General features: G+C 34.9%; 8 protein-coding genes across 9 annotated transcripts in view; 4 read left to right on the forward strand and 4 right to left on the reverse strand.

The window, feature by feature from the left end:
* Nucleotides 1–2,322: 2,322 nt before the first annotated feature.
* Nucleotides 2,323–8,846, reverse strand: LOC106115928 (zinc finger protein 287). The gene is made up of 5 exons (XM_013309582.1): nt 8,422–8,846; nt 8,004–8,145; nt 6,758–6,895; nt 5,886–6,089; nt 2,323–5,455 (listed from the first exon to the last, which is right to left on the reverse strand). The coding sequence occupies exons 1-5, from the start codon at nt 8,575–8,577 to the stop codon at nt 4,341–4,343; spliced, it is 1,755 nt and encodes a 584-aa protein (XP_013165036.1). The 5' UTR covers nt 8,578–8,846; the 3' UTR covers nt 2,323–4,340.
* Nucleotides 8,847–9,103: 257 nt separating this feature from the next.
* On the forward strand, nt 9,104–13,185 carry LOC106115498 (zinc finger protein 546-like). Its single transcript, XM_013308911.1, has 5 exons — nt 9,104–9,338; nt 9,452–9,584; nt 10,154–10,285; nt 11,342–11,575; nt 12,081–13,185. Exons 1-5 carry the CDS (start codon nt 9,189–9,191, stop codon nt 13,070–13,072), a joined length of 1,641 nt encoding a protein of 546 aa, XP_013164365.1. The 5' UTR covers nt 9,104–9,188; the 3' UTR covers nt 13,073–13,185.
* A 376-nt stretch (nt 13,186–13,561) lies between these two features.
* On the forward strand, nt 13,562–17,291 carry LOC106115489 (zinc finger protein 431-like). The gene is made up of 5 exons (XM_013308899.1): nt 13,562–13,908; nt 14,009–14,156; nt 14,455–14,610; nt 15,516–15,665; nt 16,159–17,291. Exons 1-5 carry the CDS (start codon nt 13,777–13,779, stop codon nt 17,289–17,291), a joined length of 1,719 nt encoding a protein of 572 aa, XP_013164353.1. The 5' UTR covers nt 13,562–13,776.
* Nucleotides 17,292–18,710: 1,419 nt separating this feature from the next.
* On the reverse strand, nt 18,711–19,790 carry LOC106115519 (uncharacterized). Its single transcript, XM_013308944.1, has 2 exons — nt 19,373–19,790; nt 18,711–19,210 (listed from the first exon to the last, which is right to left on the reverse strand). Exons 1-2 carry the CDS (start codon nt 19,690–19,692, stop codon nt 19,006–19,008), a joined length of 525 nt encoding a protein of 174 aa, XP_013164398.1. The 5' UTR covers nt 19,693–19,790; the 3' UTR covers nt 18,711–19,005.
* A 209-nt stretch (nt 19,791–19,999) lies between these two features.
* On the forward strand, nt 20,000–23,590 carry LOC106115506 (zinc finger protein 425). Of its 2 annotated transcripts, none has more exons than XM_013308925.1 (5): nt 20,000–20,304; nt 20,510–20,636; nt 20,975–21,052; nt 21,222–21,476; nt 22,448–23,590. In XM_013308925.1, exons 1-5 carry the CDS (start codon nt 20,140–20,142, stop codon nt 23,410–23,412), a joined length of 1,590 nt encoding a protein of 529 aa, XP_013164379.1. In that variant the 5' UTR covers nt 20,000–20,139; the 3' UTR covers nt 23,413–23,590. The 2 variants fall into 2 exon arrangements, with proteins under 2 accessions (XP_013164379.1, XP_013164386.1); XM_013308932.1 differs by having other exon boundaries at nt 20,001–20,304; nt 20,984–21,052.
* A 98-nt stretch (nt 23,591–23,688) lies between these two features.
* On the reverse strand, nt 23,689–50,997 carry l(3)72Ab (U5 small nuclear ribonucleoprotein l(3)72Ab). The gene is made up of 41 exons (XM_013308956.1): nt 50,812–50,997; nt 50,468–50,631; nt 49,774–49,972; nt 49,272–49,508; nt 48,575–48,688; nt 47,621–47,752; nt 47,046–47,163; nt 46,668–46,798; nt 45,698–45,887; nt 44,626–44,759; nt 44,129–44,326; nt 43,547–43,691; nt 43,052–43,188; nt 42,207–42,313; nt 41,605–41,722; nt 41,370–41,467; nt 40,735–40,897; nt 39,603–39,780; nt 38,930–39,091; nt 38,248–38,383; nt 37,037–37,268; nt 36,027–36,204; nt 35,294–35,400; nt 34,530–34,754; nt 33,915–34,096; nt 33,405–33,585; nt 32,672–32,881; nt 32,106–32,206; nt 31,402–31,532; nt 30,628–30,767; nt 29,672–29,908; nt 29,236–29,417; nt 28,335–28,506; nt 27,867–28,027; nt 27,399–27,550; nt 26,870–27,002; nt 25,887–26,046; nt 25,275–25,451; nt 25,018–25,152; nt 24,503–24,610; nt 23,689–24,147 (listed from the first exon to the last, which is right to left on the reverse strand). The coding sequence occupies exons 1-41, from the start codon at nt 50,854–50,856 to the stop codon at nt 23,905–23,907; spliced, it is 6,453 nt and encodes a 2,150-aa protein (XP_013164410.1). The 5' UTR covers nt 50,857–50,997; the 3' UTR covers nt 23,689–23,904.
* A 1,727-nt stretch (nt 50,998–52,724) lies between these two features.
* On the forward strand, nt 52,725–59,085 carry LOC106114717 (lysine-specific demethylase 4C). The gene is made up of 5 exons (XM_013308026.1): nt 52,725–55,582; nt 57,503–57,627; nt 57,996–58,140; nt 58,416–58,520; nt 58,748–59,085. The coding sequence occupies exons 1-5, from the start codon at nt 52,994–52,996 to the stop codon at nt 58,877–58,879; spliced, it is 3,096 nt and encodes a 1,031-aa protein (XP_013163480.1). The 5' UTR covers nt 52,725–52,993; the 3' UTR covers nt 58,880–59,085.
* A 5,691-nt stretch (nt 59,086–64,776) lies between these two features.
* Nucleotides 64,777–71,335, reverse strand: part of LOC106116158 (metal transporter CNNM4) — a 23,545-nt gene continuing 16,986 nt past the window's right edge. The window contains exons 11-15 of the mRNA XM_013309906.1: nt 71,053–71,179; nt 70,298–70,427; nt 69,598–69,694; nt 66,177–66,239; nt 64,777–65,836 (exon numbers count right to left, since the gene is read on the reverse strand). Of these exons, the coding sequence (XP_013165360.1) occupies nt 65,720–65,836; nt 66,177–66,239; nt 69,598–69,694; nt 70,298–70,427; nt 71,053–71,179 (534 nt within the window). The 3' untranslated portion in view covers nt 64,777–65,719. The remainder of the gene's footprint in view (nt 65,837–66,176; nt 66,240–69,597; nt 69,695–70,297; nt 70,428–71,052; nt 71,180–71,335) is intronic.

Genomic DNA, 71,335 nt, shown 5'->3' on the forward strand with positions numbered 1-71,335 from the left:
ACCTGCCCGAAACCGCTTCGAGTCATTGTCTATTAATTTTACTTTGAAGTCCTTTGGAACTTCTTTGGGTGCTTGAACGACTTTTCTTACCTTCACGATCGGGCCGCGAGCCTCGGTTGTGAAAGGTACCACGCCCGTTGTTGTTATTCGAGGTTGGGTGACTTCGAACATAATGGTTAACGTTGTGGCATACACCCCGCGAGGGTGAGTTATAAGCATGCATTTGAGAGCATGGTTCACGGTAGCTATATTGTATTCCACGCGATGGAACTACTGGTCTATGTGCGCCATGCCCCCGCGAGGGGCGGCTATTCGATTGGTTGGATTTTGTTTGCCTAGAACCATCACTTTTTAGAGGCCAAAATGCTTTGCGGACCCCACCGGCTTTTTCGAGTGTTGATGTAAAAGGTTCTGAATCGAATATGTAAGATGTAGATGGTGGTATTCTGTTCAAGGCTGCTTTGACCAAAGGATCTCTAACCTGACTTGTAATTGATTCGCGGCGCATTTCAATGCTTTCAGCTCTATGGCCACAAACCATTTGTAAGAGGTCAGATGAAACTTTGCACAAATCGCCCTTACAAAATAACTGATCAACCTTGCTACTCAAATTTTCGAAGTCAACACTATTTGTGTTCTTTGCCAATGAAAGTAGACCAATAATGGCTTCCTGCATAGATTCTTTTTGTTTGAGTATGCAGTATGTAATGGCGGCATATGATTTGTCAGCGTAAGCGAGGTGACGTAAGGTGTCGAATATTTTTACCTCCTCGTTTATTTCAAGGTCTGTAAAACCTGGGGTATGATTGTACAGCTTTTGTGTTTCAGCATATCTAATGTCGGACCACGAGGTGCTACCTAATCGCTGCACCTCTATTAACTTTTTTAAGAAACCTTCAGATGTTTTAGGAATGGATGGCTCTTTTAGTTTAGTTTCGATATCAAAAACCAAATTTGGATTAGAGTATCCGTGTTCTGAATTTATTTCACTATAATTGTGATCAAGCTGCTGATAAATCTCGTCACTTCCGGTATAAACTGACACATTGTCGTTACATGCAGTGTCTACATTATTTAAGGTAACAATTTTTCGAAGCTCACCCATTTCCTTGAACAACTTATCCATCATTTGGCGGGAACGCTTGCCACGCTTACTTTTCTTATGCTTGTGACGACGGGACCACCTTCGTTTATTGTCTGAAGAGGATGAGCTTGTAGAACTGCTGTTACCACTGCTACTAGAGCTACTGCGTCTTCGCTTTTGCGCCTCTCCACTAGGACCAGGCACAGCCAGCGATTCAGGTGTTAAGTCCTTTTCATTCATTACTGCAACCGAAACTATGTTAGACTATCCTCTAGACTTTCTGATGATAATAAACACAATTTAAATTATTAACTGGTAGCTATGTGGTTATATCAAATATAATTACGTAAATGATTTGAAACGAACGGAAAAACCGTTAAATATTATATATTAATCACTTACTTTTAACTGTAGATTTAATAATTTTTATCACGTACTTACTTTATTTGTAGTATTACTTATTCAATTTGTATTAATTTTTATTTATTTTTATAATTATTTTAAAAACTTTAACCACTTTTTATGTCATCAACGTCGCAGGGACAGAACTGCTGCGTAGGTGTTGCTTCGACGGGAACTCAAACGCCAATGATTCAAAAGGGCACGTCTTATTTTACGAAAACTAAAAGACAGCCCCCGCCAGGTGGCGCCACTTTGCCGGAAACATCCCTTTAAAAGTACGAAAACTGGTAGAAATTCGACGGAAACGGAAATGCTCTCTCATAATAAAGCTTCCAGTTACGGTCAAGTTGTTTAATAACTCTTTTTATCGATTTTATGTTGGATCAAGCAGGTAGACTAAAGTGCGTGTTTCATGATATTTATGAACCTAAATCTTATATCTTTAAAAGAGCAATTCTTGTAAGCGATAATTAGAATCTCGGAATCGGCTCCGATGATTTTCATAAATTTTAGTATTTAGGGTGTCTCGGGGGCGATAAATCGATCTAGCTAGGAATCATTTTTAGAATATGTCATTTTATTCGTATTTTATCGATAATCAACTTAAACATAAACTTAACTTTTTCTATCGGTAAGATCGAAAAATATTACTCTTTATTTCATCATTTTATTAGTAATTCGTACTTAAATATAATTTCCAAAAAACACAATTTAAAAAAAAATACCGAACAAAGCTCGGTCATCCAGGTACTAGATATAAAAATGGGTAAATAAAACAAAAAAACTCATCAATAATCTCATTTCAGTATATTATAAAACTTAATAAATTAAATCTTACGATATTAACTTACAAAAAGTAAGTTTACTTGCAGAGTATATAAAATTAATACATCATTCATAAATATATTGTACTTCTAAATTAGAACGCGACCATTAATTACGAATAATACTCATCAAAGTATAATGTAAAATTGTTTTTCAAATTAAACTTAAAAACTACTGAACCGAATTTAAAAATTCCTTTACTATTAAAAAGCTCTTTCTTCAATGTAAAAAATAGGCTAATACTTAATTTACATTATGCCAGTAGTAGGACAATAATACTTGATTTCCATTGACTGTCTTCTCACTGGCGCCAGTTAATGTTTACATACCAGTTGTATCCCAGCGCTGTTTTGAGCGCTAATGTCTTACTGTACTGGCATTATGTAAACTAGGCATATTATTTGTCTACATTTCGACTGTTGCATAGGTTTAACTACATTTTACTAGATTTAATTGATTACTCAATGAGCTTTATAAATGGATAGGCGATTGCTTGGAAAATACAGCTTTTACTTCTTTCTTATTTAAACGCGTCTCAGTGCTAAAATCAAATAGGCACAAAATACCACGTCTTATAGCCAATCCATTTATAGAGGTCAGTGCTATTATTTACTCCTTGTGACAACACAGATCCTTTAAAAAAATACTAGAAAAGTTTTCTTGTCTTGCAAGATTTCAGTCATAAACTAATCTGTAACTGAATAATTCATATATCACGACTAATTTATAATTTATTTCAAATAACGTACTAAAGTTCGTAATGTAAATCTCAGGTTACAGTTGCTGCCATATATATTGGCGGCTCTAAACTTATTGTCAATTATTGCGCAGAACACATGTTAGATGTGTTGGGGCGTTGCGAGATGCACTGCGCAGATAACCTTGAGTCGCTTTAATATTTGAAAAGAGTTATACCATAAATATTTACGTTTTTTTCTTAAAAATGTTTTATTTATAATTTATGCCTTTGATTTCGATTTGGAATAATCTTTATATAGTAATTTCCAACAATTTTAGCCTCTTTTTTATGAAATTAATTGAATTAAAGCCTAAACTGCTTAATGGGGAGAAAAATTGCCTGTTACTAACTAAAGATGTCAGCACGATCAAGTCAATCAAGTGATTAGCACTAAATTAACCACAGATAAACAAAACATTTATACTTTACATACAAAATACTTGGATGGATGGAAATGGTTTATAGTCATAGCAACGACGTTCATCAAATTTCTCTCAAAAAAAGTCAATAATACGTAATTTTAACGTAAATTAATTTAATTGCTTTTTTTTCTAAACTGTAGATCCATTTCAGCTTCGGAGATCTTTTCTAATAAAGATCACATTTGTAAATTAAAAAAAAAATGCGAAACTGACGTTAAAAAAATTTGACAGCTGACAGTTCACTCGGCGCCAATTACCAAGAGCTTACAATTTTTTCCCCCCATTGTGACATCACCAACATATTCTTCGCGATGATAATTACATATGGAGATTCATAAATATCTTTTTTATATGTAAATTGCAAATATAACAACACATTCACTATATCACGCTAATCACTAAAAACTATCACTCGACGATATATACAAAATTGTGATGTATACTTCAAACTTCAACCAAATCTATAGTGACATCCAAACTTAATGTAGGCTCGCAATTTTTAACGAGACACACAACACTTAGCTATCGGCAGAACATACCAATAAAGTTGTCTTGTTATTCATTTAGATATAATCAGGAATTGTACGAACAACGCTCGTTAGTTGTTTCAAAGCGAGACAAACGTAATTCCTATAATTTTTTCTCGCTCTGCAGAATGAGTCGATCGTTGTTAGTACTATTCAGGATTATGTCTAAATTAATCTATAGCCATATTGCGCGCTCAGACATGATAAAATCTGAATGTTGTTACCCAAGATCCGATACCTGGGCACTTTGCATTTTAGAACAAGCCCGCACACCAGCAATTGCTTGAAGCTCGGTCACCAAAAGCTGGTATAAAGTTTGAATCTTATTATACTTGTTAATATTAGAAATAACAACCTTCTATATCACATTCTGGATGATGGCTTTTTATATGTGATTTCAAACTTGCATTCTGTATGAACGCTTGACCACATATATGGCATCTATATCTCCGATCGTTCGTATGTGTACGTATATGATACTGCAATGATTTTAATCTAGGATAACTCTTTTCACAATATTCACAGCGGAAGTTTCTCTCACCTGTATGTGTTGCCATATGTTCTTTCAATCTTGACGGCAAATAAAATCTTTGATCACAATACTCGCATTGGTGTTTCAATACTTTCTGATGATTCCTACGTTGATGTTCAGTCAATGTCTTCTGTCTATTATAAACTTTATCACACAAATTGCATGGATATGTCCTTTTCTGTCCGTGAGCTTCGGTTAAATGTTTATTTTTCAATGCATAAGACATAAAACATTCATCACACCTCGGACATCTTATTATAGCTTTCTTCTTATGTACAATATCGACGTGCATATCTTTATAATGATTCGATTTGAAAACTTTACCGCACACTTCACATGTATGTCTCTCGTCGTCTTTATGACGTTTCAAATGTGCATCCAAACGTGGCTTCTCAAGGAAACATACACCGCAAACGTCACACGTATAATTACTAAAATGTTCCACCATATGCATATTCAATGAATTAAAATCTTCGAATACGTCACTACACATCACACACACTAAATCGTTCCATGTTAATTTATATAATAACATTTTATCAGGCGCTTCGAAATATATCTTCTTCCCGTGAACTTCATCTATATGCTGTTTGAATGTACCCAAATCATCGATTTTCGTTGTACATAATTTACAATCGATTCTTGTTATATCGATTTTTGGCATTTTTTTGTAACCCATTAATAATTGGAAGGGTTTCGTATCGTGTGATACAGTATGTTCACGTAAATCTTCAGGTTTAGGATAATAATCTTTACAGTAAAAACAATAGTAATTATTCCGTCTATTTTTGAATGGACAGACGTATGAATATTGTATTATTGTTAGTAAATTCTCCTCTGACATACAATCTAAATCTCTATCATATGTATTTTTCTTTTCCACTGGTGGTTTCTTATTTTTTATTGATTGTTTTGAACTTGTACCTGAAAAAAAATTAAAAAAAAATTATAACCTAAAAAGAAATATATATATATAAATATTGATGCCTATAGCATCGAAAGACTTCTCAGAATATCCATAAATAGTAGCTTCCTTTTAAGTTTAAATGGTTTAAGGTGTAAATGCGCAATAAAAAAACCTTAATAACATAACCTAAAAATATTAGAATCATTTGGCGCGAATGGCGCACTTTCGTTACAAAGTCAAATGTCAGAATGAATGAGTGAGAAGAGAAGTGAGGGGACACAAACGTCGACAATTTAGTAAGGCTAGTGTTGCGACACACCGGTACAGTGTCGGTATTTCTTCCTAACAATAAGTAGCCTATATTGTTCTACAATTGTTTTTTTTGAATTCCGTACGGATGGAGTCACTGGTGACAGCAACTTTAATAATATAAAACTAATCTTTCACCTGCTTTTTGTTTCTTTACTCCCTTCTGTTTCTTCTTCTGTTCTCCATTTGCTTTATCCTTCTTCTTTCGATTGCTGTTCTTCTTTCTTAATATTGGTTTATCAGAATCTGATGATGAGATGGAATAATCACTGTCATCATCCATCGGTTCATCTTCTGATTGTATTGATGTTTTATCATTGTCTTCCTTTTTCGGTTTTACATCTGTAATTAACAATACCTTCAATTATCATAGTGATTAAAAATAAAAAATAAATTGTTGTGATAATTAAAAAAAATTACTAAAATAATAAACACAATCTATTAATCATATCCTTTCCAATTTCTTTATTTTTTTTTATAACAGAAGGAGGCAAACAAGCAGCGGGAACACCGAGGTGTTCAACGACGCCCATGGATATCAGCAATACCAGAGGAACTGATGATGCGTTGCCGGCCTTTGAGGTGGCCTCTTCTTTTAATACATGGAATCTGGGACTTCTATCATATCATATTAAAGAAAAGTTTGGCAATATTTATTCAAATATAGTATTGTTTTTAACAGTGGTAATATCTTAAGTTTTTAGAGAAAAATAGGCCTACCCGCTGCAACACCACAAGCACACAGAAGACACAGCTCAAGAGAAAACTCATTATAACTACAATCTGATCAGTGTGTGTGCAAGGGGCCTAATTTAAGTCCACTTTCCATTCCCACCCTTTTCTTATGAGACAATTATGGGAAGGGGAAGTAGGTTTCACAGAGGATAGAATGCATAGGAAGGAGAAATATCTTTTTTCTCTGTGTCCTCCATTTATTCTACAATCTGCAATTGTAGATGTCTACCGGCATGCCACTTGCTATTGTTTAGTTTGTAATAAATATCACATACCTTCAATATCATCTGCTGAGTAATCATCAGCCATGCTATCATCCTGGGGCTCCGGACCTACTGAGTTGTGTTCACTAATGTCATCCTTTGGCTCCGCTTTTAATTCCACACCATCAATTTCAACATCTTTTTTCGTATCTGCAATTTTTTAATATGAGTAATGTGTTTAATAAGCTTATGTGTTCTTATAAACTATGTTTTATATATGACAAATTTCATCAAGATTCTGGTCTAAACTTTCACATTTATTCATCATCAACCTGCCCTTATCCCTATTGAGGGTCGGCACAGTATGTACTACTCCTCCATACATCTCTATCAGCCGTCATATCTGAGTCTACCTCCTTCTTACACATATCTTTCACACACTCATTCCATACTTTTTTTGGTCTTTCTCTACCCTTGTAGCCATCCACATTCAATCTCATAACTTTTTTTCTTATATCATTATCGTCCCTCCGCATAACATGTCCAAACTACGCTAATCTTTTATTCCTCAATTTCTCGATCACTGGCGCTACTTTCAAACTTTCTCTAATATACACATTTTTAACTTTATCCTTCCTTGTCACACCACACATCCATCTTAGCGTACTACAATATATAATAATAAACTAATATAATAAACATTCACATTTATTATATTAGTAAATTGGGTTTTATCCCTTTCTTTGACTTGGACATAACAGAAATGTTATAGGTTTCATAGTAGCATTCTACAGATAATGTATAGTAATATTATAAATAGAAAAATATTTATTTGTTTTGGAAAAACTCAAAAATTGCAATTTAAAAGAAGTTTTGGAAAATTCTTTAACCGTGGCCACAGCCTATAAATCTGTATAAAACATTGTCTATGCCTTTCACTTAACTTTAAAAAAACCTGGATAAGCGAGAAATGTCTAAGGGATAGTTATTGTCCAATCCCAATAGACAACCTCCATTACCTAGAAACTTGGGTAAGAGAGAAATCTCTATAAAGGAGAAAAATATTGTGATCCTTTAGACTCACCTATCCAGGTCCAATTTTATATACAAGTATATTTGCAATTAAAATTTACACTATTGACCACAGTTTTACATATATCATCATCATCTCACTATATGTCCCCACTGAGGGTCTAAGAGCCTACCCTAAGTTAGGCAAGGACATTGTCAACCATGCTGCCATTGTCACAATATGGGTTAACTTCATACATATCTTTAAATTTCTGTGTTGACTTATAAATACATGTAAATTTCTTACCATCTTTATCTTCAAGCTTAGCGTTCAGGAATAGTTCTTCACACTGCAATACTTGTTGTCTAAATGCACAAGCATCTCTTAGTCTAACAACACAAGTGGCACAAACTCCAGCATCCTTCATATCTTCATCTATATGTGACAACTGAAATAAAAGAAATAATTTTTTTTTGTTTATTTTACAGAACAACAAAGCTATATATTTATGTTAAGGATATGTCCACAGTAACTTTAAACAATTTCGTCTTGCTTAAATTTTTTTTAAAGGCAAAGGCTTTAGAAATTTTCTTACAAATAAATTTTTCAGTTTAAATTTGATTAAATAAATATTAAAAATATTTTCTAATAAGTTCATTGTTAGATACTTAATCATTGAGAGTTCATATTTATGAATATTTAAGTATATAAAAGAAATACTAACAACAATTCCAAAGCAATCCATCACCATATCGGCGTATACTTCTTTCTTTTCCATCCAAGTGTACTCGGCAGTCAACAATCTACATTTTTTTATAGCTCTGCAGAATCGGCACAGAGCTGGATCTATTATGAGTCCGTTATTTTTTACGGTAGCCATTGTGATAATATATGGGACAATATTTCATTCACAAGTTGTTAATAAAATTCATTATGAACACATAATTCTAGTTTGTTGGTAAAACAATTAAAAGACGACGACAACACACATCCATAGGGGGGACACGCCATACAAATTGACATGTTTGGATGTTTGGCAAAGAGTTTAAAAGTGACTTTTTTAATATCTTTGAAAAGTCAAATGAATTGTCAAAATAACCATCATAAAACTTTAAAAGTAACCGAAAACAGAGCCATTTACCGTTTACTTTTATATTTTGTGGTATTTGCATCTTCTTATGTACTTATACAATATTCTTTTTTCTATATTCATGTAGGTTTTACATATTTTATTGAACCAACAGTTGGGAGCGCTTCTCTCACCAGCCTAGACCTTGTTTAATCTTTGCGGTTTGCACGTAAGAAATCAAAGAGTATATAAAATAATAAAATAAGAAATGTCAAAAGACCTAAAGTACTATGTTACCAGGTCGAAAAATTAAAAAAAAAAAAGAAATGTCAAAATTCAAATATGGCGCTTGCTTATTGACATTTGTTGCATTTGCGTTATGTTAAAAAAATCTTAAAATTTAATTTGGTTAATTATTAATCATGGAAACTAATGCTGAAACGTTTATTTTCTTAGCTAGATGTAAATGCTGTCTTAACGAAGGTGAATTACAAAACTTATGGGAGCCATACCTATTTGATGGAGAAACGGAAATATACGGAGAAATGTTATCAGAATGTTTTTCGCTATCAGTAAGTAAAATTACAAATCAAAATACATATAAACTAGTACATTGATAACTATTTAAATAAAAGCAAATTTGAGAATTGTATAGGAAAAACATAACCTCAATTTTATTTTATAGCCGCAAGCTGACGAACATTTGCAAAGTATAGAAATGATATGTAATTCTTGCATTAAGAGGTTAAGAGATGCTCTCAGTTTCAGAAGAGAAGTAATAGCAAGCATCCAAGTGCTAAAAGAGCATCAGGATAAAAGTAAGTGGACACTCACTTAGTTTTTTATTTTTATCTCTTTATGTTTTATCTCTTGTATGCCAGCGATAATTTTGAGCACTACTGTACTGGCATTAGGTTTAGAACATGTTAAAATCAATTTGGATTAAAGTAAATTGGATAGTTCATTAAAAATATATGATTGTTTTAAAAATGGTGTGTGAACATGTTGGTGGCTCAGGAGTCAAGTACTTGACTTGCTATCTGCATGTCCTGGGTTCGAATCCCGCCATGTACCAATGTGTCTTTCGATTTCCGATTTACATATGTACATTTATCTGACGTTCTTACGGTGAAGAAAAACATAGTGATGCAACCTGCACATATCTGAGAAGAAATTTAAATATATGTGTGAAATCAACCAACCTTGGCCTGCATGGTTGACTGTGGCCTGATGATGTGTGACTCATTGGTAGGGAGGAGCTTGAAACTATTTCAATTTTCTTAGAAATACAACATGATGAGATATTTTCCCAAAATTTGAAATTAATTTGATCATAAATTGAGGAGCAAGATATTGGGTTTATGTGTTTATTTATTTTTTCTTACAGTGTTCCTACATACAATAGCAAAAGAGGAAGAGGTAGAAACAGAGAAAGAATCGGAATATCAAAGTATTGAGTATTTAGATTTCACAGAAGGAAGTAAAGAACAGTCCAGTGATGATGATAATATAATAAATGGTATGTTTTTTAAGAAGTACCAATTAAGCAATTGGCCATTCACGCACACACAATTGATTTTATTAATAACCAGCAATTGCCCGCGACTCTATCCTGAAATTAAAAAAAACCTAATTATTAACCTATGTTTCTTTGAGACTTTGTTCAACATCTACCGGAGATACCTTCAAGCAAACATCCATCCATCTGAACATTTGCATTTATAATATTAGTAAGATTAGTTAAGACTAGCAATTGTTGCAACACAGTACTTGTGAAACTAAAAAAAGAAAGTAATGAATATAGCATGTATAACCCAGAGTTAGCAAGAAAAAAAAATTGTATTGCTTTCCTATAAGAACCAATTCTGCAGCAATTTCTCTATTTTTTTTTAGGATAAAAAATATTTAATCCTGTTTTTTAATTAGAGTAAATGACATTAAAGACTTGGTCCATACCCTCTTTAATTATTTAATTGTAGACTTTCTTTTGCTTATTTTTATATAATCATAGTGAGTTCTTTTTATGTTGTATAACTTTTTTAATTTGCTTTAGTACTATTTTTTTTTTATTTTGATGTTAAAATATGGAATGCACTTTAGTAATTGTCAAATCACTCCAATTTAACTTTAAACAGTGGTAGAACGAGCTTTAACACCTTCGCACGAATTGGTCCGGCTCGCCCGGTGAAATACCACGACCACACAAAAGACAGGCGTGAAGTGGAAGCAATTTCGCGTTTCGTCTGATGAGTGTGCTTCTTGGAGGCCTAATTTAGTCCTCTTTCCCTTCCCACCCTTTTTCTTATAAGAAAAGGATGGGAAGTGGAAGTGGACTTTCCGGATGAGAGGATGCATAGGAAGGGAAAATATTTTCTTTCTGTGCATCCGCTCCTCCGTCGATTAAAGGTAGGCAACGCATATGCAATTGCGTATGTCTATGGGCAACGGTCACTTCGCTATTTTAGCGATTTCAAGTGGCCGCTCGCTCGTTTGCCACCTTATGATTAAAAAAAAATCTTTAAAACACAACACAATAATTCTAGTTAATCATAAACAACTAATCTATTACTTTCAGATGAATCACAAAATTTGAATAAAAAAACCACCAAAGATGTTACAAAATGGCCGAAAAAGCTGCCAAAAGAGTTCAGAAATAAGACATACAAACAGTACAGTGTTAGTGCATTGAAAATGGCCATCGATGCTGTGTTAAGCGAGAGAATGACAATTGCCCAAGCTTCTGTAACTTACGGTGTGCCACGGAAGACGGTAACCGCAAAGATTCATGCGGCAAGGAATAAAAAAGAGGGTAAGTTTAAATACATCCCCACTGGGGGGCTCATAGCCTACCATAAGTTAGGTGAATAGGTCATTTATTTAATATAGAATAGGCAATTTTATTTCTTGATTGAAAGAATCAATTGGTGTAAAGCCAAAATCTTAACCTAACATTTTTTTTTGCCTGCACATACCATTTCTGGCACCCAAAGAAGTACTTAATTTTCATTAAAATGTCTATTGATTATTGCACAAAGGTATTTTACTTAATTAGAGAATAAAAGACATACTAATAATGGATAGATTTAATTATCAAAAATGTAATTTGTCATTATAAAAATTTGCTGTCGCCCACGATTCTGCGCGGAATTAAAAAAAAACTGAATAAGTAACCTATGTGTTCTACCAGACTGTTCTACATCTGTGCCAAATTTCAGTGATATCCATTTATCTGTTTTGGCTACCTTCTAACAAACATACATCTAAATATTCACATTTATAATATTAGTAAGTATTATGCATTGAATTTCTTTCAGATAAAGATGACGAACCAAATAAATTTTACGAACAAGAGAAACACAATAAACTTGTAGAAGAAATAAAGATAATATTAACATACACAAACGCTGTACCTTATAAATCTAAAGCTTCACGATATTATTGTATTTATTGTTCCGATAGTCCAGGTTTTGAAGACGGTCAGGATTTAAGAACACACACAAGAACTAAACATATCGCAGAAAGAACATCAGGTATAGATCAAATAATGAGACCTCCGTGGTTAAATGAAGTTATTAAATTAGATATACATTGTCTTCATTGTACAATATGTTTAACTTCTATAACAAATTGGAATGATATGTTCCGTCATCTTGAAGAACAACATGAAATTGTTCTAGACGAAGCATATACTAAAGTTATACCTTTTATACTGAATAGTGAATTAAATTGCGCGTTGTGTAGTGAATCATTTTCGAGCTATCATTATTTAGATGGTCATATGAATTCACATTATAGTAATTACATTTGTTACGAATGCGGCGATATATTTTTAGCTGCAAGTCGTCTTAACAGACATATCGAAACTCACCAATTAGGTGAATATCCATGTCCTGCTTGCGGTAAAATATTCAAATCGAATAAATATATGAGAAAACATTATGATTATATACATAATACAGAGAAAAAGATAAAATGTTATTATTGTCCGGAAAGATTCTTTGGTACATATGAAAGACATCAACATAACCTTAAAATGCATAAGGAACGGGTTAAAATTATGACTTGTGAGGTTTGCGGGAAGACATTTGATTGGTTACCGTATTATACGAGTCATATGAGAAGAATACACGGGACAGAAAAGAATTATGAATGCAAAGATTGTGGAAAAATGTTTTTAATGAAATATGAATTAAATAATCATAGAATTAAACATAAAACAGAAAAGAATTTTGTGTGTGATGTATGTTCTAAACAATTTAAAAGCAAACCTGGGTTATTAAAGCATTATCAAATTTCTCATGGTTAAACTAACTTTATGTGCCAACAAATATTGCATGTTTATTTTATTATGCTTTTCGGCAAATGACGTTCTGCTCATAGTAAATACAACCTTGTTAATAAATTGTTATTCCTAATTATGTGTAAATAAATTTTAATTTTAATAAACTATAATTTGTTTATGACAAGTGTTGATTGTTTTGTAGACCGTACACTTTATAAATAAGTTATGCACGTAAAGTCGAACCTAACGTATTTGCGGCCCAAATAATATAACCCAAATTTTGGGATACTTTAAAGGGATGTAAGACGTCATGCAATTCGTAATCGATTTAATTTTCGCGGAAATCAATATTTAAATTTATTTACTTTGTAATTTCGTATAATCTGTGACTTAACTAGGGTTGTACCCGAAACACTTGTGAAATTAATTTATTGTACCGGCAACAACAAATTAATTAAACAAAACATTACCGTTATTATAATCGCAGTGTAATTTTCGATAATCTGATACTTTAATGTATAAATATTAATAGCCGCTAATAAATAATAAAAAATAAAATGAATCTTATTCCATTGCATCTAAAATCGATTCACCGAAGTAAAGGATCTAGGATCGCATCGTACATCCCTAGTCTACACAGAAATTTGACAGTTGTTTGACAGATTAATTATAGGTTTGTTGATATTATTAGAAAATCGAAAAAATAGAACTTTAATATTATATAAAAAATGGAAAAAAGATATGGTACATGTCGTTTCTGTATAGAAAAAGGCGAGCATCAAGATCTATTTACAGAATATACGTGGAATGGTAACAAAGAAATTTACATGGATTTAATAATGAATTGTTTCAACATTTACGTGAGTAAAAAATATAATAAAATACATAAACTAATGTTCACTACGTTATATACACATCTAGTTCACAATTAAGACATGACCTATATCTATTTTCTTTCAGTTATCAACCAATACTGCATTGAGTCCTCTGATCTGTTCCTCATGTGTACAGCAGCTAAGAAATGCTAATAATTTTCGTATAACGATTGTAAAGTCGGAACAACAACTTTTAAATGCAATCACTGAGAAAGAAACTGTTTTTATAAATGGTAAATATTTTTTCATGTTATACAGTAATAAACAAGTAATTTTCTGTTCATGTAGGTAGGTGTAGTGAAGCCCATAGATGTTTTTAAAATTTTAAGACATAGCATGTGTTTTGCTTACCAAGGGAAAGGGCTAGTAGAAGTATTAAAATCTGACTTTACAGACCAATTTCCAGATCAATAGCCCCTTAAGATTTCCTTGACCATGAAGAACCAAAAAATAAACAGTCCGAAACTATTTAGTGCTGTCACTGGACTCATACTGAGAGTAGCTGTTCCTAATTAAATTATTTGTCTTTAGTTCCAGCAAACTCTCATGAATTGGAAGATGTTGAAGAGATAAAAACTGAGGATGTGATTGATGTGAAAGTGGAGAAGGTGGGCGATGACTCAATGGATTTTGATTCTGAATATTTCGTAGACAACATCGAAGATGTTTGCGGTGATATAGATAAAGGTATCTTACTTAGATCTTACCAATATTATAATTTTTTTTTATATCATAAGGTGGCAAATGAGCGAGCGGCCACCTGAAATCGCTGAAATAGCGAAGAGATCACTGCCCATAGACATAGGCAATTGCATATGCGTTGCCTACCTTTAATCGACGGAGGAGAGGATGCACAGAAAGAAGATTGCCTTTCCATGCATCCTCTCATCCGGAAAGTCCACTTCCACTTCCCATCTTTTCCTTATAAGAAAAAGGGTGGGAAGGGAAAGAGGACTAAATAAGGCCTCCGGGACACACACTCATCAGACTGCACGCGGAATTGCTTCCACTTGACGCCTGTCTTCTGTGTGGTCGTGGTATTTCACTGGGCGAACCGGGCCAATTCCTGTAAAGACGTTAAAGCGGGCTCTACCGCTGTTAAAAAATAAATAAATGCGAATGTTTAGATGAATAGATGGATGTTTGAAGGTATCTTCAGAACGGTTGAAGCTCAATGAAATATAGCATATGCTTTTTTCATGTGCGCAGTCACTGGAGACTGCTAAATAACAAATACTCTATGATATGGTTTAAGACAGACATTTGAACCTGTAACCATATGATTAAATGTTCTATTAACATCATCATCAACCTGCCCTTATCCCTATCAAGGGTCGGCACAGTATGTACTACTCCTCCATACATCTCCATCAGCCGTCATATCCGAGTCTACCCCCTTCTTACGCATATCCTCTTTCACACAGTCATTCCATACTTTTTTTGGTCTTCCCCTACCCTTGTAGCCATCCACATTCAATCTCATTACTCTTTTGCTTATATCATCATTAAATGTTCTTTTAACATAACATTTATATGTCCATTTCACCTTTAATTTTGTTAAATTTAATGTATATTTTCTATTTAATTTTCAGATATATCAACTAAAGATGTACCAGAGGAACCTTTAGATCCTGAAGCAGCTTTACTGGCAAGATTCCCGAGACATAGTCTAAAACTACCGACAAGAGAATCACTGAAAACTGCCTGCCCTGCATTCTTTAAACATCTTGAAATGTTGAAAGGTATGGATAGATGTCTAATAGGCCTGCAGTAACCCGACAAACTTTTAGCAGAGATGTGTCAAACTAGTTTACTATAGAGTTTGTTTTTCCAACAAATGCCATCCACAGACTCATGGTCCGTAGTCTTTTTAGACATAGACCTTATACTAAATCTTACTAACATTATAAATGCGAATGTTTAGATGGATGTTTGTTTGAAGGTATCTCCAGAACAGCTCAACGGATATTGATGAAATTTGGTATACATATAGAACATAGTCTGGAAGAACACATAGACTACTAATTATGTTTTTTTTTAATCTGTGCAAATTTTTTTTTAGTTTTTAAACTGTCCAGATATGTAAAAAGACTTGTGAGGTCTTCAAGACTAAAGGAAAGTGGATATTTTAATTATAAGATGCCAACACTCATATTAGGTTACTAAATAACTGCGTTACTTTAGTTTGAGATTTCATGTTTTTTTTTCTTTTTATTAATTTTATTTTTTTTCCAGATAAAATAGTGTTACCGAGAATGATAGCTAAATTGCTAGACTCAGATCCATCACAGATAAAGAAAAGAAAACTTTATATATCAGAGAAAATGGGTCATGTGTTAAACGCATCAATTTTATTAGAAAATAGTAATGCAACACCGTTCAAAAACAGAAATTGTACCGGATACCCATGTTATTATTGTCGTAAACTATGTGATAGTTTGGATAAATTACGTGAACATTTAACACAACATAAGAAGAAAGATATAAAAAAGATATTATCAACATACGGTGCTGAATATTTCGTTGTTTACGTTGATGTGACTAACTTAAAGTGTACTATATGTGATGAGAAAGTGTCAAATTTAAATGATTTAAAATCACATTTGATTAAAGTTCATAAGAAAAATTATCACAACGAATATACGGACCGTGTTATACCGTTCAAATTAACACAAACTAATATATTTGAATGTCAAGTTTGCGGATTCAATTTTGAAACTTTCGGTTCAATAGAGCGTCATATGAATGTGCATTACAGGAATTATGTGTGCGAAGAGTGTGGTTCAGGATTTATAACTAAATATAGATTACGTGTACATACAAAATCTTTACACGAAGCTGGTAATTACCCTTGTGAAATATGTAAAAAGGTTTACACGACAGCACAGAAACAGAAAAACCATGTCGCAGCTGTACATATGAATTTAAAAAGATTCAAATGTCCAAAATGTCCGGAAAGATTCTCTGAATACTTTAAAAGGCATAAACATTTAGTAGAAACACACGGGATGACACCTTTGAAATATAAATGCAATGTATGTGATAAATCTTTCGATAGAAGATATTCTTTGTCACGACATTTGAAGAGGGATCATTTAGAGGAGCGGGATTTTCATTGTGATTTATGTTCATATTCATGTTTTACGAATAACGAATTAAGAGTTCACATGATTAAACATAACGGAGAAAGAATATATGAATGTACAGTTTGTAAAAAGTCTTATGCGAGGAAAAAGACATTAAAAGAACATATGAGGATACATAATAATGATAGAAGATTTGCTTGTGCTGTTTGCGGACAGGCTTTTGTACAAAAGTGCAGTTTAAAAGGTCATATAAAGACACACCATTTAGATTATAATATATAAATGCGAATGTTTAGATGTTTGTTAGAAGGTATCTCCAGAATGGCTGAACGTGTCTATGAAATTTAGCATAGATATAGAACATTGTCTGGAAGAATACATAGGTTACAGTTTTTTTAATTCAGCACGGACAGAGTTACAGGCGACAGCTAGTGTTCTATGAATATCTTTTGCTTTGTTCTGACTTAAATAGGTGAATGTTACTGAAAGTTAATTATGTAGGCAAATAAGTATAGTTGAACCGATGACGTTGCTATTGCGGTTTGTTCTGTGAGATTATATTAGAAAGGCGTTACACATTGTAACATAAATCATGTTTTTGATCAATAAACTGGTGGAAAGACAATATCTTTTATTTATTTTATCTATAAAATACTGCAAAGGACACAGGATATAGACAAAAAAAGGCTGGAAAATTTTATCTCTCAAATTACAATGAAATTTCTGTTTACAGCGCCATCTATCGCTTCTTATACTACAAAAAGTATGTTTTCTTCCCAATAGATGTCGCTTGATAGTTTTTGTAAATTCAAAATCGCGATGTTGAAAGTCTTTCGCCGGGGATGAGGTTCGCGTGCCGCGACTGTGAATTCATACTTACCTGGCGTAGGGGTTACCGTGATCACGAAGGCGGTTCCCCCAGGGCGAGGCCCCTCCATTGCACTGCGGTTGGGTTGACCCCTGCGATTATCCCTAATGCGGATAACTCGGACGCGTAATTTTTGGTAGTGGGGACTGCGTACGCGCCGTCCCCCCCTCATAAGAAAGAAACTGTAACATAATAAGAGTCAAGCTTGAGATGTTTAATTCTTAAAATGATTAATCACTTACAAAGATTCTGTTCTGATATGTTAACTATATCCTATTATTAGTAAGATTCCAAAGAATGTTGCATTAACATTGACCCACTGCATGTGCAACAAAAAAGAAACAAGATAACTGCAGATTATTATAAGTTACTAGGTCGTCCACGCGGAAATGAAAAAAATCTTAATTAGAAGCCTATCTTCTTCCTGTACTACTGTGTGACTATGTTTTACATCTATGCCAAATTTCAGCGAAGTCCATACAGTAGTTCTGGAGATATCTTTTAACATCTTCATTTATAATATTGGTAGGATCAAATAGAGCCATTAGTACACAATAGTTAATTCATATTGTAGGGCTTAGTATTAAAAAACCTTCACCACAAATAGATGACCACTTCATGAATGGCACTTAAAAGCGGCAATAGCCTAAAATTTAAGGGTCCGGATTTCTGATCACTAGGTAAGAAGGTAGTAAGGTTCGAATCCCGCCATTCAACTATTGTCATAAACCATATCCTAGCACAAGCATAGAGCTTAGTTGGAATGGTAAAAGAAATATTAGTAAATTTACAAAAAAAATCTGCTAATATTTTATATAAAAAAAACTTATGTGTGCTTGCTGCTCTTTATTTCATAAATAATTAACTAGCTAATGACCTCACACTCTGGCTGCAAGCCTTTATAAGCCATTGTCATTTAAAATAAACATAATATTACAAAACTAGGTATCTATTACAGCATCCTCGGCTTCCTTTCAAATGGTTAATATACAAATCAAACATAAACAAAAAATAAAGATAATAAATATCATATTTTTATTAAGAAATAGCTATAATATAGTTCAATTCCACTTTGTTACTTTGCATAATTTATATTTAAAAGAACCTAGCAATTAACTTTCAATAATGTTAGAGTCTTTCCAATAAATCCATGTATGCACCTTTTAATAAATCTTCATTTTTAACACCAAGTTTGTTTTGCAACTCTTTGGCAATCGCCTCTCCTTCCTCTATAGTTTGTTCTGGTTCTAATACAACTTCTAATTCCATAAAATTACCCAGATCTTGAACATTGTCTATATGAATTCTTGTTTGTCCAACTAAATACAGTTTTCTAAAAGGAAGGTTGATTAAACATTTATATTTAACTATTGAAATAAAAAACACACCAGTAAAACTTTTATTTCAATTTTTTTTTTGGTATTCTGAAAACTGAAGGAATACAGCTTTTTCTTTTTTAACTTAGACAAATAATAATTTTATGAAATTTACTTACCGTTCTTTGATAACACGACCACGTATACCAAGACATTTCTGCAAAATGTTATCCAATTCTTCAGCTTTTTTATTCTCATCCGCTGAAAACTCCAATAGATCGTAATTACATAGTTTTGGACCACCTTCATCGTCTCTGCTGTATCTAACCAGAACTGCTGAAGAGTCAGGAAATCTCCTCATTTTAAGACGACCGTCGTTAACTTTGTAAAACACATCGTCTTGTTTTATAATAACACAGGGACCACCGCTTAATTCTTCGGCTTTTTTACAAATCTCTTCCACATTATGTACTTTCGCTTTAATTTCAATGTTACGCATGGTGAATAATAAAGTTTTAACGAAATTATGCTTATATTGCTTTTATATTAGGCGGGTAAAAAAGACAAGTGGGAAAAGTTGGATAGTGATGGTCTCGTAGCTATAGTGATGTCTCGAACCAGATGTGTTCGATAATTAAATTGTTGTCTTTAACTCTTCTTTTTACTGTTGCAGCTTTTTTACGAGCTTTATTAGTTTATAATTACTAGGATCAAAGATAAAACAGAAAGTATAAATAGACTAATGCAAATACTGGGAGGAGAAATTATTTAAAATCGATATAATTTAAATCGATTTTTCTAACTTTGGCTCTGAGATTTTGTCATCTTACACCTGTCAGTCACTGTCATCGTATTTTGTTGTGAAAAAAAAAACAAAACTCTGATTCTGTGTATTGATCAAATCATTATTAAGTTCTAAAATTAAATATATTTTAATATTTATTAAATGAAAATGAATTTAGATTACACAAAAACGTGGGTTTTGCAGTCTGATGTATGCCGATGCTGTCTAGCGGCTAGTGGAACATGCGATATGACCATCGCTTATATTTCCGACTCAGGAATAAAAGAAATTTATCATGATAAGTTACAAGAAACGTTTGGGATTTCTGTAAGTATATACAAATCCTTCAATTAAAATCGTTGAAACCATGATGCATTTATTGTTCTTTCGTTTGAAATGTCTAAATCAAACATTCCAAATATGGATTGTGAAAGCATTTTGCCAGATAAAAAATATTACGATACTCAAAACGTATTAAAGTAAGAAAATCTATACTGACAGTGTTAGTAAGTTCATAGCATGAATTCCCAAGCTACTCCGGGACTCAGGAAGACCTCTGATATGCACGCTTTGCGTCACCCAGCTGAGACTGGCCAGCAATTTCAAGAAGCAGGTATTGGATGCTGAGAGGCAGTTCAATCTCTTCCTCCATAATACAGGTATGTTATCATATTCAAATAGGTAGTTGTCTATATCATATTAACACCAATCTTACTAACAAAATGTAACACTTGTTGAGTCATGGGATTCTGCAGCCGATGGTGTTCTATTTTTAATATAATATGTTTTGTATATTTTATTTTGGATATGAAATGTACTATATTAAAAATATGATAAATAAATGTATAACAATAATAAGTGTGAATGATTAAATGGACGGATGAATGGAATGGTTCAGGTTAGGCTCCAAAACCCTTAGCATATAGTAAGCTGTTTTTATTCTTGGTTTATTGATTTTTATGTTCGTCTCCATTCTTCATTTACCTATCAATAGTCTTTGTTACAGAAAAACTACAAAAAGATAATCCAATAAAGGAAAAAGAGATTAACAAAGCTGATGATTCCAATAATACAGGTAAAACATATTTAAATGCTTGGCTATAGTTTAACATTCTAGTATTTTGTCTACAACTGAAAAAACTATAAAATCTCTGTTTTTTTTTTTTAAGAATTATCCATAAGACAAAATATTTTGTACAAATTATTCCTTGTGTGGATATATATACTTTTCTTATTTTTCTCAGAAACAGCAAATTTTGAAAACTATAAAAAATCAGCATTAGTAAAAACACATAATACTGAAGCGACTCAAGAGAAAGGGAGAACATTTGAAAAATGTATGGAGAATGAAAATGGAGAAATTACAGATCCTGGATACGACTCTGATACTCCTATATCTGTATTAATCAAAACTTATTCTCAAGAAAAAGGTTTTGTTTTTGCAAGTACTGAAAAAGCTGTAAAAGAAAAAAAAATTGACAAAAATGATAAAAAAGATGGTAAATATACCAAATATTATATTTCAATTTAATGTCTTAATTAATTAGAGAAAGTTAAAGTTCCAAATGACAGTCTTTATATATTTACTAGCTGTCACCCGCGACTCCGTCTGTGCTGGATTAAAAAATAGATGTTGGCCGATTCTCAGACCTACTCAATATGCTCACAAAATTTCATGAGAATCTGTCGTTTCGGAGGAGTATGGGAACGAAAATTGTGACACGAGAATTTTATATATAAGAATTAGTAGTTTTAAACCTATTAGAAAAACTTGTTACATAGCCTATGTGTTCTTCCAGACTATGTTATACATCTATGTCAAATTACATCAAGATCCGTTGAGCCGTGTTGGAGATACCTTCTAACAAACATCCATCCATCCAAACATTTGTATTTATAACATTAGTAAGATTTTCTGACTGTATAATGTACCTAGTTCATATTAATTTAGAAAAATGTTTTTAACCATGAATACTTAGTAATTTACAATATTTAGGAAAGAATATTGAGTTTGTGTTTGGTGAAAATCTACTTTCGATTAGACATAAATATATATCTACTTAAGATCGATAGTAGACAACCCACTTTTACATCTTTGCACGAATTGGCCTGGTGAAATACCACGACCACACAGAAGACAGGCGTGAAGTGGTAGCAACTCTGCGTTTCGTCTGATGACTGTGCGTCCCGGAAGCCTTATTTAGTCCTCTTTCCCTTCCACCCATTTTCTTATAAGGAATGGATGGGAAGTGATAGTGGACTTTCGGATGAGAGGATGCATGGAAAGGGAAGACATTTGCTTTCTATGCATCATCTCCTCCGTCAATTAAAGTTAGGCAACGCATATGCAATTGCGTATGTCTATGGGCAACGGTCACTTCGCTATTTCAGCGATTTCAGGTGGCCGCTCGCTCGTTTGCCACATTATAATATAAAAAAAAAGATAGAAAATAATTTATATACTTTTCAGAACATAAAGAGAAAAACAAAAAGATATCAGAAAGGAAACGAGTTATTTTAACTTGCGGCATTGTGCTAAAAGATACAACAGCTTGTCCATTCAGACATCACAAGAGCTGGTTCCAATGTTTCTTCTGTCTTGAAGATTTCATGGATATAAATACATTAAAAAGACACACTTTTAACAACCATAAAGATATCGATGCAGAATTAAAAAAAATAAAATGCTTACCAAGGTCATTACAAATTGACATATCGAATCTGCAATGCCGCCATTGTTCTGTGACATTGACAGATGTCAATTCGATGCGACGCCATCTTGCCGAAGTTCATAACAAATTGATTTATACAGAACACATAGCGGATTACAAGGTCAATTCAAGTCCGTACTCATGTCATATTTGTAAACGTGAATTTCACGTTTTCAGAACATTGACGACACATCTAAACGAACATTACCCAAATTGTATATGCGATGTTTGTGGTAAATCATTTTTGAATACAAAGCGATTGAAAGTACACAAACGTATACACGAAAATGGTGTTTATCCTTGCAAAGAATGCGGGAAAGTGTTAAAAACGAAAACATCTATAGCTAATCATATGGAAAGTCATTCTAAACGCATAATAAAATGTCAAATATGTTTCAAACCGATGAAACATTACAATGCAAGAATAAAACATATGTCCGAAGAGCATAATATAAGACATAAATTCAAATGTCATATATGTAATCGAGAATATAATATAAAACATTATTTAGCTACACATATAAGACAGACACATGGACATAAAAATAAAAAATGTTCAGAATGCCATATGGCTTTTATTACTAACCACGGTTTGAAGAAACACATGTTGAAACATACCGGTGAAAAACCATTTACTTGTACGATTTGCTTAAAATCTTATGCAAGAAGTTATACTCTAAAGGAGCATATGCGAGCACATGCAGATAGACGGATATGCACATAAAATGTACCAGGTCTAAAAGACCTCATGTTATTTTACCGGGCTTTTAAGACCTTGTAATCATGGAAAGTTGAAACTGTGTCCAGAATGTGATTATTTCCATATGTTTCATAATAAATGTTTTTTTTTTTAAATTATATTTGGCGTTTTATTTACCAGGTTCAAATTGTAAGGTTTTAAGGTCTTATGTAGTTAATAGGGTTGTCACCAATACATAAATAATTATATTCTTAGTTTATTTCGACTTTTGTACTTTCTCGTCAGATAAAAACAAATATATATTGTATGAATATCTTTTTTATTTCTTAATTTCTATACTTAGGGTTGTCACAAATAATTGCAATTAGGGTTGACAAAAACCACCTTACGTAATTTCTAGGGTTGTCACGTATTGCAATTAGGGTTGCCAAAAACCATCTTATACAATTTCTAGGGTTGTCACAACATTTTTAAAATTAGGGTTGCCACATACCATTAAAATATTTAGTGTTGCCACTATTCTGAATCGCTGGAATCAGTTTGCGGAGCATCATCCACGTCTACAGTAAACTTGTACTCCTGATCAGCGCCTAGATATGAGTCTGACATGAAGTATAACGTATAAGTGTGCCTGCCGGGTGCTCCGCTCACGAAGTCCAGCCGCAGCCGGGCAGAGCGCCCTAGCGAGACGCGTTTGATGGACAGTAAGCTGTTACTTTTAGGTTCCCCGATGACAACCCACCAGCCTTCCTCGCGTTTCTGGAAATATTAAAATGTGATTAAAATTCTGCTTATCAGTTAAAGTAACTCGTGCTCTGAGTAATAAATGAAACATATTTTACTTGTTGATAAAATAGATGTGTGTTGAATATGGAGATAAATGAAATGGCCTATAATTTCTTATATTTTTGTGGAAATTACTCCATAAACAAGGAATCCATAATCCTTAAACGATTATTACAAAAGAAACAAAATATTTAAAACATTGTTTTTTTTTCATTCTATATAGATTTATCACATTCAGTGGCATTTTATCATATGACAATGTAAAAACGAGGCCAATGGAATTCAATGTGTTAAATAACTTTATGAATTAAATTATTACTGTACAAACCTGCGGGAAGAAGGGCGCAATAACAGGTCCAATGATTTCGTCTTCTCTTTCCAATGATACTTCAACCACTATCGGCTTGCCTACGCGTAGACGACGTTCGTTCTTAACCTAAAAACAAAAATAATAATTAAAAACATGTTATATATTAAAAAAAAAAACTATTTCTAATCATTATAATCTACACTATGTATACTAAAATTATAAACAGGAAAGGTTTGTTTTGGGAGCTTATTTAATGCAAAATAGGCTCCCAAAACAAACCGATAAGAAAACCTTATAATGTTTGCAAGCTTTACTATCCCCGAATGACAGCAAATTTTTCTTAATACCGGAAGAACGAAGTCGCATACTTGTATTATAAATACGAATGTTTGAATTATGGATAGATGTTGGTTAGAAGGTATATCCAAATCTCAATGAAATTTGACACAGATGTAGAACAAGATTATGTTAAATGAAGAACACAGAGTCGCGGGCGACAGCTAGTAAAGTTATAATATACGGTACATATTTACCTCGTAAGTAAGTTCAACATTGGGATAACGGTTGCAGAATCTCGCTACATCCGCCATCTCAGTTGGTGAGAGCTGCAGCAGCTTGGCTCTTGCATTGTCTTCTAATTCCATCACATCAAACACTGTCTCCACACCCTGAAACATTTATACCACTTACTACTTTGTCTGACCCCACATTCTTATGAATCTAAGGCAATTGGAAGCCTAACTTAGTCCATCCCCCCACAGGTAGTGGGTAATTATATATGAGGATATACCTTCTCTGAGCATCTCTGCACCATCTCCTGTGTGAAGTGCGGCAGTTGACGTAGATACGAATCCTTTGCCCACATCGCCTGCGTCACCATCTGTGCCAGCTCCATGGCGGCCACGCCGGGCGCCAGCCATCCACTACTTGATACCACGTCTACACACGCTTGGATAAGACGGATCGCCTGGAATTAACAAGTCAGTTTATAAAATTACTACCGTATGTAACACAGGAGACAAAACCACAAAAAAGGCCTAATTTTAACCCCTTTAACTTCACAACCATCTTACTAACCTTACTAATATTATAAATGCGAATGTTTTATCTGACTAGCAGTTACCCGCGACTTCTTTCGCGCTGAATTAAAAAAAAACATAATTAATACCTTATATGTTCTTCCAGACTATGTTCTATATGTATGTCAAGTTTCATAGAAATCAGTTCAGCCGTTCTGGAGATACATTCAAACAAACATCCATCAAAACATTCTCATTTATAATATTAGTAATAGAATTAATCAGATTAGTTTCCTATTGGGTTAATTAAATCCTTAAAATGTACAAAACAGTCTGATTGACTTTAGATTCAATTAGCCAAATGGGTTAAAAATAATGGTTACCTTAGTAAGAACAATAGCTGTATCAGCTTGCAATTCGGCGGGAAGCTGCATACGTGAGAGATGTGCTTGCAGTAACACGTGCGCTTTCACGTGTGGATCATTGTAACGTACTGTGGCCCCGGGAGCCGCGCCCGCACCCGCTGCCGGCTTGTGCGGCACTCTGAAGGTTAAGTTACATATTAGACACATTTTTAACAGTGGTAGAGCTCTCTTTAACATGTTCGCAGGAATAGTCCCGACTAGTCCGGTGAAATACCACGACCATACAGAAAACGTGCAGTCTGATGAGTGTGCGTCCTGGAGGACTAATTTAGTCTCTTTCCCTTCCCACACTTTTTCTTATAAAGAAAGTATGGGAAGTGGAAGTGGACTTTCCGGATGAGAGGATGCATGGAAAGGTATATACATTTTTTAATTCTGTGCATTCTCTCCTCCGTGGATTAAAGGTAGGCAACGCATATGCAATTGCGTATGTCTATGGGCAACGGTCACTTCGCTATTTCAGCGATTTCAGGTGACCGTTCCCTCGTTTGCCACCTTATGATATAAAAAAACACAATTGAACAAAGAAAACGGTGAAGGAAAACATATTGACGCTGCACATATCTGTGAATGTTAAAGATATGTGTGAAGTGACGCATTGGACCAGCATTCACTATCACATAGTCACATCACTTAGGGTAACGAGACCCTCAGTGGGGACTTACAGTGAGCTGATGATGACACAGAAGACAGGTGTCAAGTGGAAACAATTTTAACTACAGTCTGTTGAGTGTATGTGACGGAGGCCTATTTTTGCCTTTCCTTATTAAGAGAAAGGATAGGAAGAGGAAATATTCTCTATCTGTGTGTCCCCTCCTCTGTCGACAGAATGTAGGTAACGCATCTGTATTGTGAATGTCTAGTATCAACAGTCGCTTCGCTATTTCGGAGATATCATCGAGTGATATATTTTCGTCATTTTACAAAACGACAGTACTAACTTAGCAGCCAAAGTCTTGATGATGTTCTCCTCTCGATGCCGGATACAGAGGTCCGAGTACTCCGCTGCCGAGGATATGATCTCCAGGAGACCACGTATCTTTGTCTTACTGGTGAGTGACAAGCTGAACAGTTCTGTGGACATATTGAATATATGAAAATTTGTAGTTTTTTAAAAGAAAGTTATTATGTGCAAAATTTTATTTATTTCACAAATTTAGTAAACTTTTAAATTTAACGTCATTAGGCAATTTTTTTATAATTTGACGGCAATTTATAAACTAGACCGACTTCACACTGCCATAAATCACAATTTATCAGTGACATAGTGCCCTTATCCCTACGGTGGGTCGGCACAGTTTGTATTCCTCCATACATCTGTATCAGCACATATATGAACTCCCATACATCTTTCACACAATCCATACATACTTTCTTTGACCTTTTCCACCTTTTAATCATCAAATTTACAATTTATGGAAATCAGACCGACTTCACACTGCCATAATTCACAATTTACAAGTAACATACCTATAGTAGTATAATTGATGTAATAGTAAGAGGCGATCATGCCGAGGTTGAGAGGACGTACATCCATCTCATCTTCAATCGCGATACATTTAGATTGCTCCAGTTCTGATAGAGTTGTTTCTACTAACTCCGATAGATGATCGGACAGATGTCTGTGGAAAAGTAAGTTATATTTTTTTAATATTATCAGATACCAAAGATTATCAAATCTTACTAATATTATAAATGCGAAAGAAAAAATAAAGGTATCTCCAAAACGGCCTAATGAATCTTCTTGAAATTTGACTTAGATGTAGAACATAGTCTGAACACATAGGCTTACTAAGTTTTTTTAAACCGCGCGGACGGAGTCACGGGCGACAGCTAGTGACAGTATAAAAAAAGATAATAACAATCAACTAGAATAATTCTTTGTCGTACAGTATTTTTTTAATAAAAAAAAACTAAGAGTTATTTCGTTTTTATTACCTGTGTGTGACTCCTTGCAAGTTATAGTAGTTAGGATTCTGCGTCAATCGCCTGTAGAGGAAGGTCCAGGTGAGGTAGTCGACAGCGTCCTGCTTGTTCTCTATGGTCTTTGTCACGATCTCCGCGTTCATGTGGTCGTGTAGTCTATGGTCTAAGTGACTCTGTGGGAAATATGGAACTGATCATATGTTTTTCTTTATTTAGAAAAAAAGAAAACACAGTTATTGTAGAATTATTTAGGTAAGAGAATGCGTAGAATTACTAAAGAAAGTAGCTTATAATATGCGCGCGTTCATCAGCTACCTTCCCGTCAAAGTCCGGTCAAAATAGATCCATCCGTTCCGGATATTATCCGGAACAAATCTTGCTTTGCGAACAGTGATCAGCAACATTACATTTTTGTTTCAATATGACTAGACCGACTACACACTGCCTATATTCCCAATCTATCTGCAACACAACACTGACCTCTAGTGGTAAACAATCATTCAATAGCTTAGTGAAGAATGTCTTGTGGTGTGCAGCGCACATCAACACTGCGACCGCTCTGTCGTCTTCCAGCGGACGGCACGCGCGTCCCAACATCTGCAGCACTGTTGTTATTGGATATTGCTCGTAGGAATGCAATTTGCCGTTGTATCTGGTAAAAATAAAACTAGATTTAGCAGATTTACATCACTTTGACAGTCATCAAACAAGGTTTTAATACTTTTTTTAATGCTTTTTATTTTATTAATACTGAAAAATATATGAAAGTAATCGCCACTTACAATCTGTTAAGCGTCAAAAATTCAATGGAATTTTTATAGTTTAAGCGTGATATCATAAAATGATGGGAGGTTAAAGTGCATTCGCAACGAAGCGATTCCATAACGAACTTCAAAACTGTATAGAACTGACAATAACTTTAGATAAGTTACTTTTGTCGCTCAGTTCCATACATTTTTGTAGTTTGCTATGGAATATCTTTTGAGCGAATGCACTTTGTCTAACCCTCTTGAATATTTAAACGTAATTTCAGTATTCTGCAGTATATCGAATAAGAAATATTATAAAACAGAAGAATTTGTTTGTTTAAACGCGCTAATCTCAGGAAGTACTAGTCCGATTTGAAAAATTATCTTTGTTGGATAGTCCATTTATGGAGGAAGGCTTTAGGCTATATAACATTATGTTGCGACCAATAGTTTTTTTTCCGCGCCGACGGAGTTGCGGGCGACAGCTAGTATCGAATAAATGTAATAACTTCTTGATATAAATGAACAGTAATTTGAAAGTAAAGAGTAACTAGGCTTTAAAGCACCCTTAGAAGCCTCAGCTTGAAGATAAGCAAATTCTATAGTTCATAGTTAACCCTTTGATAACTCACACGTGTGTATCAGCTACGATCACAGTATGGACATGGGCCGCAAAAGCCCATGCCAGTTCTGCAGCTACCACACACAGCTGCGCCGCTCCAGATTCCAGCAGCTGCTGCACCAGACGTCTGTCTGAAGGTTCTACACCCTCGTGTAGGTATGCTACTCCGGCTGACAGAGTTTCTTTTAGCATCTGGAAATAATTATTAAAATTTCGAATTTATTTATCTTCTAATATTAGAAATGAAAGTTTGGATGTATGGATGTTAGAAGATATCTCCAGAACGGCTGTATGGATCACGATTAAATTTGACATAGATTTAGAACATAGTCTAAAAGAACACATCATCATCATCAGCTCACTATACATCTCCACCGAGGGGCTCGGCTTAAGGGGTATGACTGGAAGAACACATAGGCTACTAATTGTTTCTTTTTCATCCATACCTTATCTTTAACTCTATCAAGGAACGGCTTCACCAGATCCTGTCTGGCTCTCAGGAACCTGCCAGTTCGTCCAGCAGCTGCTGCCAGCGCCAGTAAATCAGCAGCTAGTAATCTTGCGTGACGTCTTGATGGTACGAACACTGCACACGGTTTTGTTCCCGCAAATCGACAGATGGCGTTGTAGATAGGTTTCGTCATTGCAGCGAGACGTGACGCGGCGTGGGATATGTTGAAGCCCTGTTGTATATTAAACATTAGTATAATTCTTTGATAGAAAACTGATGGTTTCTGAGACCAAAATTTCCGTTTAAAACATGTCTCTGTCTTATCAAAGATAATGACAGGAATTGTAAGTTTTATACAGAGATTTCGGTCTCAGAAACCAGCGGTTAATTATATAAAAGGTCAAATTCCATATATAGCAGCTATTATGCATTTAAACCCAAATTGGATAAATTTCAGCGAGATCCATGCATCCGTTCTATAGATACGTAATAACAAACATACATCCATACATCTAAACATTAGCATTTATAATATTCATCATCATCATCTCACTATACGTCCTCACTGAGGGGCTCGGAGCCTACCCTAAGTTATGTGACTAGATCATATTCAACCACGCTGGCCAAGTGCTGGTTGACTTCACACATATCTTTGAATTATTTTTCAGATATGTGCAGCATCACGATGTTTTCCTTCACCGTAAGAACATAGGATAAATGTACATATGTAAATCGGAAATAGAAAAATATATTGGTACATGACGGGATTCGAACCCAGGACCTGCAGATTGCAAGTCAAGTGCTTGGCCACTGAGCCACCGACGTCTCAATTTTTAATATTAGTAAGATTAATTACCATTATTTATAAAAAAAAAAGATATATTAAAATGGCCGCCATGTATAGAATTTGACGTGGCTATACTTTATATCCAATATAATTAGAGCTATGACCTGTATATGCAGTTCTAGTGGTAGCGGTCTCACGCTTGGATGGAAGTTGAAAGACGCGTTTGAGTTGCAACCAAGCCACTGCGATACATCACGAGCGTCCGCCAACGGCAGAGATAATGCCACTATACGGATTGGACGACCTGGAAACCATAAATAGTTATAAATCACCCTTATAAATGGACTGGCTATGAGACGTAGTATTTTGTGCCTATTTGATTTCATTTGGGGCTGGTGATTTGGATTCTAATACAAGGGGCAAGTTTAAGTCAGAACGAAGAGGAAGGTTAAAAAAGGAACAAAAGTTGCTATTTTCAAGCAATCGCCTATCCATTTATAGTGTTGTATATCAGTTCTCTTGTTACTGATAGTTTATTAAATATTTACTGTCATATTGTCGAAAATCAATTTGGCACTAAAAACCACGGTTAATAGCCTATCCATGTATAGAGGTAAGATATTCATAGATTACTCTTTTTTTTAAAGAAGATAGAGGCAAAGATCTTTGAATCGTAGAGCCAACATTGTAAAGGAAGTTGAGTCATAGTGTAAAGTTTTTTTTAGGATGATAGGCAACGGCGTGTAGCTAAAAATTATAGCGTTAAAAATGTTTTTTTTGTCAAATGATATTAGTAAGACCAACGAGCAGAACAACTACAGTTTTTTTTGTTTTTAAATTATTTTTCTTTTATTACTGTTTGATTTAAAATTTCTGTCTGTCAGCAGTGGCGCCATATACACCATTGAAGGCTGAACAGAACCTTATCTTGCACTGACCTATCTGTGAGCTGATGTACCGCATCCTGGAGCAAACCACCTCGAGCACTGGTCCTTCCTCACCGCCGAGCAGCTGCAGCGCATCAACTATCACTAGAGACACGTTCTGAACACTCTTGCGCACCTTCCATCTACATAAAGAACATGGATTAAATATTACTAATATATTCTTAAATATTAATAATATAGAGCATCGGTGGCTCAGGAGTCAATCACTTGACTTGCAATCTGCAGGTCCTGGGTTCGAATACCGCCATGTACCAATGTGTTTTTCCATTTGCGATTTACATATGTACATTTATACTATGTTCTTACGGTGAAGGAAAACATCGTAATGTTGCACATATCTGAGAAGAAATTCAAACATATGTGTGAAGTCAACCCGCACTTGGCCAGCGTGGTTGACTATGACCTAGTCACATAACTTAGGGTAGGCTCCGAGCCCTTCAGTGGGGACGTATAGTGAGCTGATGATGATGAATATAAATGCGAATGTTTAGCTATATGAATGTATGTTGCAAGGTATCTCCTGAAAGCATGCATGGATCTCGATGAAATAGATGTAAAACAATCTCTGGAAAATATACTGATAAAACGGACATAACAATGTGTTTTAAACGGAGATTTTAGTCTCGGAAACCTTTGATCAGTCAGGTAAAAAAAATATCTACAATTCCTAAAAAATTAGCCACCATATAACCAACCTTCTAGAAAGTACGTCCCATTTCTCCGCTGTGGTGATGATGATTTGACCCTTGTTTAGTAACTTGTGATCAGTCGCCGTCTCCCCAGTTAGTTGTACCACCTGAAAGTTGAAAGAAAAATAAAGATACTAGCATTTATAGACTAGCTGTTGCCTGCGACTCGGTCCGCGCAGTACGATAAAAATCTTAGTAGTCAGACTATGTTCTAAATTTATGACTAATTTCATCAAGATCCATTCCGCTGTTCTGGATATACCTTCTAACAAATATCCATCCATACATTCGCATTTATAATATTAAGTAAGATAGTAAGGTGTGTTTTCTTTTCATATATCTTGGTGGCTGTTAACTTGAGTCTTCATAACATTTGAAGACAAAATCTATTTAAACTTACCGTGGGTTTCAGAGAACAATATCTCCATTTAAAACATAAATAATAATCAATCTTACTAATATAATAAATGCGAATGTTTAGATGGATGTCAGAAGATATCTCCCAAAACATCTAAACAGATCTTTATGAAATTTGTCATAGTCTAGAAGAACACATAGACTACTAAACTTACCTTCAAATTAAACTTAGTACCAAACTTGTGATACCAATCCGCGAACACAATATCAGCTAATGCATCTTTAGGCAGGAGATACACTGCCCGCCCGCCGGCGTTGCTTGACAATAACCGTAGTAGTGCAAGTTCCGCTATAACAGATTTGCCCGACCCTGAGGGGGCACCAACAAATACGTTGTCATCTGAATTGTATACAGCATTGAATACCTGTTCATCAAAAATAACATTCATTTTAAAACGCCTATGAAATATAGAATTAATTAATTATGAATCATGAAATGGCGCGCTTTAGAAGATATGCGTAGGAAGGGGGTAGATTTTTTTTTATATTATAAGGTGGCAAACGAGCGAGCGGCCATCTGAACTCGCTGAAATAGCGAAGTGACCGTTGCCCATAGACATACACAATTGCATATGCGTTGCCTAACTTTAATCGACGGAGGAGAGGATGCACAGAAAGAAAATATATTCCCTTTCCATGCATCCTCTCATCCGGAAAGTCCACTTCCACTTCCCATCCTTTACTTATAAGAAAAAGTGTGGGAAGGGAAAGAGGAGTAAATTATTCCTCCGGGACGCACACTCATCAGACTGCACGTCTTCTGTATGGTCGTGGTATATCACTGGACGAGGCGGGACTATTCCTGCGAATATGTTAAAGCTCGCTCTACCACTGTTAAAAATGTTAGGATATTAAGAATTTAAATTAGGATTTTCTTTGTAAACATACCTGAGTCTGTACAGGATTGAACTGTGGGAATGTGTCACTGTACAAAGCTTCGTATGTACTATTGCGCAGCGCTGTAACCGGCAGTGGTTGTAGATCCAGCAATTCCGTGGGCGGTAAGTTCTTCTCTGGTAAGATGAGGTGACGGAATGAAACTGGAAGTTGTGTCTCTGCACCTATCCAACTGAAAGATAAAAAAGGATTGAATTATTCAAACTTTCGACACATTTCGTGAGCTGAGGGACCTTGTCCGCGAAATAATACCAGTCCCCACTGACCATGATGAAGGGTTCTCGATCAGCTCGAAACTAGTGGATGCCGACATCGGATGAATACACGTCAGTGTTTTAGCCGTTTTTATAAGAGTTTATTAAAAGGATTGTTTTGCACTGGACCAGCATTCACTATCACCTAGTCACCTTGGGGCAGGTTAGGCCCTCAGTGGGGACCTATACTGAGCTGATGACTATTTTGTTCCTTCTTCATACAACATGTTATGCAATGTGAACTCACCGGTCTGAGACAACGCGCAGGAAGTATTGCGGCGGCAGTGGTTCAAACACTGGTACAAACAATTTCACATGTTGCTCATCGCGGCAATATTTGTGTTTTAGTAGAAAATATTCATGATGCAACACCACCTCTGAGTCCACATCCTCCACGAGCACCCAGAATGCCTCCGATTGACCGTGTATCTGGAAGTATAGTATCATTCAAATATCTTATCGGCTCTGAATATTATAAGCAAATTGTACCTTGAGCCGTTAAGATATTTGAAATGATTTATACAACAGCTGTGCCCATGATTTCGTTCGCATTAAATATTTATTATTATTAAGTAACTTAAAAACATAAAACATATACAAAATTCACATAAACCTTACGTATTTTAATAAAAACTTTCATCCCTTATTTCCTATTATTTTGCACCCTTGAGGGTAAAATTTTTACAAACTTTGAATGTCATATATATTTTTCTCCTCACTTCTTATTATAAATGCGAATGTTTCAATGAATGGATGGATGTTTGTTTGAAGATATCTCCGGAACGGCTTAACAGTTCTTAATGAAATTTGTCATAGTTGTAGTCTGGTAAAACACATAGGCTACTAATTAATTTCTCCATACCTTCTCATCCCATTGGAAGTCAGGTGTGATGGTCAGCTCCACTCTGAGGGTTGACCTGGTGATTGGTTGTATATGTGTCGCCAGTTCCAGTCTTGGGAACTGATGCACGTATTTGTGTATCATTTTGCCAAGTTTCGGGGCTCGTACTAATTCACCAATCTCGTTAGGTCCTAATTCATATAATTTCTCCCATGGGAAGTTCTTTTTTTCTAGTTTCTTTATTACCTGTGATGAGAAAAAAAAATATTATGTGTGCAGTCAAACCTGACTAAACGAGCCTTGTTAAGACGGTTCGACTATATTGAATACTAGCTGACGCCCGTGACTCCGTCCGCACGGAATTAAAAAACTTAATTAGTAGCCTATATGTTCTTCCAGACTATGTTCTATATGTGTGACAAATTTCATCAAGATCCGTTTAGCCGTTTCGGAGGTACCTTTTAATTTGATATTATATTTTAAAAGGAAGAAATATTAAGAAGTTGGATTGTATTTACAAAATATTTATAAATTAAACTGTATTATTGGGTTTTGAAATTTTAAGATTCATTGTTTAATAAACCAAATTTTAAATCTTACTAATATTATAAATGCGAATGTTTAGATGGATGTTTGTTAGAAGATATCTACAGAAAGCCTGAACGGATCTTGATGAAATTTGTCATACATATAGAACATAGTCTGGAAGAACACATAGACTACTATTTTTTTTTTAATTCCGCGCTGACGGAGTGGCGAGCGACAGTTAATATTTTATAACTTACTTCTTCCGGCATCTTTCTGAATTGTCTTAAAGGTGACATTGACTGCCACATACGACGATCAACCATTTTGCAAAGCGCCAGAGTTTTATCTACTAACTGCGCCCACCCTGTTAAACAAACATAATAAAACATATATAAAAATAAAGAAATCAATATTTTGAATAATAAACCCAAGAAAGCAAAATTGTCCCATTGTTCTCAGAGTTTTTGGCACTGTTTCCTTAAAATAACTCAAAAACTACCAAATAGTTTGTAATGTTTAAGATGACCAAACAAAAAATTGACTATTAAAAACGACAAAGACACTTGAACAGTGGTAGAGCCCACTGTAACATGTTCGCAGGAATAGTCCCGACTCGTCCGGTGAAATACCACGACCATACAGAAGACGTGCAGTCTGATGAGTGTGCGTCCCGGAGAACTCATTTACTCCTCTTTCCCTTCCTTTTTTCTTATAAGTAAAAGATGGGAAGTGGAAGTGGACTTTCCGGATGAGATGCATTGGAAGGGACATTTTGTTTCTGTGCATCCTCTCCTCCGTGGATTAAAGGTAGGCAACGCATTCAATTGCGTATGTCTATGGGCTGTCACATCGCTATTTCAGCGATTTCAGATGGCAGTTCGCTCGTTTGCCACCTTATGATATAAAAAAAAACTTTGACAACAAGGGGGCGCTAGTGTGCTATCTTTTATTTTAAAACTACCCAATGGGTTATAAAATTCCATAAATTACCTCTATGTAGTACAATTTCAAATATAGCTCTTAGCAATCGACACGCTGACTGGGTGACGTATACCATGTCAGCCATCAGAGCAAAACCTTCCAACTTCAATTGTGATATATAAGCTTGGAGTAACACATTGATTTTTGCTGATGGCTCTTCAATGCTTTCTTTTATTGGAATAGGAACCTGAAAAATAATATAGTTATACTAAGTCTATTTAATATAGATTAGTTTGACAACTGCCTATAAAGTATAGAATTAATTTTGTATGAGGATTAATGTTGTACTTAATGGATGTTATAGTGTCGGAGTGTACATAACAAACAACTATGAACTATCGAGTATCGAGTCTTGTAATAAAGTTAATCGAACATATAAGTACTATAATTTAGGTATTTTATTACAGTTATTTGGCTATGTATCGTACGATTAACTAAAAAAAACATTAATTTTTTTTTTGTTTGTCAACACCTCAATTTTAGGTTTAATATTTTTATCTGTAAAGCATCCGTTTTAAAGAATAAAGTTGGCACAAAGAGAATCAATTATTATATTGTAATTCAAAAACACGAAATTGTCTATTGTAAATTTTATAAGAACAACCGTCGAAAATCGAAAAAATTCTAAATCAATTACTATCTATATATATATAAAAGAAAGTGGTGTTAGTTACACTATTTATAACTCAAGAACGGCTTTACCGATATGCCTGAAAATTGTTGAGGAGGTAGCTTAGAGCCAGGAGACTGACATAGGATACTATTTATTCATTTAATTTTCGAATTTACGCCTTGAAGAACTGCTTTTTTACTTACTAATATTATAAATGCGAATGTTTAGATGGATGTGATGTGGATGGATGGATGGGTGTGCTACACTAATTAAGTTTTTTTATATATCCACGAGGACGTAGTCGCGGGCGACAGCTAGTTAGTAATAAGTACTCTGTAGTCGTAATAAGAGAAGTCCATCAATTTTCACATACACAAAAATATATATTTTTTCTTAAGTAACTTACCCTCTCCATCAACTTATGTAATTCCAACTTCTCCTCATCTCTTACAGCGATATGTTTGAATTCAGCTGACAATGAGAAGACACGGAACAGTTCAATCTCTCCCAAAGTGGGCTTCAGTAATTGATTATATGATTGCATTGTCTCATATGTACAATAATAGTGTGATGCGATACGACCAAGTTCTGTAGGTTGAAAGTGTCCTGATTTACGTTCGTATTTTATTAATCCGGCCCTGGAATTTAAAAAAAACATATTTGTAAGTTAATTTAAAGCCTTAATACTAAAAGTATTAAGGCTTTAAATTAACAGTATTAGCTAGAATCCTTTGGCCCGAATGTTGAGTTTTCGTTACAAAGTCAAATGTCAGAATAGTGAGGGGACATAAACGTCGACATTTTAGTAAGGCTAGTGTTAAGTCAATATACTGGCTCATTTTCGGATTTTCTTCCTAATAATACGTATAAGCGTCGGTGGCTCAGTGGTTAAAGAACTTGACTTGCTTTCTGCAGGTCCTGGGTTCGAATCCCGTCATGTATCAATGTGTTTTTAGATTTTCTATTTACATATGTACATTTATTCTATATTGTTACTGTGAAGTCAAACATCCCGCACTTGGCCAGCATTGACTATGTCGAAGTCACATAACTTAGGGTAGGCTCCGAGCCCCTCAGTAGGGAACGTATAGTGAGCTGATGATGATACGTAAAAACCAAATACAACTACAATTTCATCATAAATAGCAAATGATTTGTATTAAAACACTTTTTCTTATAATACTATACTAGCTGTCGCCCGCGACTGTCTACTCAGTATTAAAAATAACATAATTAGTAGTCTATGTGTTCTTCCAGACTATGTTCTATATGTATGACAAATTTCATCGAGATCTATGCAACCCTTCTGAAGATACCTTCTAACAAACATTCATCCAAACATTCGCATTTATAATATTACCTAGAATCGAAATGAAGGATTTAACCATTTTTTTCATTGTCCATGAGAACAAAAGAGACTACTATACTATATTACTAATATTATGGATGGGTGGATGGATATTAGAAGGTATCTCCAAAACTACTCAACGGATCTCGATGAAATTTGTCATACATATAGAACATACGTCTGGAAGAACACATAGACTACTAATTTTTATTCCAGCGCTGACAGTGTCGTGCGATAGCTAGTCAATGTCCATTCCAGTGAATACTAACTTATCAAGTAATGATGCAGCGGTATGTATAAGATCAGCTCGATGTAACTCCAGCAATGTATCCTCTTGCATCTTATCTGATGATATACCATATAATGATGGAGCTCGTAACATACGGACATACAGATATGTGTAACCTGAAACATATAGAATATTAAATTAAACATTGGTAGAGCTCGCTTTAACATATTCGCAGGAATAGTCCCGCCTCGTCCGGTGAAATACCACGACCATACAGAAGACGTGCAGTCTGATGAGTGTGCGTCCCGGAGGACTTATTTACTCCTCTTTACCTTCCCACACTTTTTCTTATAAGGAAAGGATGGGAAGTAGCAGTGGACTTTACAGATGAGAAGATGCATGGGACGGGGAAATATTTTCTTTCTGTGCATCCTCTCCTCCGTGGATTAAAGGTAGGCAACGCATATGCAATCGCGTATGTCTATGGGCAACGGTCACTTCGCTATTTCAGATGGCTCGCTAGTTTGTCTTATAATATAAAAAATATAGATCTCTAATCTATAGTAATTGAGACATGACTAACCATGGGTTTCTGAAACTAACATCCCGGTTTAAACATGTCAAAAATAATGTCAAGGACAACAATATGTTCTAAAGTAAGATTTTCTTCTCGGAAACCCACGGTTATACGTATATACGCGTCTTATAAGCTTATAACTGACCTAGCCATGTGACAGCGTCGCGCACGCTCTGCACAGATCCGAGCACAATCTCCGCATTGAGCATGTCCGGCAACTTGCTCACGAGCTGCGATTCTATCGGCAGCTGCTGATTCAGTAACGACAAGTAGTACTGCAGCTCAGAGTGATTTGTTATCAGGATACCTGCAAACGTTAAATCAAAATATATCTTACTAATATTATAAATGCGAATGTTCGTTAGTCTCGCTAAAACTCGGGAACGGTTGAATGGATTTATCTTATCTTGGACTTTGAGGGTTTAAAAGGTTAGTTAAATTCGAATAATTGCCATGTAAACGGCATAGATGTAGAACATAGTCTGAAAGAACATATAACTATTTTTTTTTGTCTAATTACGCGCGGACGGAATCACAGACAGTTAGTCTAGTAATAAATTTAGGCTATATCAACCGGGGATAGTGTAGATTACCAACAGAAATAGTTTCAGAGTCTATTCAATACAAACTTTCCTCTTTATAACATTAGTATTAAAAAAAAAAAAATCACCAATATGATGTATCTTATTTCAGCATTTGTTCCAGATAATCTCCAAAACTACTGGATTTATTCTGCCTAGACTTTCACTGGAATATATCTGACATACCCAGGAGTGATATAGGCTATTTTTTCTAATTTTACAGCTGACTTGACTTACCCTCTCCCTTAGTATCGTATTGTGGTCTTCCAGCACGACCCAACATTTGTAGTACATCTAACGCGCCCAGTTCACTCCAGCGACCTTTGTCTGGTGAATATACTTGAGTTCCCTTCACAATCACAGTATGTGCTGGAAGATTCACACCCCAGGCGAGAGTCGCCGTTGACACTAACACCTGGAAAATTGGAAAATTCTTTTCTATAGCTTTTTTTGGATCTTATATTATCTCAAATGTTATTTTTATATGTTAACTAGCTGTCGCTCGCGACTCCGTCCGCGCGGGATTAAAAATAGATGTTGGCCGATTCTCAAACCTACTCAATATGCTCACAAAATTTCATGAGAATCGGTCAAGCCGTTTCGGAGGAGTATGGGAACGAAAATTGTGACACGAGAATTTTATATATAAGATAATCTTATTAATATAGGTATTTAATTTTAAAAAAAAACATAATTAGTAACCAATGTGTTCTTCCAGACTATGTTCTATATGTATGTCAAATTTCATCGAGATCTATACAGCCATTCTAGAGATGCCTCCAAACAAACATCCATCCATCCATCTAAACATTCGCATTTATATTAGTAAGTTCCGAATGTTTGGATATATCGATGGATAATTGTAGAACACATAGGCTACTGTGATGTGTGTGAGTTTTTTATTACTTCGCGATGACGGAGTCTCAGGAGACATCTAGTCTAGTAACATTATAAAACCGAATATTTGGATGTATGTTAAAAGATATCTCCAGAACATCTGGATCTCACTGAAATATGTCATAGATGTAGAACATAGTATGGAAGAACCGCACGGACGGAGTCCCAGGCGACATCTAGTCGTATGTAAAATAACCACATTCAACATGATAAGCCTTTTTAAATATATTTTAGGCTCAATGTCTTCATACCTTCGCATCTCTATACATATAGCATTATTTATTTATTTATTAGCTTTGTACACAGTTTAAAGTACATAGTGTAACATTATATAGAAATACAATGATGCACAGGTGAGGTTAACTCTAAAAGAGTTCTCTTACAGCTAACCTTGCGATACAGAGAGGATGTATAGTGGGTAATAACTGAACATTATGTTCCGAGCAGACGAAATATTTGAAAAATACTATACCTGTATATGTCTATCAGCGAACAAATCTTCAACCAGAGTCCTATCAACTCTGCTCATACCCGCGTGATGTATAGCGAAGCCGTAAGGCAATAATTCACGTAATTCCGGATTCTTCACCTGCTCGGCTTCCGAACGCAATACTTCCACACTCGCTGACCCCTCTCTGAAAACAATGAACTAAGTATTAGAGGTCAATATATACTGGATAGATGAAAAAGTGACCCCTCTCTTAGCACTATGTGTTAAAAGGTATAAAACGAGTAAACGGCCACTAGAATTCGCTAAAATGGCGAAGCGACTTTACTAGATAGATCGGACACACTGAAATGGAACATATCCTATGCGTTGCCTTTTCCGTCCAATCCCTATGTCCTTCCTATCTTTTCTTTAGAAAAGGATGAAGGAAGAAGGGAAAAGTGGTCAAAAATTAGGCCTCCAGCACACAGAACCATCAGACGAAACGCGGAATGGCTTCTAATTCATGCCCACACACGAATTTATGACATAATTGTCGTACAATCTCTTTATATTTGTTTTATTTTTAAATAAATGAGTGAATGTGGCGTTCTTCTTAAACAGATATGACTACAATATAGACTCACCGTCTTTTTTTAAATAAGTAAAAGAGTACTGACCTTAGAAACTGTCCCAATGTATCCTTTTCTAAGCACATGTCTCGTATCGCACGCGCAGTTTTTCCCGTCTCTTTTCGAGAATGGACAAACACCAGGATCTGACAAATAGACAAACTAGATATTATTGGTCGCTGTTGGCAACTTATGGTCATTGGTGTCAACACATAGTCGTTTGTGGCAACTTATGGTCGATTTTGGCAATTTATTTTCGATGTAGGCATCTAATGACACTCACCTGGTTCTTCCCAGCATGCTCCATAGTCTTTTCGTATACGATATCATTCATAACTTGGAACCTCTTGAGCGCTTTCTTCTCAGTCACACCAATGTACTGTTGTTCCAGTGCTACTGGCCTGGAATGTAGACAATATAAACAATTAGATACTATTTTAGCATTAGAATGTACTTTCGAAGATACTAGATGGCGCTGTACAGTTTAATTCACGCAAGCGTTTTGTTCCGCTGTTTTAACTTGAAAACTAACGTTGATTGAATTGACTCATCCACTTAACCTTTCTGATTTATTGCGGAGTTTTCTTTACAAAGACATTAGTCAAAATGACATCGGAAGCCTTTTGATAACATTGCTTCTCTTCTTAAAATTATTTAACGTAACTTGGAACTAGGTTGCTAGAAAATTTGTAATTTAACTAAACGTTGATTTTTGAGACCAATATCTGGGTATAAAACATACCGTCATCCCTGTCATTATATTTGACGAATTTCTTTTAAAGTTGGGTCTCAGAAACCCACTGACAACGGTAAAATTTTCTGACCTAATCGGATTTATAGTCAGTATATTTTAAGAAAAATAATTTCTTGTCTGACATGTCTTACCTGAAAGAGTTGTCAAAATAAAATAGTCCCTTTTCTGGTCGCACACGCAGGAAGGCAGCGACATCTGAGTAATTAGGCAGCGTAGCGGACAAACCGACGAGACGGACCTGGAAGATTTAGATTTTATCAAAACTGACATCACGTAACTTTTGATTATGAAGAGACAGGATTTGTTAAATGCATTTACTTATTTAAAAAATATAAACTTGCTAGCTTTACATATATATACACGAAGATGACAATCACAAATGCACATATGATTGTAATATTTACCTCACCCACCGCGAACATTCTTTACCTAGTCCGTTTCTCCATAGTCAAAAGTCGTATTATCTTACTAATATTATAAATGCGAATGTTTAGATCAGTAGTTCCCAAACTTATTTTGTCTACTGCCCACTTTGAGAATAAATATTTTTAGCGCCCCCATATTAGAGTTTAAGCTATCTTTAATTCATATTAGTTGATGTCCACAAGTTGTTGCTGAGAGGCCTCCTAGCTAAATAAAATTACAAATCACCCCCAGACCTCTACACAACGTCCCCATTTTCTTTCTGGGTCTCTTACCCCCCTTGAGACCTGCAGCGCCCACAAGAGGGCGTTATCGCCCACTTTGGGAAAGACTGGTTTAGATGTATGTTTGTTAGAAGGTATCTACAGAATGGTTGTATAGATCTTGATAAAATTTGTCATAGATGTAGAACATAGTCTGGAAGAACACATAAACTACTAATTAAGATTTTTTATCGACAAAGGCGAAGTCGTTGGCGATAGTTGTGTTTTCTTATACATTGTGTATGTTTTAAGTAAATGTTTCGTTAGTGCGAACGCAAAATGTTATTTACCTGTTCCTGTGTATGTTCAACAGTACGTAACGTCCGGGCAACAAGCGCTTCAAGTACGGGTCCTCTCTCATCGTGCAGTAAATGTACTTCATCGATAATTATCAGACGTACTAGATTTGTGAACGATCTTTCACCACCTGGCAAATAAGATAAGTCATGCATGTAACCTAAAGGGGTAGACAGAGACAGACCTTTCTTCCTTCTACATTCATACATACATGCACCTCAGTTTCCAATCTTACTAATATTAAAAATGCGAATATTTAGATGGATGGATGTTGGAAGGAATCCTTGGAACGGCTGAACGCATTTCACTAAAATTTCGCACCGAGGTATAACATAGTCTGGAAGAACACATACGCTACTTATTAAGTTATTTTTTTTATCCCAGTCGGAGATGTTACAGGCTGGCTGGACCGATTTTGATGGGATTTGAAACTTGAACATAGATGGCAACAACCCCCCTATATCCCCCACCCCTGCTGTCAAACTCACCTTTCCTAGTAATAATATCCCATTTCTCCGGCGTACAGACAATCAATTGAGTTGCATCAATCTGCTCCCTCGTCAGCTGATGGTCACCAGTCAATTCTGACACCTTCATGTTGTACGCTGCGAGACGCTTGCTGAAGTTACCCACCTGTGGACAGTCGCCTACTATAAGTTTCTGAGAGACAAAATCTCACTATAAAACAGAGATGTTTAACGTCCCGAAGGCCTAATTTAGTCCTCTTTACCTTCCCACCCTTTTTCTTATAAGGAAAGGATGGAAAGTGGAAGTGGACTTTCCGGATGAGAGGATGCATGGAAAGGGAAGATATTTTCTTTCTGTGCATCCTCTCCTCCGTCAATTGTGTATGTCTATGGGCAACGGTCACTTCACTATATCAGTCATTTCAGGTGGCCTCGCTTGCCACCTTATGACATTAAAAAAAAATGCTCCACCCCTGAGTCACCAAATCCTTACATGATGTGTAGATTGATATAAGTATAGATAAATATCTAAAGTCTGTGTGATCTTAGATTTAGGACCTTTAGAATCACTATAGCTAAGTTTCCTAGTTGTTACCTACTCACCATTTCTTGTACCAATGATCTCATGGGGGCCACATAAATAATCTTAAAATCAGCAACACTGACAGTGCCGTCATCGTTCACGTGTTTACCAACTTCACGAAGTGCGCACAACAACGCGACATTCGTCTTACCAGCGCCGGTAGGAGCACATACTAAGAGATTTTCATCACTTTCTAATGCTGCTTTTGATATACGACTCTGGAAATACAAGATAATGTTATTAATACTAGAACAGTGTTTCCCAAAGTGTGCGATAAGGCCCCCTTGTGCTTGCTGCAGGTCTCAAGTTGCGGGTTATAGTAAAAGTTTCCTTTACAATTCTCCGTTAATATACATATATATGTCACAATAATTAATTAATTTAATTTGAAGTTATATTGGTTTTTAAATATGTGAAAATATGAGGGCGGTAAAAAAATATTTATTCTCAAAGTGGACAGTAGACAAAATAAGTTAGGGAATCAATGTCTTAGTATATTAAATAAGATTAATCTTACCTGTATTCTATTTAAAGTTTTAAATCCTTCAAACGCCGGTTGCACATACTTAGGCAACTTCTCCACGGGCATAAGAATCTCGTCCTCTTCAAATGGTTTGGGTTTTAACGCTGGTACATGTACTTCTTCGTACCCTGGATAAAAAAATAATAGAATTAGTTTTATATCCACATTTTAATAATATTATAAATGCAAATGGATGGACGTTTGTTTATTTGAAGGTATCTCCAGGACGAACGCATAGATCTTGAAGAAATTTGACATAGACTTAGAACATAGTCTGGAAGAACACATAGGCTACTTATAATTTTTTTTTAATACCACGCGTACGGATGCGCGAGTGATAACTAGTTTAAAATATAAGATAAGAATGTAGAAGTGTTAAAACACTTAAAAAAAGAGTATGTAGGGTAGATAGACAGCCACACGGACGGACAACTAACTGATCATATAAGGGTTCCATTTTTTCCTTTCGACGTATGGAACCCTTTTTTTTCAGAGAGGAATATCCTTAACGGAGGCATACCCACTTAACCTCTCTGTTCCTCCAATGCATCGGGACGGGGCCACGGGCACGCTTTCGCTCTCTTCCGTAATCACGTCACCGTCAGTTGCCTAGGCAGCTCCCTCACGGGGGGAGGCCGCCCTCAATGGCGGGCAATGGACTCCCCCGAATCCATTACCCGAGGGCTATCGTGGGGGGGAGAGGGGTCCGGCGACATGAGGTATGGAACCCTCATCATCAGCTCACTATAGGTCCCCACCGAGGGGCTCGGAGCCTACCCTAAGTTAAGGGTGATTAGGTCATAGTCAACCACGCTGGTCAAGTGCGGGTTGACTTCACACATATCTTTGAATTTCTTCTCAGATATGTGCAGCATCACGATGTTTTCCTTCACCGTAAGAACATAGTATAATTGTACATATGTAAATCGAAAAACACATTGGTACATGGCGGGACTCGAACCCAGGACCTGCAGATTGCAAGTCAAGTACTTGACCACTGAGCCAACGACGCTCGCCCTCGCCTCGATGGAACCCTGAACAAGCCCAATTACTTTGTTAGTCTTACCCTTTCTTTGCTTCCTAAATGACCCGGGTGGTAATTGACACCGTTTGTTAGCCATAAAATGTGATCCCGCTGCAAACACCAGCTCATCCAGTGCTAATACTTTCCTCGAACCAGTTACTTGACCACCACCTTCTATAGTCTCTGTTTCCGTCTTCTGACGCTTACGTGGTGCTTCTGATTGCTGGGACATCTGTTAGAAACAAGAATTATATAATCATCAGCTCACTAAATCCCCACTGAGGGTCTTGGAGCCAGGGTAGGCTTATGTGACTAGGTGATAATGAATGCTGGTCTAGTGCGTCACTTCACACATATCTTTGACATTCACAGATATGTGCAGCATCAACATGTTTTCCTTCACACTAACAACATAGGATAAATGTATATATTTAAGACACATTGGTACATGGCGAGATTCGAACCCACGATCAGCAGGTTACAAGTAAAGTGCTTAACCCATGAGCCACCAACGCTCTGTCTTATATAAATTTCATGATAAATAATGTATTTCAAAAGTATGAGTCAACACTATATATATGAAAAATCGTAAATTCCAACAAAATAAAAGGATTAACGAAGCGATTCCATAACGAACTTCAAAAATGTATAGAACTGACAATAACTTTAGATAAAAGTTCAAGGAGTTTTTACACTTCAACTGCCATTAAATCTATAATAAGAAAAAAGAAGAAATTTAAACTTTTTAATTTAGTAATGTCAGATCAGTTTTCTACGTTTCTTTATTATTCATGTTCTACAATATTAACACATTTTTCTGCAAACAAGGGTTTTTTTATTTAAATCCCTGCACAATAAGTCACGTGATTGTTGCGCATCAGTTCCATACATTTTTGAAATTCATCTAGCCACAAAGTTTTATGGCTTTTAAATTAACTTGACAAATACTAATTTAGTAAACTAATAAGTTTTGAAAGTAAAGTTAGTAGTGTGTAGGTTAATCGTTATTCACCTCCTCATCTCCCTTGCCGGTCTCCAGCTGTGCCAGTATCTTCTGCAGATGAGGCTGCCGGGACATCTCCTCGCGGATGCTCATCCTCTCGTTCTCAGATTGTGATGATGCCAACTTCGTGCAGTATAGGACTGAAGTATTAAGGTGTTTATAAGTAAAAAAAAAAAGAAAATTTTCTGCATTTATAAATTACTAGCTGTCGCCCGCGACTCCGTCTGCGCGAAATTGAAAAACAAACTAAATTTCAAAGAGCAGCAGATCTATGCAGCTATTCTGGAGATACTTTCGAACAAACCATCCATCCATCCAAACATTCGCATTTATAATATACGTAAGATTTAAACAGACGAACTTTTCATTTTAAAAAAATAAACTTACTTGTATATCTATATTTATTGAGTACTTTAACAAAGTCAAAGCAATCATAACCCAATAAAAGCACTAGTCTGTTTTCTAGATCTCTATCATCTGCTGCCTCCGCGAGAGCCTTCATCACCTGAAAAAAAAAAAAAATTTTACATATTTATATGCAGAGAGCGTCAGTGACTCAAGGGTTTAAGTACTTGACTTGTCAACAGGTCCTGGGTTCGAACTTCGCCATGTACTAAACGTTTTCGATTTTCTGAGGGGCTCGGAGTCTACCCTTAGTTATGTGACTAGGCCATAGTCTATGCTGGTCCAGTGCGTCACTTCACACATATCTTTAACATTTCTTCACAGATGTGAGCAGCGTCACCATGTTTTCCTTCAACGTAAGAACGTTGGATAAATGTACATATGTAAATCGGAAATGGAAAAACACATTGGTACATGGCGGGATCCGAACCCAAGACCTGCTGACAAGTCAAGTGTTTAAACCCCTGAGCCACCGACGCTCATTACCGACTTGTTCCTAAAATACAAGGTAGCATTTGAAGATTTCTCTGATAACCAGAAATGGGTTAAAATCTCACCTCGCTGGACTTAGCCTGTGACAGCATGGCATCAGGGAAGTGTCTGGAGAGACGACGCTGCAGCCAGTAGGCATCAATATCCATTGGATGGAGTGTGGCATCGCGACGCTTCTGTGTTTGTTCTTCGGATAGCTAAAAATACAACATATATCATTTCATTTATGTTCCTAATTTACGTTAGAACTATATTTAAATATATAATAGAATTTTAAATAAATCTTACTAATATTATAGATCCGAAAGTTTACTTGGATGGATGTTTATTAGTAGGTATCTACAGAAAAACTCAATGGATTTGATGAAATTTGGCACAGATGTAGAAATAGGCTGGGACAACACGTAAGCTACTTATAAATTACATCCGGAAGAAATCGCGGGCGACAGCTAGTATCAATATGTTCAAAAATTGATTTACCAAGTAAATGTTTTCATTTGGACTTAGAAGTCTATACCAATATTATAAAGCGGAAAGAATTGTACTTTTGTATGCAACTAAGAAACTGAAAAACTACTTGACTGATAACAAAAATTCTTATACTATTGAAAAGCTACATCATTGAGTAACATAGACTATATTTAATTCTAAAATTTTATTATTAACTTCTTCTTCTAGCTCTACAGCCCTTTGTGGGCCTTGGCTTGGTCCAGCCACGTTTTCCACCCGGGTCTATCTCTGGCCACAGACTTCCAGTTTGCTATGCCCACTTTTTTTTATTATTAACTAGCTGTCTGTAATTTATATCATCATCATCATGAGCTCACTATACAACCCCACTGAGGGGCTTGGAGCCTACCCTAAGTTAAGGGTGATTTATATACTACAGTTCAATCTAACAAATTTTTCAAATCTGACCAGTAGTTCCTGAGATTAGCGCGTTTAAACAAACTCTTCCGTTTTATAATATTAAGTATAGATTTTAGGCAAAGACACAAGTATGTAATATTTGAACTCACATTAGTATGTATACTGTTCTTCTTTCCTTCAGTATCACTATCATCTTCTGCACTACTCTCTTTCCCCTGCTCATTGTCTGTACCTTCCCCTTCCTCTTTATCATCATCTCTCACCTGAAAAACAATAACATAGTCAAATAACTAGACAAGTACTCTGTCTGTATCCTCCGTTAAAGGTAGACAAGGCATCTGCAATTGAGCATGTCTATGGGTAGCATTTGCTTCAATATTTTATTAATGAGTGGCTACTAGCTCATTTGCCACCTTAAAATATAAAAATATATATTATAAGGTTTGAATAAATAAAAATTAAATATGGAGTTGCCTTTGACACTATTTAAAGGCAGCCGATTCCAGAGCGCGATCATATGCTCATTGGCTTTGTCGGAGTATTGTGTAAATTAACAGCTGATTGTTTGTTGGTAACTTAGGAGAATTATATAACTACATTAAAACTTTATTTTGTAAAAAATAGTAATAGGCTTATTATTTATTACAAAATAAAGTTTAATTGAATTGATTCTTTTTTTTTTAAATAAATTTTGATCATAATTGCTAAAGTGGACAGCGGTTGCCAGTGCCGCCCAACTAATTTACCTTGCAAGAGAAAAGGGAAAATATGGAGAACTGATCGCCAACCTTCGTTAGTTGGAGAGGCACCTCAAGAAGAAGATAATTACTAAAAATATATATTTACCTCTCCATATGCATCTTCATCATCTTCCTCCGAGGATTCCTCAAACTGTACATTAATGCCATATGTCTCATCAATCTCAGTATTACCCTCCGCTGATGTTATGTTAAAGTCAGTTATCTTCTTCCCAAGGTTCACGAGTAACGCAAACCTTTCATCTGGTAAAGCACCAATAAGTGCTTCTATCTCTTTCTTTCTTTCCGGATCTTTCAGTCTGTCATTCTTAAGTACCATTAGGACCTGAAAAAAGAAATTTTAACATACAGATGCCAGATTAACTTTAAATAGTCATCCCTCTTATTCTACTTGAAATAATAATGACAATATGCAATTAAGTGGAAATTTATAGTTAGGTTAAATTGAGGTTCTTAACAAATATATGTTGAACTCTGTTTATGTCTGTATGCGTAGATATTAGAATGTAGAAGAGAGTTGTGCCAAGATAGCACCCAATGGAAGTTTGTCTCTGTCTACATCTGTGGGTTAAAGGTGTGAGTTATGTTACCTCATCACAAGCCCCACAAAGCAGTCCTCTAGGCTGATCACCAAGTGTACCCTGCATGAATGATAGTAGCAGTTCGTATGCATGACGTGTGTGCTGCGTCCGTGGACGGTACAACACGCCTGGTGTATCATCAGCCCAAGCCGCACGCGCTGTCTTTGATTTTGATAGTTCATATGTAGCTTCATCACGTTTCTGACGTCTGAAACAATAATTGTTCACATACTACTTATTGTTTTTATTAGGTAAGTTTTTTAAAGTAGAAGGTGAATAATACACAGGTAACCTGAAATAGATCGTCTTAAAGTAATTACTGACCATATACATCTGTAATAATGTAGGAAGCAGATGCATTATTATTCAGAAGACAGAACAATGCATAAAAAATTCCTCTATGCCATACACATCTTCCAACACACCCTTGCACCTCATATTTTCCTTATTAGAAAATAGTTGAAAGTACACTTATCAGACGAAACATGGGAATAATTAAATTTGAAATGTTTTGTGTGTGTTTGTGGGATCGCACCAGGCAAGCAAGTCATCATCATTTGCTCTCTATATGTCCCCGAGGAGTCAAATTCTACCCTAAGTTTTGTGACTAGGTCAAAGTCAACCGTGGTGTCTTAGTGCGAGTCATACTTTGCATAATTAGGACAATCTTTAATTGATAAAGTAGTATATTAATATCACTCACTTAGCTTTCCTCTCCTCGGCTTTGTCTGGCTTAGTGCGTTGTGCTCGGTCACCCATCCTTGTCCCACCGAGCTTGCCAGACAAGGACAGCACCTCGCCTGTCGCCTCATCGCGTCCGCGACGCTCTATCAGACGTACATCAGCTTGAAGTACGAGATTTGAATTCTAGAAGTTTACATTTCAGTAAGACATTTTGATTTCGATATTCAAAAAAAAAACATTTACTGGCTCATTGCATAAAAAGGGTAATAAAATATGCTAAAGTGAGGAAATTTTGGGTTCAACAATTATGTTTAATTTACAATCGGAATTGCACAACAACAACGCAACCAACAAAACACTTACCGCCTTATATTCATATTGCAACTGTCTGGCAGCTGCGTCCGCCATGGTAAATTATTTATAAACTTATTCCCTTATTCTCATCTGAACACAAATAACAATTATAAAATGTTACACATTGAATAGAGGTTATGCGTAGCGGTTAAAAAGAAGCCATTTTTTATTTTGGCCATTATTTGTCAACCAGGCCACAGAGTATAACTAAGTGTTGTTATAATTAAAAATTTAAATGAAGAATGGAAATACTTTAACACTTCAATTTTCAAAATCAATGTCAATAGTTTTGTTATAACTCAATTTTAAAGATCATTTCGAAATTCTTTATAAAAGTGTACGGAGTTTGGACTATTTTTGGTATTTTGTTTCGAGTTCGAAAGTCACATTTTATTTATCGCAATGTTGGCACATGTATACAACAAAGATAATAAAAATGTAAACACAAACATGAACAGGTAGAATTTAAATTTTATAAAATCGAGAATTAGTACCACCTTGCAAAATGCCTTTACTTGATGTGATTAAAACCAAAGAGTATATAAAATATATGATTAAAACCAGCATTTCAAAAGGCATAAATATGGCATATATATGTGGATAAATCTTACTTATATGAATTATAAATTCAAATGTTTAGATGGATGGATGGAAGGATGTTTATTTAAAGGTATCTCCAGAACGGCTAAACGGATCTTGATGAAATTTGGCATAAATGTAGAACATAGTCTGGAAGAAAACATAGGCCACTAAATATCTTTCTTTTAATTCCTCGCAGACGGAGTCGTGGGCGAACGCTAGAAATTTATAAAATCAAAGTGGGTTTTCGTGTCATTTTTATTATTCAGACGATTCCATTTGCAAGGTTTCAAAGTCACGTGGTTTGGTTTACATCACAGTTCATTCACATATGGATCAGCTGTGAGGTAACGGTCTGGCTGTTTGTTAGTAACAAAAACAGTGGGTTTGCGCGTGTGCGCCGATGATTCATTCGTCTTTAGCTGAAATACATGGCAGATTTCTATTTACATTTTGATATCATTGACGCCGGCAAGAAGTCCACTCATCATTTAGAATTACAATGACCATTCTTACTTTTTTCGCAAATGTTTGGCTTTCCCGTTATGTGATTCTCATTATTGAGATTATAGATATAACGAGAATCCTAGTCCGCAGACGTTGTACAGAATACGCTTAAACACAATCTTTGCACACATTCGTGCAACATTATTGATTAATAAACTTAAAAAGATCGATGTTTGTAATTTATGAATAATCAATAAAACATCATATACTAGGTTATTACGTAGGCAATTAAAGTAAAATTGTTAAACATTTTAATGAATTGCTTAATTTTTTTTCATTGAAGTTAACTAAAGGTCAATTTTATACACTTTCTGGTTTCGTTTACTATTGATTTTCAAATAGAAGCGATGAGAAACATTGAAATCTTTGCATCTCTTTCATAAATACCTATGTGTGAGTGAATGACGCAGTTAAGTCGTGTTGAAATATTAACAACACACTCACTAAAATACAGTACGCCCCGAACGCCGCGCCGGCACCTTGTCGATTTCGATTGTGACGTTTCGAATAACAAGTGTCAAAGTGTTGTGTTTTTGGAACTTAAAATGGCGACTCCATCAAATGGTAGCGGTAATTTGGTGGAGGAGTTCGAGGAGGCTTTTCAGGTAATAATAGTCTTATTAATGCTGATTAAAATGTATAAATTTCCGTCATATATAACCTTACAAAATAGAATACAATTTATTTTCTCACCTGTCAAAATATCGCGTAGCATTACCAACATAAGAATAAAAAAATCATAGAGTTATTACATCAGTGTTACCGTAGTTAGTAGAAGCTCCATAAGTTGAACCCGAAAATGAACGCGAAAAACAGTCGGGCTGAGTGAGTACGTGACCCAATTCCACTTATGCGGCTTCTACGGTGCCTAGAGATTTTGATTGCAAGCGCATCTCATTCATGTCGGCCATTTTACTGATAATGTTTTCAACTAATTATTTGACTTTATTCGCGTGTGTATTTATGTAATTATCAGATCAAAACGTAAACGCAATCATATTCTAAAAATTTAAAGACAATCTAACGTAATGTTGTGAGAAATAATCGTGTTTCTCGCATGATGAAATATTGTTGACTTTATGTGAGTTTGTTATTAAAAACTACGATGTCTGTGACCAGCGACGATGCATCGGGTGGATCCGGTAGCGGTTTATCTATCCAAGTGTTTCGACCCACGTGGGATGAGTTTAAAGACTTTAATAAATACGTTCAGTATATGGAATCGAAGGGGGCACACAAGGCTGGTCTCGCTAAAGTGATACCACCACCGGAATGGGTGCCAAGGAAGAAAGGGTACAATTTAGACGATCTCAACATCACAATACCTTCGCCTATATGTCAAGTGGTCACCGGAAAGCAAGGTTTGTTTCAACAAATTAACATACAGAAGAAATCAATGACAGTGAAACAGTTTGCGGTTATGGCTAACTCCGCGAAGTATTGTACGCCTCGGCACACGAATTACGACGATCTGGAGAGGAAATACTGGAAGAATGTTACCTATGTGGCTCCTATATATGGAGCTGATGTAAACGGCAGTATCACAGATCCAGATGTAAAAGAATGGAATATAAATCGCCTCGGAACGATCTTAGACTTCGTAAACTCTGATTATGGGATAGAAATAGATGGTGTTAATACTGCTTACCTGTATTTTGGTATGTGGAAGACGACTTTTGCCTGGCACACTGAAGACATGGATTTATACTCAATTAATTATTTACACTTTGGCGAACCTAAAACATGGTATTCTATCCCACCGGAACATGGAAAACGGTTCGAAAGAATAGCATCTGGTTTTTTCCCAACATCGGCTAAAACTTGCCAAGCGTTCCTGCGTCACAAAATGACATTAATATCACCACAAATCTTAAAGCAATATGCTGTTCCTGTCAATAAAGTAACACAGAAGCCTGGAGAGATCATGATAACATTTCCATATGGCTACCATGCTGGTTTCAACCATGGATTTAACTGTGCCGAGTCTACAAATTTTGCGGCTCCTCGTTGGGTTGAATATGGCAAAAGAGCACTGCAATGTACATGCAGTAATGATATGGTTAAAATTTCTATGGACACATTTGTTAAACGTTTTCAACCGGACCGCTATGAACTATGGCTGAAAGGAGAAGATGTTGGTTGTCACCCAGAACAACCAGAGAAGATGGTGCCGGCTCCATCTCCCTCCGGACAAGACATTCTTTGCAATAAAAATAATACTGAACTACCCGAGTCATTCATAGAGGCAGAGATTGAGGGACTGAAGAAGAAAAAAAGACATCCTCTACATTTGAAAAGAGCAATGGCAAGCAAGAGTATTTCCGAAGGTGCCATTGCTGTATCCATCTTGGGTCATGATATTATGGATGATGATGAGATGACTATGGCAGAGGGTGACCTTGACATGATGACTTCAATGAAGAGACAAATGATGCCACTGTCTCCCAATGACACTCAACTTGATGCTCTTGAAGATATTTGGCTAAAAGGTGATGAGATGGAACCATCAGAAGCTCAACAACCTGATGTTGGCTATATGGACTCGGATAAAGACTCAGATTATGAAGTCCCAAGGTCAAGGAAAATTACAAAACCTAAGAAAAGACGAAAGAAGGAAACAAAAGAAAAAGTCAAAGAAGGAGATGAAGAAACTGTCAGGTCTAAGAAAACCCCACCACTGAATAGGACACACAAGAGAAAAGTTAAGACTAAAAAGCTGTCTGAAGAGCAACTGGAGGATATGGCAGCTGTGATTTCAAACTGGGATTCTCCGCCGCATGAAGATGACGTTGCTACCAACGTAACCAAAACTGAATCTGTTTCCAACCCAATATTAAAAAGTTTACTTAACAAAGACAGCCCAAGCCCAACAAATGATAAGAAACTCAAGAAACGAAAATCATCAACAAAAGATACAGAACCAGTGGAAAAAGAGAAACAAGAAAAGGCTAAGAAAGAAAAAAAAGAAGGCATTGTCAAGAAAGAGGATTCAAAAGATAAGACGGAAAAGAAATCTAGAAAACCACGGACTCCGAAAAAGAAAGTCATTGTTGAATACAACAATACTCCAGAAACTTTTATACCAAGTCATACAGCTACTAGAGTTTTGGATCTTGATGCAAAGGAATCAAAGGATGGTATCGCAGAAACAAAAAAGACTGACAGTGTCCCCCCAGTTCCATCTAGTTCAAAAAGCCCAGTCTTACCAAAGCCATCCTTGCCTGCAGAAGTTTACACCGGTCTACGCGTCAGTCCGAATCCACGTCAAACAGCAGTCCCACCTATCAACAAAAATCCAACCGCATTCCAAGGAGAATTTCATAAATTCATGGTCACAGCAAACCTTAAACCAGAGCCGTTACCTCTACCTACAATGCGCATACCTAAGAAAAAGCCACCGAAAACCAAATATACGGAACCAACAAGAACAGTCCCCACTCCAGTACTAACCGAACCTCCCATCCCTAAATGTCAATACAATGACAACATATTTGTAAACAGACCATTAGATTTTAGAATGAATTCGTTCCCACCTGGACCTCAGAATGCACCACCTCGTGCCGATCCAACAGTTCAAACTCAATGGAGAGGTGAATATCCAAATCAGCGCACACTCTTACAAAATGTACAACCAAACTACGGTGACAATTCAAATTATTACAGGAGTCCGTATCAAACACCGTGGTCCGATTATAGGAAATAAATTACTTTACAGTATTCACTTAGTATAATATATTTAACGGCACAGTTTTATTTTAATTTAACAATAATTCTCAAGAATTTAAGCATCACAAATTTTATATTAATTATAAAATGTGATTTCTTATATGCAAATACTTAGAAGTTATTAGGTTTTATCATTTTTATTTGATAATCAGATAAATTCAACAACTCATTTCATATCTATGTAGTGTTTAAAAATATATTTAAACATTAAAAATATATAAATGGGATAAAATTAGTAAAATCCGTGGGATATTTTATTTCTTACAAAGATTTAATAGTGTATTGTAGTTTGTGTTTAGAGGTCATGAAAGTATTTTTTGCATCGACTTGTAAATGCTCATCTCTATGGTCAGTTTCGGTATTTGGCGAATTCTGGTTGCCGCTTAATCGTTTGCCACATTATTTATAAAAAAAAAACAATGTTTCAGTTCCATTTATCTATAAAATGCATTGAAATTGTAGTCAGTGTTTGTATATAAACCCAGTATCGGAATAATTTGTGCCGCAGATTTAAAATATAATTATTAATTAAGAATTTTAGTCAAAAATTTAATTGTCCAATTAAATTTTCAAGAAATGTATATATTTATTTTATTCATTATAATTTTTAATTTACTGTTTAAAATGTGACTGTTTGATTATAAGGTTTATTTCATAAATAAAAATAATTAGTAAAATTGAAATATATTTATCATTTTTTATTTTTAAAAATTGATTCAGACTGGACTTAGCCAGTCTGAAGAATTAACAATTCCGCATTACATCAACAAACTGGAAATTGTAATCAATAGGAAGCAATACCTAGAACCCAGAACCTTTAAAAAATATTAAAAACATTGACCTCTTAGTCAGATGGGTAAATAGAGGATTCACTACCACAAAATAAAAAATATAGTATTTTGGAAGTAAAATCTTATTTCTGGTACATAAATTCTCTTACATGAACAAATTTGTATTCCCAAAAGAAATGCATCAATCCACTTATAGCAAATATATAGAAATATTTTAGTGTTTTGAACGCATGATAGTCGTTTCTAAACGTAATAAATTAAATTATAGTATATTTATTATTAATTTAACGTCGTTTTGATAACTTTGAATATTTTCAGCGCAAATGTACTTATTCCGTATCTGTTGCTGAACATAATCTTTTCTATAAATAAAGCCTATATATAATAAGTCGATGTAACTTTTATGGTCATACGACTTTGTCTATTGGGATAAAAAGCAAATCCAAAATTATATTTATAAATGTTTAAAATATGGTAATAACCTTGATATGTTATTTCAATAGCAGATTATATAATATTTATTGTAAAATAAACTGATTTTAAACAATGAGCCATTACAGTTTTACAGTGTTGTAATTTTTTAACAGTATTAAAAATTAATGATTGGTAAATTTGTTTTCTTTGTTTACATAACCTATAAATCCCTACGTAACAAATATTTGTTTTTTTTTTGTAACTTCTGAAAATGGTGTTTGTAGTTATACAGCCAGGAGTTTTGGAGAAAACAGTAAAGTTAAAACGTATCTTTATATTAGTTTTTTCTTTTTAAATTAACCAAATCTTGATTGATGTTTATTGTTGATAGTCCAAAGATTAAATCTTGAAGATATTAACACAATTTGTTCCAATCCTTTCGTATTATGATCCTGCCCTTTTTCCTAATGTCGACGTAATATGAACACTTTCACACGTCGTCAGCCGTCATATCTTTATGCGAATACTTTGTCACACAATCTATCCATACTTTCTTTGTTCTTTCTCTACCTTTGTAGCCCTCCACATTTACTGTGATTATTTAATAATGTGAATATTTCTTAACGTATGTACTTGCTAACCGTTGCTTGTCAATAAGTATATATTTCCTTGATATAATTTAGGCATGTCTGAACGTGCTGACGAAGCAAGAGGTCTCGCCGTGCGTGGAAAAGGAGGAGGTGAAAGTGGAGGTGGAAAGGTTTATAGATCACGCCCGACAGATGGAAGCTTTCTTTTTACAGAAAAGGTAATATATTAGCAAAATAAATCTCAATGAAATCAATAACTATCGATATATGAACTTGAAAAATAAATCAGAAAATTTAATTGGTTTGTCATCAGAATTCTTTTATGCACCAACTTTTAGAACTAAGTTAATCTTATTTCAGTTACTATGTTTGGACTAAATAAATATATAAATATTTAGTCAGACATTTTGATAACCCAATTTTATACCTGTACCTTTGACCTTGTCACTTCATCTGTCAAAATCAACGTTGTTTACAACTATCTATATAAAATTGTCAGCAATCAGTATCAACTGAAACGAGTGGTTCAGTGAGTGCTGAATTAATTACCATTTAGTTCAATTCTGAACAGTTCTTTTGGTATTAGGTTCCTGCTGTCAGCGATGAAGCCTGAACTCCTAGTGAAGGAGGACAACAATGAATTGAAATGCGAGTTACAGCGAAAAGATGAATTGTTACGTCGACATTATGATAAAGTTACACAATGGCACGGATTACTTGCTGATTTACAGGTAATTGTTGTTCACATCGCTAGATGGCGTTGTATCTTTTTTAAAACACGATATTTTAAGTCAATTTAGAAGATGGGGAATAGTAGCGATTAAATTGTCAGCAAACTTTCTATAGTATAGCCCTAAAACATAGAATAACATTTTAAACCAGATACAGTAAATGATGCTTGCCCAGATTTTGAATGTATTGTTAAGTTGATTTTTTTTATTCTCGAAGCTTCTTTCCATCCAACTTTATACACTAAAGTTTAGAGAATCCTTTTTCTATTATTTAGGGTCACACTGTGTACAACAAATGTCAACAACAGAGCGCGCCGCCCGCGCTGCAGCAAGCTGCCTCGCCCATGCCTCAGCCATGCGCAGTGCAGCAAAGTGTACAGGTCGGTGTAGCAATCAGCCCTTTTTAGACACTTCAAAACTCATATTTAAGTAGCAGTAACGCGGGGAAGGGAACATCCAGTGTACTTAAGACATGCACCCGTAACAGCGAGCGTTCATAAATTTTGAATCTTGTTATACTTTTATATGGCGTTCCTTTGAGATTTTTTGATAAATAATGAGTTATCTAGCTTGTTCTATAGAGATTAGTGGATTTATCGTGTAACAGGCTCGATATGCGCAGGCGCAGCAGATGGCAGCTGCGCAGCAGGCGGCGCTGCAGCAGCAGGCTCTGCAGCAGCAGCAGGTACCTCGCCCCCCGCACCCGCCTGCATACCCCGCAGGGCCCCAACGCCGGTAGCCCACTCACCCCCACACTAGAATGTCTATGCCTTCATGCCTAACACTTATGCAGATTTATAGTATGTTTCAAATATCTCTTTGGCCCAAGCAAATCTGCGCAATGCTCTCACACCGCACCCCTGTTCATTATGCTACACCAATTGTCTCCGATGAGCCGATGAGATATTTGAAAATTTTTATACATTTTAAATTCTGTTTATCCGCGATATACTCGTATTTAATTAACATTTTTAATCTATTTGGTTATTTGTTTACTTCGTTTCAAATAAAGTATTATATTTTAAAATATTCGGACCTTTCTCAATAATTGAATATTGGTGTTGGATGTAAGCTCGCATACGTTTTGGACTTGCTTTTAAAAAAAAATAGCAGGCATAGACATCCTACAATGTAAGTTTAATTGGGTAACTATGTAAGTTTTATTAATATAATATGTATTTTAATTATATTGTAACTAAATTATAGCAATTCTTTTTATTTTCTCAAATATTTTAATGTAATTTTTTTTTTAATTTTTCGTTTATCTTTCACATTTTGTAGTTTTATAATCTACATTAATTTGCTTTTTCCCGCGCTAAAGCTTGTGAAATAATAGTGTTAGTTTTTATTTTCGTAGTGTTTTAAAATATATTATTTTGTAACAAATTAAGTGATTTAATATAAAATAAGATTAATTACAAAATATATTTTTTGTAACGAACGAATTGAGTTATTATAAAGTTTGATTAATTACGTATTATTATTACGTATCGAAATGTGATAATACATAGGTGTATACTGGAAGAAAATATGTTTATGGTATTCGAGGTAAATTTAAATAAATAAAATAGGATATCGACAACTATTCACATACGTATAGTTCGTAAAATAAGTTTTCTTTTTTGAATTCAAATTCTCGTCTGAAAAGTAAGGTTATGTTATACGTCAAAATGTGTTTTTATTTTCAATCGATTTGCTTTGTAATAAAATTATGTAGTTATTTTCGTAGTTAAGCAGCAGTTTTTAATTTGTAATATTTAAGGGCACTATTATTTTTATTTTGTGTAAAATAAATATGTTTTAAGTTTCTATCTAGCGTTTTATTTTTATTTCTTGCACTTGTTTTTTTTTATTAGATTTAACGCATGAAATATGAAAAGAGGTAAGTTTGTTAACTTTATTTAATAACAATTATTATGAAATGTGACAGAGAAAATACTTTTTTTTTTTATTATATGCTGATTAATTGCAATAATATACAATAAACGAACACATTTTTGTTCAACAACACAGAAAGGATTTAGGTATTTAGCAATATTACATTTATATGTATTTCTACTGATGTAAAGTGGAAGGGGATAGCAAGGTATCTTACTAATATTATAAATGCGAATGTTTGGATGGATAGATGAGTGTTTGTTCTAAGGTATCTCTAGAACGTCATAAATGTAGATAGAACTTAGTGAGAAAGAACTCATAGGCTAATTAAGTTATTTTAATTCCGCGCGAACGGAGTTGCGAGCGACAGCTAGTTTTAAAATATTGGTTGCGTAATAAAATATCTCCTAGTCCGAGTCTACTAGTCCTTAGGGTAAATGCACCAGTTATTGTCCTCATAGTTTGATAATGCCGGTGAGGGTTTATTTGGTATAACAGATGCAGAGTAGCCTTGCACAAGGCATGTTCCTGGCTGGGGGTCGGGGGGCATACGCGGGCGCAGCGCTTCAGGGACCTCTGGCCTATTTGGAGAAGACCGCTACCAATATAGGTGGGTAATATCCTTTTAGATGGATGGAAAATGTTTTTCTGTTACGTCTGTATGTGGTTTAAACTGCATGACTCATTTTGTAGATTGTGGTTTCATTTGTTTCGTATATTCTCCTGAATGCCATTGAACAGTTAGTTTATTCTTTTTCGTTTCGTTTCTTCCTTTAGTACAAGTTACCCAGCTTGTCTGTCATGGTCACTTTACGTAATAAAGCTTCTAGTTTATATATTTCGTTGTATTTTCAGACATGGTGGGGTTGGGCGATGGGCGCAGGTGACGCGGCCGCGGGCGGGGCAGGGGCCGCGGTCGGGGCAGAGGCCGAGGTAAGTAGTACAACAGATTTCAACTAATTTTAATTAAACATTGTATAATCGAATATTTTATGAAAAAATAGCGCCTAATTAAACGTAATAGCAAATTGTTAAAAATATATTTTTGCTCCAAGGTCGTGGCGCGTCCCCCGAATACGGGGGAAGCATGACGCCCCCATAGCGCCAACCTCTCCCGGCGACAGCGCGCGCGACCTACGACCCAACAGACCAGGTCGACTACTCGCAGTATTTTCTAGAACTAGATCAAAGTCTGCAGTACCAGAGGGCCCATAGTGCAGACCCATGCGAGTGCGACCTAGGTCTAGCCAGTACTAGTACGAGTACTGGAACGCACGGCTGTTCGTCACAGTGGAGATAAAATGCAAACAGAGACAATTGTGTAGTTTTTAATGTTTAATCTTCATCCTGTATATGGTTCGTTGTTTATCTGTATCGCTGACAGATATCAGTAATCAATTTTGACAGCTGTCAAGTTGCAATAGAATAATGAATGTAATAAAAAAAGGTTTACGAGAAATCTTCTGCTTTTTATATAAAATAAGACGTTATTTTCAAATTCAATATATTTGATAAATTTATATGATTTTTAAACACTGTAAAAATAACCACATGATTATGTAAATAGGTTGTAAATTCAAGCATATTATTTTCTCTAAGTTTCCTCGTGCAGTGACAACTGCTCATATTGTTGTGTCTGTGGCCGTCAAACAGAATGAAAGAGAAGATGTCACTGCATTAGAGTTCTGGGGCTAACTTCATAATACTTTGAACACAACTAACCTTTGGCTTATACCAAAATCTCTGTATAAAACATATCGTCATCCCTGTCATTATCTTTGACAAAACAAGGACAACAGTATGTTTTAAACCAAAATTTAGGTCTCAGAAATAAAATAAATGAATTAACGTAAGACTTTTTACTTTTGCTATTTATGTAACACACCACTATATGCGTAGTTTCTTTTTAAAAAATAAAATTATTAATTATATTCAAATTTCGATTTCTAGTCATAAAACGTAACTTCTATAATAATTTGTAATGGTAGCACTGATATTTAATGTATATTTTTAATCTTCTATAAATTTCAAGCACTAATTTTACAACTTTTGGATCAAAATACACTTAAAATTTGCACTATAGCTTACGTATTTTTAGATAAAATTATAATCTTCCATTTCTCGAAATTCTACTATAATACATTTATTTAAAATAGCTTTAAGGTTAACGCGCACTACACCAATCCTTTCCACCTTTTCGCAAAGATAACAGTCAGAATAAATATAAAAATTATGATACGTCAACCTGACGCGCGCCATCCATTCGTGCAAAAGAGAACATGTATTTTCCCGCTCAGTCAGTGACGTTAAAGCAATGGCGCGTGAATGCCGCGCTGATCGCGAGGTGAGTCTGCTGAGTGAACAAGTGGAGTAATACGCGTTAACCTTTATTCTCTTCCCCACTAGCAATTTGTAGATTTTCTCTTCGCGTATTAATGATGATAAATCTAATATAATTTTTTAGCATTTGTAGTTATAGTGAAAAGCTTTTAATAAATTATAATTATAATTTGTGTTTTATTTAAATACCTTTGGTAAGTTGAATTCTTCGTATTTGTCGGCATCAGGACGATCTTATAATGTTTGGGGTTAATACATTTTAGCGTAACCAGAAAGGCACTTTTCTTGCAAGATCCTAAGTTATAAGTTTGGATATACTTTTGAGGTTAGAATATACCAAAACTCGACCCGAATTAGTTAAATGAAGTAAACACAATTAAATTTGACACTTAAAAGTTTAAGACAATAACGCACTTTATAAATTGTTTTTATTTTTAAACTAAGAAGTTACACGATACGTCTCAATCCACGAACGAAACGGTACTGAAAAAAATTATTTAGATTATTCTGTATCGAATTTGAATAAAGAACACTACATTTTTATTTTAAACTTCCTTTGTGTTGCCATCTTTAATATATCGATTTGATTAATTCAAGGATTTATGAAACAAAAAAAAAAACAATTCCAAGCGCACAATAATTTAATATTCAATTAAATAATAGGCGAATACATAATTATACTTACACATCTAAAATAATTATCTATAAAAATAAACACATACTAACTATCACACAGATTATTTACGCGACATCATGTCTATGGTTTTTAAAACACGTTCAAAATAAAATCAGTACTACCAACATTGATTTTCAAAGTGACATATAAGTGTTGGTAGTACTGAATTACATCTTGTTGATTAAAAAGTATATATATTTCATGTTTTTTAAAACACATTATATCTCAAACAAAAACACATACATAATATTCTTCTACATAAGACATAATACATAGAAATCTTTATAATTCGAACCTTGTTGAGTAGAAATTCATGTTATATTGAAAAAACTGCAATTCTCTTCCGTTGAAACTTCAAGTTCTTCGTATTTTGAATAATTTAAACTTTGTAAATCAAAATGTCTTTTCCTTAACTTGTATTTAAAAACCTAATATGAAGTTGTAAATATAAAGAAGTCTTACTTAAGAAATCTCCGATAGCATTAAATCTAACATCTTAATAAATCCAAGACCTATGGGTTTCAGAGACCAAAATCACCGTTTACAACATATTGTTATATCTCTCTATCTCTATTTTGTTTAATATAATGAAAAGGGATGAAGATATGTTTCATACAGAGATTTTTGTCTCAGAAACCAACAGTTGACGTTTCTTGGTTTTGCATTCGAGATATCGAGATTCTATTTGAGAAAAATTAACATTTTATAGGTAATTTGATTTTAATTGTATAATATAATTAATTATTACTTAACAGGGAGTTTAAAAGTTTTTTGACTATGTATTCAAGATAAGTAGAAAAAAAAACAATAATTTATTGTCTCTGTACATTGTAAAAGATTAAAACTAATCAGCTCATCACTGTAGGCCGATTTTTATCACTAGTTAAGTCTAAAAAAAAACATAAAAAATTGTCTATGGTTAAAAAAATGACATTACCATAATCGATTTTTAAATTAAGATCGAAAAAATCACTAATTAAATGGACTAGTATCGTTTTTAAGTACATACAAATGATATAAAAAATCTAACCAAAGTACCTTTGTTCGAGATTAAAAAACATTAAAGCATTTTTTATGGTTTAAGTTACTTGATAAAAAAGCAAAGCATCAAAACATAACGCACAAAAATATACACACATCCTCTATAAATGGATAGGCGATTGCTTGGAAACAACTTTTTGTTTCGTTCTTTAAACACGCATGTTGATATTACATTACAGTTCTATCTATATTATTAGTTCGAAACATCACCACTACAAACTGGTACTATCAGCGACAAAATGGCGATAATCAAATAGGCACAAAATACTTCGTCTTATAGCCATTTCATTTATAGAGTTCAATCAACTACATAAATACAACCTAAAGATAGTAGGGTTTTGTACATGTTTCAAAATGGAAAGTGAGGAAATTTCTCCAAAAAACGCCTCAAAGTTTTTTTTTTTTGCCTCATTTTATGCTCGCGTCTAATCTATAGATTAAACATTTATAAGATCCCTAAACATAAGTTGAAAATGGCGGGAAAAATATAATTCATTAGTGATTCAATATTAATAAACAATTTAATTTTATTTTATAAATTAACAAATAAAATTATAATTAAAAAATGACAAGAATTTTTTTCACAATTAATCGATTTTTAATTTAATTAAATAAATAATGTAAAAAGATAAATGATGTTGATGATGATAATGTTCTTTTAAATAGTGTACAATTCACGCCTTTAAGCCAGAAGAACCAACACAATCTTTTTCGCCATATCGGGAGATGGAACATAACGTATGGCGAGCCGCGTTGTTAGTCATAAATATAAAATCCACTAAATAAATAAGTACATAAGTTATTTATTTCTTTATAAAATATCTCTCATAGTATTTTGAGATAATTGATTAGAAATTGTATAAAATATTGTCAATTTTATACAAACTTTTAACGTATAGTGCAGGCTACACCTAAATAACAGTGCGTCTCTTTCTAAACCCTTAAGAGCGACAGAGACAATGTATCGTAAGTACGTATTTGAAATTGGAATAGACAACATTCAGTGTTGCCAACATAATATGGACGATTATGACATCTGTGGTGCATATTTAACAATTTACATACATTTATATAGTATGATTATTTAAATCTGTTAAAGCGACTTATTAAACATGCAATAAATGTTTTAAATATTGATTATTGTGACTGGTTAATTAAAAAAAAATTGAATAATTATGAAAAAAAGCACTTTAAAATATGTAACATTCTGATGATTTTTTAAGGTTTGGTTTCTGAGAACGAAACCTCTGTTAATATTGTCGTCCTTGTCATTATCTATGACGAAAACAGAGTTAACTAAATATTATAAACGTGGATTTTCGTCTCAGAAGCCAAACGCTAAGCTATTTAATGTTAAAAACCTACTTGTACGGGAACATAACAATTATATAATACTGTATGTAAGCTTATTTACCTGTATTTTTCATACAAAACACGTATATTATATAAACACATAATAAAAAACCTTAATATTTAACTTTCACATCGATTTACAGATATTTAGTGCCACAATAATTTTAATATAATAAAATTCCCCGATATTTTGGGAGATTTTTTTTAAACATCACCTGTATTACAATAGGACGTAGATATTATTATTTTTTGTAAATATGGCAACTATAAATGTGTATATAGCAACACTTCTTACTTTAGGAGTTTCTCCTGTTCATCAGGCTTGTCTCCATTCTTGTCTGGTGAGGCTCTCGCGAATGATGACCTGGTGAGCGGGGATGCCGACACCGGCATTGGGTTTGGTGACACCTGGAGAGTTACAAAGTTTTTTTTTAGGGTTCCTTCCAAAGGAAAAATAATGTTACCCTTATAGGATCACTTTGTTGTCCGTCTGTCAAGACCTTTTTTTTTTGCTAAAACGTTCGAATAGCGAAGTGACTGTTGCCCAAATATCGGCAATTGCAGATACGTTGCCTTTAATTTATTGAAGACGTAAGAGAATATTTTCCCTTCCTATGTCAACTCCATCAAAGTCTGTCTCTCTTCTGTCAAAGCAGGATGTTTGAGTTTTGTATGTCTGAATCCTTTGGTGCGATGTCTCGCTTTCGTTCCAAAGTCAAGTGTCAGTTCAATACAAAATAGTTCTTACCTGACGCGAAGGTGTCTTATGTTCACCGCTGATACTGATATCTTCATCAACAGACTGAAGCAGCTGGAATTTAAACGTTATTACATTGTAATAAGGTTTATAATTTAAGATCATCGGTGGCTCTGGGGTTAAGTACTTGACTTGCAATATGCAGGTCCTGGGTTCGAATCCCGCCATGTACCAATGTGTTTTTCTATTTCCGATTTACATATGTACATCTATGTTCTTACGGTGAAGGAAAATATCGTGATGCTGCACATATCTGAGAAGAAATGTCAAAGATATGTGTGAAGTCAACCCGCACTTGGCCAGCGTGGTTGACTATGACCTAGTCATATAACTTAGGGTAGGCTTCGACCCCTCGGCGAGGACGTATAGTGAGCTGATGATGGTACATACAACATACGACAAGGATATCCGACCTTGGGACATAAGTAAGACTACTTATTTTTTTAAACCGCGCGGTCGATGTCGCGGGCGACAGCTAGTTATATACAAAATAACCTACTGAATAATTCAATAGTATCTACGTAGTATATAAAATTCTCACGTTCAAGTTAAATCCTTTTTCTCTAAAATGCGTATTATTTTTGACAACTGCATCAAAACTAATTGTTCATTTTCCCGCCTTCTCTCATCTCTGTCGTCTATCTTGTCTATGTCATTTCGTTTAGAATCGATGTTTATAGATGTCAAATCGATATTATTCGATTTGTTTAACTTTAATTCTTCAGTATCGATTGAATTGATTTTTTTCAATTGTGAATCGATAAGTGTATTCGATTTTGTCGATTGGCATCCAGTATCGATGTCGGGAATCGATTTATTTCCGATATTATCGCTGCTCGATGACAGATTATGTATAATTAACAGAGATGAATCTGTACGGAATGTGGTTCTTTTCTTTTTACCACTTTGGTTCGAGTCTGGGAATATTTAGTTTTTTTTTTACTATGACTTGGAAATAGATAGTGACTTTATGACTTTACGTCTTTTTTAATTATTAACGAACGATTAAATACGTACTACAAAACTATGTGGAATTATATATATACAGGGTGTCCAAAAAGGTTGCGTACATAGGAAGGGGGATGATAGGGGTGGTCACAAGGGCCACCAGAAAAATAAGATAAAAATTCCCCTCTGGGTATTAAAAAAAATAATGGGCATTTTTTAAAAACTTAAAAATTTTACACCTTCTGGGGCAATTTTGTAACCAATGACCTACAAATATTGCTACATTTAAAAAAAAGCTATTATGTTATCGTCAATAACCCTAAATCAATATGAAATAAAAAATAAAACAATACAACTAACAAAGATTTTAAAGAAAATTAAAATTGCCCCAGAAGGTGCAAAATTTATTTTATTTTTCTGGTGACCCTTGTGACCACCCCTATCATCCTCCTTCCTATGTACGTAACCTTTTGGGACAGCCTGTATATATTTATTATCTACTTGTAAGTTTTAACCAAAATGATGATGGAACTAACAATTTAACTTATAGCCTAACCAAGAATATAAAAATCTTAGCTTAAATCCCCTTCAATCAGCTTTTTTATCCCTATCTAATCTTCACAAAGTAATTAGCGAGAGTTTTTAATATTACTGGTCAGACTATAATTTCTAAAAAATCCGTTAAACATCTTACAATTTTCCCCCGTAACTGGTTTAATCCAGAAATTGTTCTTCAAACATTCCGCACAGTTATTAGCGTCCAAATTATTAGCCAAATCATTTGACGAACTTGTGACGTCATCGCGCGTATCCAAAAAATCCGCCACCGATTTTGTTAGAGTTCGCCAACATTCGGATTTGGTGCTCGTGTTGGCCAATTGAGTAACATTCGACCAACGTTCTGGTATGTTCAAATATTGATTTGAACAGTTATATTGGTATTTCTCATTAACATTGTCCAATGATACGTATTTAGATTTAGGTATTTGCATTAATTCTATCGTATTCTTTGCTGGATTTAACTGTAAATATTTTTTAATTTAATAAATAATAGAGCGTCGTTGGCTCAGTGGTCAAGCACTGAGGTCACACACAAGCCCTGTACCAATGTGTTTTTCTATTTCCGATTTACATATGTACATTTATCCTATGTTCTTACGGTGAAGGAAAACAACGTGATGCTGCACATATCTGAGAAGAAATTCAAAGATATGTGTGAAGTCAACCCGCACTTGGCCAGCGTGGTTGACTATGGCCTAATCACCCTTAACTTAGGGTAGGCTTCGAGCCCCTCGGTGGGGACGTATAGTGAGCTGATGATGATGATGATTTTTTAATCTTACTAATATTATAAATGCGAATGTTTGGATGGATGTTTGGCTGAAGGTATGTCCAGAAAGGCTGAACAGATCACGCTGAAATTTGGCATAGATATAGAACATAGTCTGGAAGAACACATAGGCTACGGAACGACTTATTTACGGACGGAATCGCGGGCTACAGCTAGTGCAAATATTTAGTCTATGTTTTTTTTAAATTAAAAGTTGGCAAAAGAACCTGCCTATAGACATTCGCAATTGCAATGCGTAACCTTTAATCAACGGAGGAGTGAAACGCACAGAAATAAGATATTTTTCTCCTTCCAATGCGTTCCCTTCTCCGTCAAATCCACTGCACCTCCCATCAAATTCCTAATAAGAATAGAGTGCGAAGGGAAAGTGGATTAAAATTAAGCCTCCATCATTCATAATTTTGACAATGATGTGACACCAAAAAATGTCTATTATTCGTAAACGTCAATGCCAAAATTGACAGCTGTCAAAACTTAGCTGTCATTACTTTTTTAATTTTATAGTTTTTTTTTCTGCCACAGCCACAAGACGAAAGTAGTCGTTTCGTCATACTTGCATAATTATATTTTTATGACAATATTAACCACAGACTGCTTTATATAAAGAAATTACATACTTATGTACCCTAAATACGTTTCAATATAAAAACTTTAACAATACAACTAAAAAAATACAGAAAGCAAATAAAAATCGACCTTATTACTATTGTTTGTAGGTCCAATATCGTCTTTAAACATTTCAAGGCTCCGAGAGCGCAGTATACGACCAGTATGTATAGATTGGTTACCATTCCATGTTGCCTAAGGAAAGAATCAGAAATGTTACTAATATTATAAAATACGAATATACGGATGTTAGAAGATATCTCCAGAAAAAATGACATAGACGTAGAACATAGTCTGGAAGAACACATAGGCTAGTTTGTCGAAGCAAATTTAATTTTTTATTTAGCTTATTTTAAACACTACAACTAGACTTAGAGACTAGTTTTGTACTAGGATGGTTTACAAGTCTTATGGTGGTCCCTAAAAACTATAAGGCTATTAACTCTAAAATCTTTACTAAGGTCCGCCTTAAATGGCGATTAAATATCAAGTTAAGAGGTTTCTTACCTTATCAACTTCAGTATCAAATTGTTCATTAGTTGCACCTTTAGACAGCGCCCCTTTCTCCATTAGCGTAGCTCTCTTCGCCGCTAAGTATAGTGAACTGGAAATATACAAAAATATGTATGGATGGATGTTTGTATATGTCATAGATGTAGAACTTAGCCTTACAAAACACATATACTACTGATTTTATAAATTCCGCGCATAGAGTCGCGGGTGACAACTAGTATGTGACAATTCATAGTTTTTGAATACCGTCTCTTTTAAACTTTATCATCAAAGGATTTCTTGGCTTAAGTTTTATTATTACTATAATTTCGAGATATTATTTTCGACCCCCCAGGGGGTCATAATTTACAGCTTGAAATACCGATTTATATGTATTTTAATTTTTTTTTCATAATTAAACTTCGCGATTCAATTTTTACAATTTCACAACTCAGAGAACGTCGGTGGCTCAGGGGTTAAGCACTTGATTTGCAGCAGCTCCTGGGTTCGAATTCCCCCATGTACCAATTTTTACAAATGTAAATCCTATATTGTTACTGTAAAAGAAAACATGGTGATGCTGCACATATCTGTGAATGTCAAAGATATGTGTGAAGTGATGCACTGGACCAGCATTCACTATCACCTAGTCACATCACTTAAGGTAGGTTAGACCCTCAGTGGGGACGTAAGAGCTGATGATGATTTCACTTACCGTTTAACAGTAAGGTAATATAATTCAGTAATAGCTCGTACGGAGTAATCTGGTACAAACGTATGTCGTAACATCGAATCCATATTGATGTTCTGGAGGGACCCCATAGCTGATGGTGTTGGAGATTCCGCTAAAAAACCAACAGACATGGTGATTTTTTTTTATAAGAGTAGGAGACAGACGAGCATCGGGAACCGAGGTGTTCCATCACCCATGGACATCAAGACCACAGGAATCAGCAGCCTTTGAGATGGTGATACACTTGTTGCTTGTTGGATTCTAAGTCAGTTTGGAAATACCAAGGAGAGACCATTCCATAGTGCGAGGCAGGAAGTTTTCTGCACCCGGCTCGGGGATGTAAAGGGGAAACATTCCCTTTCTGTACGTCTCCCCTCTTTCTGTCTATTTAAGGTAGGCATTGCATTGATACTTGTTGGTGTATGGGAACAATTTTCCTATTTTTGTGAAATCAGATGGCTTGCTAACGCTACTTCTTACTAATATTATAAATGCGAAAGTTTAGATGGATGTTTGTTTGAAGATATCTCCAGAACGGCTGCATGGATTAATGAAATTTGACATAGATGTAGAACATAATCTGGAAGAACACATAGGCTAATAATTAAGTTTTTTTTAATTCCACGCGGACGAAAACTTACTTACATTTTTAAGATTTACAAAATTGAAAAAATAAAAAACATTTAAAAAATCTGCTCTGTTCTCCACGCCACTTTTAAAATCTGAAATGAACTCACCAACTCCAATGTTCTGTGTGAGAGCCTGAACTCCAAAATATGTGAATGGTCCAGCCTCGAACACCAGATTCTCCCGACCTACTGTCACCTCCACACGACCTTCCAGCACCAACACGAAGTAATCCACCTATATCAAACAACTATGACGTCACATAACCGATTCTAACATTGTTGTCAAGATTTGCCATCTCTTTCAAACTCTTTGAGAGAGAAAGAGATAGCAATAGTATTTGAAATTGCCTGTTTTTTTACACAGATCTTTTTAAATGGATAGGCTTCGGAA

This window comes from Papilio xuthus, unplaced genomic scaffold (genome assembly GCF_000836235.2).
Source record: "Papilio xuthus unplaced genomic scaffold, Pxut_1.1 DF829660.1, whole genome shotgun sequence".
Classification (NCBI taxonomy): Eukaryota; Metazoa; Arthropoda; class Insecta; order Lepidoptera; family Papilionidae; genus Papilio; species Papilio xuthus.

What these genes read in the sequence shown, in the direction of transcription:
- LOC106115928 (XM_013309582.1), bottom strand. Translation starts at nt 8,577, where the DNA reads ATGGCTACCGTAAAAAATAACGGACTCATAATAGATCCAGCTCTGTGC. An exon ending in TAAGCTTGAAGATAAAGATG is followed by an intron (nt 6,896 to 8,003) that starts GTAAGAAATTTA and finishes AAAAAATTGCAG; the next exon opens with ATACGAAAAAAGATGTTGAA. An exon ending in CTCAGCAGATGATATTGAAG is followed by an intron (nt 6,090 to 6,757) that starts GTATGTGATATT and finishes TGTTAATTACAG; the next exon opens with ATGTAAAACCGAAAAAGGAA.
- LOC106115498 (XM_013308911.1), top strand. Translation starts at nt 9,189, where the DNA reads ATGGAAACTAATGCTGAAACGTTTATTTTCTTAGCTAGATGTAAATGC. An exon ending in AAAAGAGCATCAGGATAAAA is followed by an intron (nt 9,585 to 10,153) that starts GTAAGTGGACAC and finishes TTTTTCTTACAG; the next exon opens with TGTTCCTACATACAATAGCA. An exon ending in GGCAAGGAATAAAAAAGAGG is followed by an intron (nt 11,576 to 12,080) that starts GTAAGTTTAAAT and finishes AATTTCTTTCAG; the next exon opens with ATAAAGATGACGAACCAAAT.
- LOC106115489 (XM_013308899.1), top strand. Translation starts at nt 13,777, where the DNA reads ATGGAAAAAAGATATGGTACATGTCGTTTCTGTATAGAAAAAGGCGAG. An exon ending in TTGCGGTGATATAGATAAAG is followed by an intron (nt 14,611 to 15,515) that starts GTATCTTACTTA and finishes TTTAATTTTCAG; the next exon opens with ATATATCAACTAAAGATGTA. An exon ending in ACATCTTGAAATGTTGAAAG is followed by an intron (nt 15,666 to 16,158) that starts GTATGGATAGAT and finishes TTTTTTTTCCAG; the next exon opens with ATAAAATAGTGTTACCGAGA.
- LOC106115519 (XM_013308944.1), bottom strand. Translation starts at nt 19,692, where the DNA reads ATGCGTAACATTGAAATTAAAGCGAAAGTACATAATGTGGAAGAGATT. An exon ending in GGTCGTGTTATCAAAGAACG is followed by an intron (nt 19,211 to 19,372) that starts GTAAGTAAATTT and finishes CCTTCCTTTTAG; the next exon opens with AAAACTGTATTTAGTTGGAC.
- LOC106115506 (XM_013308925.1), top strand. Translation starts at nt 20,140, where the DNA reads ATGAAAATGAATTTAGATTACACAAAAACGTGGGTTTTGCAGTCTGAT. An exon ending in AAGAAACGTTTGGGATTTCT is followed by an intron (nt 20,305 to 20,509) that starts GTAAGTATATAC and finishes TGAATTCCCAAG; the next exon opens with CTACTCCGGGACTCAGGAAG. An exon ending in CAAAAATGATAAAAAAGATG is followed by an intron (nt 21,477 to 22,447) that starts GTAAATATACCA and finishes TATACTTTTCAG; the next exon opens with AACATAAAGAGAAAAACAAA.
- LOC106114717 (XM_013308026.1), top strand. Translation starts at nt 52,994, where the DNA reads ATGTCTGTGACCAGCGACGATGCATCGGGTGGATCCGGTAGCGGTTTA. An exon ending in AAACACCGTGGTCCGATTAT is followed by an intron (nt 55,583 to 57,502) that starts AGGAAATAAATT and finishes GATATAATTTAG; the next exon opens with GCATGTCTGAACGTGCTGAC. An exon ending in GCTTTCTTTTTACAGAAAAG is followed by an intron (nt 57,628 to 57,995) that starts GTAATATATTAG and finishes TTTTGGTATTAG; the next exon opens with GTTCCTGCTGTCAGCGATGA.